Source organism: Simochromis diagramma, unplaced genomic scaffold (assembly GCF_900408965.1).
Source record: "Simochromis diagramma unplaced genomic scaffold, fSimDia1.1 OVJJ01000361.1, whole genome shotgun sequence".
NCBI classification, from domain to species: domain Eukaryota; kingdom Metazoa; phylum Chordata; class Actinopteri; order Cichliformes; family Cichlidae; genus Simochromis; species Simochromis diagramma.
This window is the reverse complement of record NW_024386860.1, coordinates 9,980,583-10,052,671: the sequence shown is the minus strand read 5'-3', so window position 1 is coordinate 10,052,671 and position 72,089 is coordinate 9,980,583. Positions and strand designations below refer to the sequence as shown.

The following is a 72,089-nucleotide window of genomic DNA, read 5'->3' as shown; positions in this document are numbered from 1 at the left end:
CATTGTTGAGGATTCTTGAGCCACCTAGTGGTGATCTGAGGCTGTCTGTGTTTAATGTGGAGAACTGATGGAGGAGGTAATAAACTTATTAAAATATATAATCAAAATGAGTTTGTAGTTCTATTTTTCTTCTTTCAGCTGCTCCCAGATCACCTGCCTCCAACTCACCCTACCCTCTCCGTGTCCTTTCCCCATAAACCTCCTCTGTGATCTTTCTCTTTTCCTCTTACCTCACAGTTCCATATTCAACATCCTTTTTTCATTATATCCACTATCCCTGCTCTACTCATCTCGACTTTGCCTCTCTAACTTTAGAATTCTTGATATTCAATGGAAAAGCCTCCATGTATCTATTTTATAAACCACTTATCCAGTTCATGATGAGGGCTGGAGCTGACTCAGGGCCAGATGCAGAGTATACACTGTGCAAGTTGCCAGTCCTTCACAGGGCTGGAAAGCTCCAGTTAGTGCTGTGTTTTTAAATAGTCTAAAACAAGGTTAGGCAATTAATTTTCCTGTGGACCACATGGAAAACTGGGACTGTTGTGGAAGGCCGGACACCAGTAAGCTGAACTCAGTTCTGATCAGTTTTAATTTATTTATGAAAATTTATCTTGTGAGATAGAAATGATAACTGAACCGAGCACCTGTGGTCTAAAAGCTTAGGGGTATTATCGGTGCAAGGATCTGCAGCTATACGTGTCTATTTTCTTTTACAAACAAACTGAATTGAAATGTAAGGGGTTAGGAATGTAAAATATCGCAAACACGTTCTAATATTTCAAGCTTTTATTGAAGTACAGTACTCAGGTAGATGGATTTGTGCTCGTATTTCTCCTCTGACAAGTTTATTTCAGAAAAATATGTCTGATGTAAACGTCTGGACTGGACTCATAACTCAGACACCCTCTACAGGAAAGGGCAGAGCAGGCTGTACCTGCTGCGGAGACTCAGGTCGTTTGGAGTGGAGAGCCCACTCCTGAAGACCTTCTATGACTCTGTTGTGGCTTCTGCTATCTTTTATGGCGTGGTCTGCTGGGGCGGCAGCATCTCTGCTGGGGACAGGAAGAGACTGAACAGGGTGATCCGAAGGGCCAGCTCTGTTCTAGGATGCCCTCTGGACCCAGTGGAGGTGGTGAGTGACAGGAGAACGGCGGCTAAGCTGTCATCCCTGTTGGACAACATCTCCCACCCCATGCAGCAGACTGTGACAGCACTGAGCAGCTCCTTCAGTGGGAGACTGCGGCACCCACGGTGTGGGACGGAGAGATTTCGCAGGTCTTTCCTCCCCACTGCTGTCAGACTCCATAATAAAGACTTTAACTGATCAAGCACACACATCCATACATATGCAATAATACTAAGTGCAATAATCCTTTCTGTCATCGTTGTATTTTTACTCAGTTGTATATAGTATTTGTATTTGTATTCTATTTTATCTTATTGTATATTTATTTTATTTTATTCTACTGTATATAGTATTTTATTCTATTCTGTACAGTTGTGTACTGTATTTATTCTTATTGTATTCTAATTTTTGCCTCATAACTTTTGCACTGTCCACTTCCTGCTGTGACAAAACAAAATTCCCACGTGTGGGACTAATAAAGGTTATCTTATCTTATCTTATCTCAAAACTGTAGTTTGAGGAGTGATATGCACTTTAAATCCGGAAAGAGTTTATCAGCGACACCCAGATTAATTTGATCTATTTTAATATCCCGACACATACTGGTTACAATACTCTCCAGCTTCCTTTGTAATGCTTCAAAAGATATGTAGGTCATAACATGTCAGTCATACATAATAATCTACTGCCTGTGTGTGCTGCGGTAACTGATAAATCCCTGGGTGTGACCTTTCCCATCTGAAACCTGAGCTCCTCAGGCTGCCCAAACTGGCTGCTGTTCAAATTACCAAATTCCACCCGTCTTTATGTGTAGATGCGTCGTCCATAGACTTGCATTCATAATTCACGCCGATCGTATGGATCTACCCGACCTTACAGCTTCATTACTGTGGAAGTCTGTATGGTAATCAAAACCAGGATCAGGAGGGCAACAGAACAGCATAGGTCAAATTTCTCTGCTGATAATCAAGATCATGATCAATCCTTCCCTGCAGCGATCGTTTATAGCGATCAGTTATGCTACTGATGTTTGAGTTTATCACCACAGTTAAAATTCTGTCAGTTTGAGCCAGGTGAGCAAAACACGGCGTGTTTCTGTAGTCGGCTGTTTGTGTTGTGGCTGGTGAAATCCAATCTGTCATCAGAGCTTTATACTTCTCTCTTTATCTACATGAAACTAGCCCGCTTGGGTTGCCAGGCGACCAGTCACAAAAAACACAAAAAAAAACCTTGCATGGCGCCTGAATTTGATTGGTGTTCGTCTCATCTGTCACGGCAGCCAATAGCAGCGGCAGAGAGGAGGACAGCGAGGAAGTGGCCAGGTGACAGTGAAAGAGGAGTTACTTGTTAATACGGATGGTATAAAGATGAGTTGCCATAAATAAAGCAGACATGAGCACCTGTGTGTAGCATTAATTCAAATGCAGTTCAGATCACAAGCGACTGTTGCACGTTTTTACACAACACCCCTCCAGCTCGCTACTTGAATAAGACGGGACGTGGAAGGAGGGGGAGGATGTTATCAGAACATGAATTTCTCAAAGCTCTGGGCTCATGTACACAGAATAGATCAAGGTGGAGATGTACAACCTTTTACATTTGTATAGCACTGACAACCTGCACACCCTGTGTTCAGGGAAACATTTGCAATTATGTTTGCACATGTAAACTGCAAAGATCATAAAGACATTTTAGATTTCTTTTTCACTTTTGAACATTTATTAAGCAGTCTTTGGTCTAATTTAATTAAATACTTGTGGAATTTATATTATTTTATTTACCTTTTAGACAGTAGTTCCAACTTTCTGAAAAACTAGTTTGTATTGGTGTGTTTGTGTGGCAAGGTTATAGGAGCCATCCTACCAGCACAGGATGACAATGGACCTCTGGCTCTGCAAAAGAAACCCTCTGAAATATGAATGAGGAAATCCACACCTGTTTCCAGGTAACCAAGGCAGTACCGTGACGCTGACAATTAGTGTGTGTGTGTGTATACCTGCGTAGGCGGATGCACAAGCAGCGCAACTTCCTAGCTTTACCTGTTCAGACACTCTGTGGGGATGAAAGCAGCTGTCAGCCCGGCTAGCTTAATGAGACAGACATAATCTGACCAGGAGAAGCAGCATGACAAAGTTTGGGCCTCAGCTCTGAACAAGTTCCTTGCATTTATAATCTGCTGAGAACGTTACGCATGGAAACAGGCCAAAGTCGGCCCAACTGAGCTGAAGGTGGACGTTGAGACTCGGTGGAGGGTGGAGCGCAGAGGCATCTTCACAGGTCTTGCCCTCAAGTGTTGAGCATCTATTTCTGCAAGTATGAATCCAATGTGGAAGGTTTATAAAAGCAAAGTGCTGAAGACTATTAATCCCGAATATGAGGAGGACACTGCCGAGGAGGTACAGAATATACATACACGTTTCTCCACATTTGCTCATGTTACTCATTAATTTGTTTGTCAGAAACACTTTAACCTCTTAAGCCCCCAACGCCCCCTGATACAGGGGCAAAAGGCAGGAGATGAGTTAGGCTTGGGGCTTAAGAGGTTAAAATACATGAAAGCTGACATAATTGTTGGCACGGAAGTCAGAAAGTCAGCTGGTTTTGTTTTGCTGATCATTTCTTATTCATCACAGCGTTAGATGAGCTTGCAGGGCTGATTTGTTTTCCATGCAATGGGAACTTTAAGACAGATGTTCGGCCTGGGAACAGCAATGCTGGCCTTAATGCACGCTGGCAAGTCGACTCTGATGAAACTGTGTTTACTAACATGTGCATACAAATCTACATGCATCAAATCTACCTTTTTATTAGTTGCTGTTAGACAAATGTGGACTTAAAATGAAATCCAGATACATAAGAGCAATCACAGCAATAATTAAACAGCTTTTAACCAAAATACAGGCAACACTGCAAGCAATATGGGATGTTTTCAGCAGTCATCGAATGCCCTTTTTCTTGGTATCTTCTTACATAAAATCATTATTGAATCTTGGTCTGTAGTCATATTTCAGATGCCTGTGGTGACTTAAGTAAACATAAAAACATTTTATCGCAGAGAAAGGACTAATAGACGATTACACTCATGTGAAGCAGAACTTTCTTCGTTTTCTTTTCTACCTTTTTAAAGCTCTCAGAACGTCTTGGAGTTACGCTGTGACCTTTTCCAAGGGTCAGACATCCGTGCTGTAAATGAAACGGTTGAAACAAGCTTCACTTTGAACACATGCAGCAGTAAAATAAGGATAGTACCTTGCATCAGTAACTGTAATTTTACTTTCTTTTTAGTGGTTTTTGTTGGATTGGATTTTTCCCACTGCTCATGTTCACGGCAACACCTGCACTCGATGCAGGACTTGGTTCTCGTGAAACAGTGTTGCGTTGACCCAGATCTCCAGAGAGCTGAGAAATTCGATCCTGCACAGGAGCTGAACAAACGGATTAGTTGGCATTCCAGTGAGTGACGGGCTGACAGGCGGACGAGACAGATAGCCAGGTTCCTCACTGGCATATTCAGATCTGCCAGCTGACTGCTTCACATTGTGGCCTCTTGAGCTGCCCGGGCATTTGCAAGGACGACAGGGAATCCGGAGAGATAGTTTCCATCTAGATAGATATGCAGAGATGTCATCACTGCTATTTGAGTTGCCATTGCTTCACACGTTCTAGTGAAATTAGAGACTGCTAAAGCGTTTGACTGATAGTCTTCCTTATGTCAAAACATCCACTGATGTGGAAATACTACTGTTAAGTAATTAGTATGCTGGTCAAGAGATAAAACAAGCAATTAAAACACAATGTGCAAAATGTTAAAGTTAGTTTTAATAAAGAAATATTAAACATTTTTCTGTGGTGGCAATTTATTTTTAGTCTCCAGTAGTTCATATATTAGTGTCATGTGTGTTTAAGCTAGGTCTGCCTCAGCTTGCAGTACCCACAATACGCACCAGATGGCGACTGGTGTGCACACATTCTGTGTTGTGCATTAAACTCAGACAGTTTGTTGTGACCAGACTGGGAAACCGCTATGTGTGGACAGGTTAATGAAATATTGTTCTGTTTACTGGTGTTGCAGGTCACAGAGGTGGAGAACGACATGAGTCCAGTGCAGGAGGAGGAGGGGCCCAATGCTGTCTCCCAGCTGGCCAGGAAAGTATGTGAACCCTGGCAGTGCTTGTAAATCTTGTAGGGTATTTTCTGTCCGTTTACTAATCACACAGGCTTCACAAATACTTTATAAAATGGTCACAGATGCAGTGAGTATAGTGAGAATATCCATGCAAAGGTTCATGCTAAGCATGTGTCTAAAGATATGACAGAGGAGCGTTAGTCAAGTGATATTTGACAGCACTAAATCCCTACTTTGACCTCTGACCTTGTCAAGATGCAGGGGGCAGGAGCTAAAAGCTGGAATCGGCTATCAGCGATCTTCAACAAAGATGATGAACACCAGCTCCTAGAGGAGACTGAGTGCCCCCCTGTCGCTGACCAGTGAGTTTTTAATCGTCTATCTTCTCACATGCATTCATGAACATTGATGTTGCTGTTGAAATAGAGCTTTACACCTTTATCAGATTTTGTAACTCATAAGGTTGAAGTTTTACTTTCGTTGCACTGACCCAAAGAAATGTTTTGGCAGAAATTGGTGTACAGACTGAACTGAAAGGGAAAAAAGGAGGTTTAATAAAAAACAAATAGAAATGAAGATAATTACTGGAAGACATAAATTCTTATTTTCTTAAAATCTAGGATACTTACTGACCAAAATCTGGCTTTTTTGTCTGTTTCATAAAGTAATGATTGTTGGATTAATCAATATTGAAGCCTTTCTTATAAAGTCTCTGTGTTTACATGTAATTTTAAAACTTAAGTTATTTAAAATCTAAAATCTTCGTCAGTTGTTTCATAATTTAAAGCACCTACTGCTTTGTCTAAATTCTCAGTCCGCTTGCAGCAAAGCCCGAGGAGCCTCCGCGACCCGCCAGGCGCACGGGATTCTGGGATAGCTTTGCGTCCAACTGGGCAGCCAAGAAACAGGCCGAAGCTGCTGCGGCCGCCGCCGCCGCTGCTGAGAACGAGGCAGCAACAGGGGAAGGTGAGGAAGGGGTGATAGAGGCTGGAGGGGCGGAAAGTCAGCAGGATGGGCAGGTCACTGAGGGAGAGCAGAGTGAAGGGGGAGGAAGGAGCAACAATAGCTTCTCCAAGTACGTCTCGCTGGGAGGAGGCAACGAGGATGCGTCTTTCAAATGGAACTTTGTTACCAGCAAGCTGGCAGAGCTGAAGACCAAGACCAATTAGAAACATGGTGGAGGAGAAAGTAAAAGAAAATAAACAACATGAGGAGGGTGGTAGATGTAGGAGGAAGGTAAATTTTGCAAAGGATATCCTGTAACTAAACTGGCGCCTCTTGAAGTCCCTCTGTATTGTCAGCTATTATACGCTCCAGAAAACGTGTGTTCACAGCCACATTACTACCAATGGCCTGATTGCTGGTTGAGACATAAAAAGAAAATCAGTGTTCTTGTTTATTTATTTTTTTGTAATCTTTGGTTCCCCATTACTTAAAGGTCAGTCTATTTATGTAAGAGTAAAGAGGACGTATAGGTCATAGGCGACACTTAACAAAGAGAGCTTCCATTTCTCTGCCTGCACAGAGCCAGAGGTAGTGTTCATATCCCGGACCAGTGATTGAACTCCAACCACTACTACTTATGAAAAAAAGTTGCATGTATTAAAAGTCACTATGCTAATTTATGAAATTCTGAATTATTTCTGAGAGATGAGGTGGGCACCCAGACCTGAGTTGTCTCTTTACCATCTAACCGCAGCACAGAGAATGCAGTAAGGCAGAATTTTGGTGACGACCACACTGGTTTAGGCAGCACACGGCAGTGTTTTGTTTTTGCAGTTGTATGACTACACTTACTTCCCTAAAGTGCTTCTTTCACCACGAACATGTGCCTCCACACCTGTCAGCAAACTTGATCTAATCTGTAGTTTAACAAAAACCGGATTAAGAGATTAAAGGCAGTGATAGCAGGATTAGACAGGGATTATCTCACTTAACCTGTTCAGAGGCCAGCGGATTATAGAAAGGTAATTTGGCAGTGTGATGTAGATACTACATAATCTTCCGAGTTTCTCTTAAACTTCAGGAATGCAAAATGTGGAGCACATTTATTTGACACGTACGTACGCCTGGTGAGATAAAGCCGGTAAAACCGATGACTTGGATTTTGTGATTGTGACTGAGACTGAAATGTGTGAGTTTTTTGACTTTTAAAATGTTGTGATTTAAAAAAAATTGACTTATTATGGTATTATTTCTGTTCTTTTGTGGTTTATGCTTTATTCCATGTTTTATTCTGCTGTTTTCGGTATATAATAATAAAGACTATTGCACTGAAGTTCTTGTAAGATATGAACACGTGACTGAAAAATTTTAACTTTTGAGCAATATTGGAAAAAAATTCTGACGCGTATCATCTTCATTTGCTGATCTCTGTGATGGTTGTTTTTAGAAGCTTTGACTCGAACCTTTTTTTAAAAATCTAGAACACGAAATTCTGCCTCTGGCCAGCAGGGGGTTCTCTTCACCTCTTAAATTTAGTATTGCATATATTCAACTGTCCTTTTTTTCTGCCTTCATGTCCTTCACATTTACATCAAATCAGTCTTTTATAAACATGACAACAGCCTGATCAGATACCCTGTCAAAAATAGCCCATTTTCCTCCTCATATCCCACTTCCTTCATCTCTTTCGTGTCCTGTTTTTCACACCCATTTCCTCTCTCTTACTGTGTCATGTTTCCTCAGATAGAACAGAGCTTCCTTTTTAAATTTAGGAGTCTTTCTTGGCATTTCTATATGAATTTGGCAACACACAATAATGATGTGAAAATGATGCAAGCGAGTGTAGCCCGAACTCAACCCCATGGTTTTGTGCCATTTCCATGTGTTTATACTGTCAGTCAGATTTTATCCTGTCATAATGGGACATGGGAAATCAGTTTCACTAGCTGTGTACAGACTTTCACATCAGCAGTCTCTGTTTGAGTCAGAAGAGATCTTTCCCCACTCGCAGCTCAGTGACAAACTCGTGTTTCTTGCATATTTAAAACAAACTCAGACTGAACATTTATTCCAAAAGGGCTGATTTTTGGGCTGATGGGCGGGGGCTACTGTCTTGATGTTTTGAGGTCCATATTTTAGTTTCATGACATCAAGTCAGCAATGCTCGGTGGAAATGAGGTTTGTAGAGCATGAAAGCATCAGAAGGCGAGCAGGCAGGGCTGGTAGTTTACGCGGGGGGAGACGAGGGAGAGTGCACAGAGGCACAACTGGGTACCTGAGGGGTCTGTGACGTCTGGTAGTTTTGTTTAAAATGCATCTCGGGGAGCTCAGAAATAATGAACTGCTTATCGGTGCTCGAAACCACTTTTGCTGAGATCACAAGCTGAAGCGAAAAAAACAACACACAAGTACTGCATGTACTGCAGTTTTCATGAGTTCTGACTTTATTTATGTGGATATCTTCAAGAGGAAAAGGCTAAAGTGGCGTAGGTTAAAGATTTTCAGTCGCTTTGGCAGTAGGTTAAGTTACCAAATCTCTTCCCAGACAAAAGCTGAAAGGCTATCATTATTTAAGGTTAGCTTTGTGGTCTCTGTTGACTCCTTGGAGACTGGTTTATCAGAGCTTTCTTTCTTTAAATGTAACAACTACACACAGTAAAGCTGTCACAAAACTGATGAACAGTGAGACCAAAGAGCACTACTGATTTTACTCAAAGATGTCTGTTTAAAGGTCTTAGGGATAAGGCTACTTTAATCCATACAAGCTGTTTGGTAATGCAATTTTGTCAGCCTCTGTTAGCTCTGAAAAGTTAAAAAATATAGAAGTCTGTGCATGTTGAGTTAGAAAGAACAGATGTTTATGCACGACGACGTGCTCTTGTAAGACTCGAGGTTCAAGGCTACATTGTTGCTACTTGCTAATACACATGAATCACCCACTGGGGACACAATAAGCAACATCTGGGGTGAAAAGGTAGCCAGCACAGTTCCTCAAATGACCACTTCAGGCTGACTCAAAAAGTGGGTCAGTCCCTGGAGGTTGCAGTGACATAATGCTTAACTTTACAGCACATATTTACAGCCTTCAGCCAAAAATGGTTTTGGACTCTATTGCCACTTTTTCCTTTCAACGCAGTGCTATAGTGGATTTATTTTGAGTATCTCATAAGTTTTAAGTGCATTAAGGCTTAAAATGCTTAAACAATAAAAATGAAAACACATTAAAAACAAGAACAAGTGGGTAAAGTCACGGTGACAGAGTCCTTTTCTGAAAGTCAAAGCATGGGAATGTCTGTGGGGATGTTGGATTTCAGGTAGAGTCGGTACCAGTTTTTTTTTTAATCTGATTTTTCCCTCATGTGATCATGGTTCATGTTTTTTTATATGCACTTAAGACCCTCAGTAGACTCTCACAGGTGTTTTCTCTTAGTCTGCCTGATAAGATCTCATCTCAGGACCAGTGTGGTTTTGGGCAAGACCTTCCTCAGCAAGCAGGCATTCATGTGTCAAAGCAGGAAAAAGCACAGGCAAATTAATAATGGAGTCACTCCACTTAGAGTATATCCTGCCTTTGTGGACGCTGGTTCGCTGCCACGGCTTCTCGTTAACTTGCTGTAATTTCAGTTCTGCGAGAAGTTTAAACAAAATAATCTGACGGATGCCAAAACAACTTGCTTTCATGCAGTGCGCCCATATACACAGAGCAGGAGCACTTTCAGCTCTGGGGACTCGACCGTTAATCCAACTCACTCATGCACACATGCTCATACTGGTCCCATAGCGTAAAACTCTTTTATCACTTGTGGTCCTGTCAGACAGGTGTGTGACCGCCACACTCTCAAAGTCCCGTAAGCCTTTGCCATTTGGTTCACTTTTGGCTCACAGTGCAACACGAATATCTCACCATCCCCCTCATCCACAGAGACAAAACACAGACAAGAACACACTATTTTCTTGTTTCTTCACTCTTCTTCATTGCTTGCCTTGGGCTCTGTGCCACACACTGCAATTACTTAAGAGAAAAGCAACCCCACAAAGATCTGAGAGCCTGCCTTAATTATATAACAAAAGCCCAAACCTGAGAGAAGATGAGTTAATTGTGTTTATATCCAAGATCTCTTTTTGTAGAGGGGGTTACCTTTGTAACCATGATGGTGTATAGCAATAATGGTGGTAATTAAGGACCCAGGTTAATGTTACAAAGGTTTACATACTCTGAGTAGGACTCTAGAAGGTTAGGCAATCTAAAATACAAAAAGATTAAATTTGTATTATATATATAGAGATGCTTTCTCAATCCGCAGAGGCAAATCTGGTTATCCACAAACTATTTTCTTTATGGATTTGCTAACAGACTTAAAACAGCATCACATGAGGTCAGTGGAACAAGTTTTAATACGTAGCACAGTCTGATGACTTTGGAACAAACTACCATGTGATTATGTTGTAAGCTGTTGCGTTTCCATCGTCCGTCCCTTTGTGACCTCGCTTGGCCAACACCAGTCCATAAATCAGCCGGCCAAAGTGACCGGACTGTGCCAGAGCCTAAGAAGTTTGTCTTCAAGATTACAGCTCAAGGTCTCAAATGTTATACTGAGATTATGAAATGAGGTTAATCAGTAAAAGAAACATGGGCCAAAAAAAATCTAAGATCCGACGCAGGGGGGGAAGAGAAGATTTATCAGCAAAATTATGAAAAGGGTTGTAAAAGCAAAATAGACATAGCGCTTATGAAAGCCCTCACAGGCAGACAGAAATGTCTGGTAGCGCTCAGGTATGACGCTGTTGTGTCGAGTGTCTCAACAAACGAGGTGAGTCACACGCGGCACAGCGGGCACATCTGGAAGTCGAACTACGGGACCAAAGATGTTCTCGCAAAAACAATGACTGGTCTCTTTCAGCAGCTTACCACAGCACACCTGCTTGAGGCAAAATTGTGGCTTATGTGAGGGAGGCACATGAACACTTACTGTATATACAGTGTAGTCTAGGGGAGATTTTTCCTTCTCCATTGTTTTATGAAAAAGGAATACACACCATCCATTTTGGTGTGAGTAAATGCAACAATCATTTTCTTGTTTACAAAACCACTTCTAAATTAACTGTGCAATAGTTCTTTTCTCTTTTTTGATTTGCAAAAGTTTAGCGTTTCTAAAGCACTGCTCATTTATTCCTGTCGATTTAACATGAAATTGCAGCCAGCAGCGGTCACAATATAAAACGTCCTCCAAGGCTGCTTATCTGCTCCCTAATGGCCCTTCTTGTTTACAGAAATTACACTAATGCCCCAAAGTAATGGCCATTAGTATATTTAAGTAAGTGGACATTTCAGAATCACTGCACAGAGGTCATTTTCAGGGAGAGAACTTTGACAGATTAGCTGTAACTTTGCACCAGACATCACCCTGATAGGTTTATCAGCTAAAAGGAGGAGATCCACCAAACAAACAGGCAGACAAAGCAGTTTTCAGGGTTAATCTCCACTGTTTGCAGTGTGTCTGCATAGATAAGGTGGCGACTTGACTTTTTTGAAGTTAGACTCAGCTCTCTGCAGGGTTGTTATGACCTCTGTTTCAGTGGCCTTGTTAATCCTCAAGTGATAATGTGTGGATGTCTGCGTGTTTTAAAAAAGCTGACCTGCCTAAACTGTTAGTGTGGAGCGACTCGTGTCATTCAGAAACAATCAATCGCATGAGCCAAGTGAGGAAACACTATAACAGGGAGCCGTCTGCACTGGGAGCCGGTCACAGACCGCAGCCTCCAGGCTGGGCACACAGCAGGAGGGAGGCAAAGGAGCCCCCCAACCAGGCTGAGAGGACCCCCAGAGCCCCAGCAGCCACGGTCGATCACAGCCCCGGTGCAGAGAGCCCCCTCCGAGGAAACACTGGAAATATGACACAATAGGATATATACAGGGTAAAAAGATAAAATAAATAAGAACGGGATACAATATAAATATAAATATAAATAGAGTAAGAAGATTAAAAAATGAATAAGAACAAAATCAATAAATATTAGGTAAAGCCTAAATTAATAATAGAATAACAGGATAGAATAAATAAGCATAAAATAAATAAACGCTAAGTAAAAGCTAAATTAAAAAGGTGGGTCTTGAGCCTGTTCTTAAAAACATGCACGTTCTCTGCGGCCCTGAGCTCCTCCGGCAGGCTGTTCCACAGACGAGGACCATACCACTGAAAAGCTGCCTCTCCGTGAGTATGTGTCCTGACTTTAGGGACAATCAAAAGGCCAGTACCAGAGGACCTCAGGGTCCGCGAGGGTTCGTATGGTAAAAGCAGATCTGAGAGATAAGAAGGCCCAAGACCATTAAGACATTTAAAAACCAATAAAAGAACTTTAAAATCGATCCTGAAACACACGGGGAGCCAATGCAGCGATTCTAAAACCGGTGTAATGTGGGCCCGCCACATTACACAAGATGTTAATCCCAAGAAACTATGCACTTTCATGATTCTTCTGAACGTCTTGGTGCATGCTCGATCATCCTGTTGATTCCAAAAAAACGTCCAGGATGAACAGAATCAACTTTTTGGGATTCTCCTAAAACAGTTAAACCGAACAAAATGCCAAAAAGGTTTAGAAGTATAAATGAGCCATCAAAATACATACAAATTTTTAAGAAATTATAAAGCAGATGTTATAAATGATACAGCCACCTAAGGCCAATAACAATACCCCCCCACCCGCCAGGATAATCAGTTTGTTAGTGTGGAGGAAGGGGCCTAGTGGAGGTATATTATTTAGAGAACCACAGTCCCTCACCTCACACCACAGACGTTCACATGGTGTCTTGTCCCTGTAATCTACTAGCTCAATCTAGGCTTTATAATCTTGTGACTCTTTAGGAATGGATTTGGGACCCCCTTAGAAAAGAAAATCTGCCTCCTGCCCCCTCTATTTCCCAGCAAACTGGGTAATCTCTCTGCAAAGCTACCTCCCCCATGCACCCCCGCGGCCACACCACGACCCAGTAAAACTCACGCAGGCACAGACACAGACACGCAACCACACACATGCATGCATACGTCCTGGCACCCATCATCCATCTGTATCTCTGCTGAAATCTGATCACCCATCTCCAAAGGCAGGCCTGCCTGAAAATAGATCGATTTTTCTGCTCTCATTCATACTTTCTAACAAGAGCTCGGGGCTTACAGGACCGTCAATACATTTTCAGCCAATATGTGTGTTTATTTCTTGGGTCATGTTTGTACTTGTTGGCTCTATTGATTATTTTCAGATAAAAGTGGCCACCTAGCAGGAGGAGTGCTGAGCCCGAAGAACTTGAGCCGTGGGATTTCCACACACGGCACAGAAAATATAACTCGGCAGCTGCGATGTTTCTCTTCTGAAATTATAGTTTGCCGAGTTATTTTTAAGGGAGCGATACGCAGGAGGCCCACGATCCACCGTGTCGTGCTGATTTTGAAAGCTGGTTTGTCAGCTCGATGCCACGGGTCACTGGCTGTAGCGGTCACTCACGTGCAGTAAAAGTGATGGTTTGTGTTATATCTTTATATTGTATTGTATAGTTGCTGGAATGCAAATTGATTCTTTGGCCCTCCACAAAGTCTCTGTCGGGCTCGAGTTACTGTTTCTACAGCTGTTATGGCTGTTGTTCTTTGCTTTTGCTCCCGACCTGCAGCTAAGCCTAAACACACACACATACAAACACACACCAGACACACACACACGCAGCTCACCGTGAGAACCAGCAGACTCCAACAAGACGCTAAGAAGGCATCTGAAAAATGCATTCTGAATTCTTAATTTTAGAGGCTGATGGGCACAAAAAATGTCATCTCACGTAGTGTTTTTAAAAAAAAAAAAAAGATATTGTGTTAAAAAAAATAAACAATGTAAAACTTCTGATATCTTCATAGTAAAATATGCTTTTTAAAATACTTTTAATCAGTCTTGGCACTCAGAAATATTCACCTGGTTTTGAATGAGTATGCATATTTAATCGCAGCATCCTTCAAATACAGTTGTTGTTAAATTATAGAAGACCCCAAAAGCTTTGTGTTTCAAAATTGTTACTGAAAAATCCAAAAAAGTTTCACAGTGTTGGCAGTATAGAAGCTCTGCTTCCCTGTAAGCGTTTCTTTCACTCTGCAGTTCTGCCTCTCACTGGATATGATATCAAAAAAACAAAAAAAACAGAAAGAGGAGAGACTGTTAACCTTCCCAGGTGGATGAAATGATGGATGGTGGAACAACAGAAGTAACTGTAAAAATTCTTACTGATAAAAGAAAAAGAGGATAGAAAAAAAATTAAAGAGTGAAGGAAGCGGAAAATAAAACAAGAGCGAACCTCAGTTGGATGCATTAGGTGGAAACACGAGATTCAAACAAGCACTCTATTGGGTAAATATAAAGGTTTAGACAGTGGATGCTAGCTACCTGTGTGAAGCACAGGAAATCACTGTTCTCTAAGAACAGGTAGTAGAAAACATCCCTCCTGTTAAACTACAACTTTTGCTTTGTTTTTTAAATGATAAAGATTTCTCGTGCGACGCCGTGGGCACATTGCTATTCCTCAACTGATAGGCGAGTGGCTCCTCCAGGTGAAATCAGCTGCAAAGAAGATGCTGCGTCAAAAACCTCCTTGTGATTGCTTTGGTCATTGAACAATTGCATGGAAGATGCTCACTTATCTGTACTATCAGGTAGGACGTTTTAAAAGGTCCAACTTTTACTTTGAAGGCAAACGTTTTTTTATTTATGTTTTATTTTATGTTTGAGTTGCACTTTCACAGTTTCCCTATCGCTGGTGAGTGTTTACGGATGAGTTGCCATCTTCTGTGCATATGGTGGCAATTTGGTAGCTACTAAAGCAATTTCAAGGAGATTTTTGTCAACCAGCTGGGGAACACGTAATTTCCTTAGCAACTGGTGGTTGCCAGGGGGCAGGCCTCTGGGATTTGGGCTTTATTCACTTGACCCTGCTTTGTAATCATGATCATCGCATGTTCAAAAATGCCTGACGTCACATGGTTAGTGGCCACATGCAGACAGAACCTCTCTAAAAACAAGCTATAAAATTGTAACTAATGATGTTTACATTCTGTTCTGCTTAATTTTCGGTCTCCATGAAACTATAAAGTAATCAGCGTCTGACTTGTCAACTAGTGCTCAACAAGTAAGCAAATAATCTTCCGTTTAACAGTTTAAAAATGCCTCTTATTTTCGTCATCATCCTGGCCACAGTGGATTCTGTCACAGGTGCACATGGGTGGATGGATAGGTGGACGTATGGCTTTTAATACATTTATATAGAAAAAATGGTTCTTGTTTCCCCACCACATTAGGAATAACCCTCATGCACCACAGACTGATCATTCATCCATGCTCGAGCAAATCGAGCCTCGGGGAACCTGTGACCCATAACTAGCCAAGGCGGAAATTACACATTGATGCACAGCTGGAGATTTCACTGCCCCTGTTTCTCGTCATGTACGATCAGTGCAGGTATGAAGACACACTCTGTCGTAGTGTAAAAGAGCAGACCTCTATTCACAGATATACAAGCCAGTATGGCTCATCTTACACCCTTCTCTTTCTCCGCTCCTGCAGGAGCATTGCATACTCCCCTCCAGCCTGTCATCAACATCTCATTAAATCCCACTCCGTCTCTCTTTGGCCGCTCCGACTTTTGCCCCCTCCGCTGCAAACAGAAATTCCTGTGCTCTTTTGCATGTTTGCTTCTCCTCGAGTCGTTGTCCTCCTTCGGCCCATCTCTATTTCTGACATGGGAATCTGGGGTGTCAGGCTGTCTGAGTAGAAGACTGGAGAAGGAGACAGTGCCACTTGATAAGAAGTTGATGGAGACTGTCAGGAGGTACAGCTATTGTGGGACAAGGCTGTTGTGGGCAGTTGGGATTTACGAGCACTGGAGCGTGTTGTAAGTTTGTGTGGACAGTTAAATCGAGCAGTTTCAACTATCTTGATAGTTAAGTTATTTATTCTCCAGGATATAGTTATATATATTACTTCGTTAGAGTTATTTGATACTATGTCTTGCACTATCCTACTGTATATTACTGTATACTACTATTCTTATTGTATATATTGTATATCTTATTCATCTGTTCCTCTGTCTCTCCTGCTGCTTTGAGCATGTACATGACAAAAGAATTTCCCTCGGGATAAATAAAGTTCTTCTTCTTCTTCTTATTATTATTATTATCTTGTATCCAGTTATATTTCATGAAACTGAGAAAATGCTTCTACACTTTTGCATCTTATCTAATTGACACAGATTTATCCATGTTTTTTATCATTAAGTTTGAGTCCCATCCTGCTCATTTGCCAAGAAAACATCAAAACTAGCACACATGTACATTGTAGACCCCTGGAGGTTCTCATCTAAATCAGACATTATAAAGCCATCATGTTCCTTAGAAACTGTCCACCTTACAGTAGGCTGAAATTGTAGTATTCACACACATATAACACCTTAAAAACGTTTTATGATTTGGAGTTCATAAAAACAACATCTTATTTATATCCACAAAACCTTTGCCATGCATTAAATATTATGATGTCATCATGTTGCCTATCAAGCCTCCAATAACAGACTACAATCCTACTGTAGCATGAGCGTGCACTAGTGCTTCTAATTTGCAACATCAAGCATGCTTTGTAAGAACACGATGCAACAAAACTATCAACATATGAGATCAATGTTCAGAGACCTCACCAGTAAAATGAATAACTGGCTGATCTCTCCAGTATTATCGCCGTGTGCACCTCTGGACCGGTTTAGATCACACACACACTCACCTCTGCTATGTCTGCTTCTTCTTGAATTTCATTTTGGGGAAGAGGGTGATGCTAACCTGGCGAGTGAAAGTGAAAAAGACAATGCTTGTGCAGCCAGAAAGTTCCCATGTTTTCAGTGTATAATGAATGGTTGGCTCTGCTGAATGTGCTCCTTCAGATGCCTCAGGATGTTACAGTAGAACTCAGTAGACTTTTACAGTCAGATATCGTGTGCATGAGTGTTTGAATGTGGAAGAAAACGTTGTGCTATTCAAGCTCAATAAAAAACATTAAGAAATATATGCATACGTGAGTGCTGGTATTTTGTTTGCGCTTATGTTTTATCAAGTACATTTACTGAGGGAGGTGAAAGGTTTCTCTGTACTTGGTGTTTTACTAACAGAGAAATCTTGTAAAGAATCAAAGGCCTAATCCTGAACTTCAACACCACTCAGCTTTTTTAATATGGTGAGAAACTGCTTCTTTGAGGATCTTTACACCAGTGGGGGTGGCACACTAATCGGCCAGTTAGACACCTGGATCACTCTTTTCCCAGGAGGAACTGATATGGCTGTCAAAGTTCATGACCTAGTCCCAAAGCTGGGTGTCAGATACACGCACCATATCAAAGACAATAGACTTTTCAGTGGAAGCTCACCTGTGCCCTTCACTCTTGCACTCTCACATCTGATGATGTTACAGAGCTTTATGCAATCCTGCACTGAGCCTGAAGCGCTTTAGAGCATAAAGCTTCACAAAAGAAAGCAGCATATCCTCTGTGTTAGTATAAAAACAAAAGCAAAATCACTTCAGGCCAGTAATTTCCTCTGCTTGTTTGAGCTGAAGCTGAACGCCACACCCAGTATGTAATTTAGACAGGATTAGGACTAATTAGTAACTTTGTGGCAGGATCCTCTTATTATTTCTTGTTAATGACTAAAATTTGCTACAGAAAAAGCATAAACTGTTGCAGAGATTTTCTTTAATCTTTTTGTGCTTAGTAATAAAACGTTGGGGAAAATAATGTAATGACACCGTCTTTACATAACTCGGATACTCTGCAGTGTGCGCGTCACAGCGCTGCATTCCTCTCTGTGCACAGTCCTTCACAAGCTTGGCAACAAGTCATGAGAGCTCATGCCGATGGACTGAAGAATGTAATTAGGGGAAACAGTTTGTATTAGATCAGATTAGACTTCACCAGGTCAACTGGCAGTTCTCATGTAATTTCTTGACTGATAATTTGTTTTCCAGTTTGTCGTCTGCCAGTTATGATTGGCACTATTGGATGGCTGTCAGAATTACCACAGTGAGCTTAATATATTTTCTATTATTTCCAACAGCTTGTTTTAGCTTGATTTATCTTCACAAGTAATATTATTATAGAAGCAGGAGCTTGTACTTGCAAATAATGCTTTAAGCAGTAATACTTAAAACTTCTGATGATGTCCACTCAACAAAGTTTTGAAAAAATCTAACCCACTGAGATATAATTGCAGAGTAACGTACAAAATATTACCATGCAAGCATTACAATCCAATGAGACTCCACCAATACTGCTTATGATTGACAGGTGTCCTCCCTCCTCCATGGATCCTGCAATTAAGTTCCACTGAGGATGATCAGGTAGGAATCCTCTGTGGGTTTTGAGGGATATCACTGGCTGAATCCTCAGAGGAGGTCCTGCCCAACATGGCGCCACAGATATGGGCCTTCCCTCGCCCTCGCAACCAGACTGGGGTTAAATTAGGAAAGGCTAACCCCAGAACTGTGGTGAAGACGAGGGCGAGGTCAAGTGCTTTGCTTTGATGATGTTGGAGAGCACATCCAGTAGACGTTCTTCGTCTGCAGCTGACGGGCTGAGAGCGAATTGCTAATGTTGTTTGTTCTGGGTGCACGCATATGGAGATTTGAGTTATATGCAAATTGCAAGAGGGACAATATGCACAAATATAAGCCAAATTCCATTTCAAAATTCATTCTCATCTCTCAAAATGGTTCGCAGCATTTTTTGATGCCCATTCCTGTACATCAGACTGGCTTGGTGAGATATGCACTGAAAGTTTAGTGTACTGTCTCCTGTAGTTGCTTTGAATGAGGACTTTTTCCGTGGTATCAGCTGCATGTCAGGGTTTAGATTCTGCTATAGTGCCCACACGAGACTCTAATAACAAATACATGGTAGTCTGAAAAGTTTAAAAGCTAAAAGCACCAGAGGACAGGAGTTCTGAATGAATAATTAGCAAGTGTTAGCATTGTTTTTGTAACTAGCTTACTAGCTTCAGTAGCAACCTAGCATTACTTTAAAGCCTAACCTTCAGAAAGAAAAACGTTGCTTTCAGTCCAAACAAAATTGACATTTTACTGCCAAGATGCTCCTACATCATATTAATCACAAACTAACTTAAGTGGCTATCTTTGCATATTTTATGTTCATGAAAAATAAAGCTAACGTGGTCAATGTTCTGCTACATTTTTAGCATTTCGCCCAATAAAAACTGTCTGCAGCGATGCTTTATTTGGAGTCACAATCACACGTGCACAACCAAATTGTCTGAAAGATAGCTTTCTAACACTTTAATTTAGATACCCAATACTTGTCATATGATGAAATATGTAACTGACAGTCTTCATGCAAGACCAAAATAAACAGCTGTTGGTTAGAAATATGTATCATCCTTGCGTTTTTGTGGGGGAAAATCAAAGGCTTGTTGCTTCAAAAATAAAAACTTAAAATGTACTTCTCTTTTACTGCAAGTTACATTTTGGATTGTGCAAAAACAAAACAGGTTGACACTTGTGGCAACAGGAACTGAGTTTAGCAAATAGTCAATTTGTGGTACAGAAAGAGACATGAAGACCAGACAGTGATTTACTCAGCAGCTCCCCTGCCTCTGCTGTGACATGAGCCTATTTTTTCTCTCACTACAGCCTCAAGGTTACAGTCTAAGCCTGGACTCAGCCTGTCTGTGCTGTAGCTCTTCTCAAAGTTAATCCGTGCCACAAAAAAGGGTCTCACCTTGGCTTGAGGCAGAAAAGTTCATGTCTAAACAAATAAATAGCCAAAGGAAATTAATTTCTTGAGCTGTTAGTAGGATGTTGTTTGTCTAGCCATACTAATAGATCAATAAAAAGCTCCAAAAGGGACATTTTTTTCATAATATGCACATATCTGTGTTTCACAGGACAAAACATGACTTTGTGCCATAAGCACAAGTATTAGGCCTAATTAGAGAATAGTGCTCAACTCCAGTTCAACTTTAAAAACCACAACTAAGCCTATAGTAAGAGCAAAGGACTCTGTTGGAAAACCTTGGTGATATGACCTTTCCGAGGTATGATGGTGCCTGATCGGTAGGTTCTAGAATTGACCTGTAGCACCTTATCTATGCTACCAAAGTACACTTAATAGAAAGATTGAAAGCATGTATCATAAGCCATGGCTTTTACCTGAAGGTAAACCGAGTGGCTCAAAGAACATTAGTAACAGAGGGGATTGTGTGAGGAGGGAGAGGAGGGAGAGAAAAAGATGAAGGAGAGCATTTGAATCTGCAGATGATTTGTCTTTTTAAACATACATTTTCTCAAACCAATTTCACTGACTGTGGAAAACATCAAAGCTGCCACCTTAAAAAGGGACGGGCCTTTCACTGGCCATATTGTGAACATATGGTCCCAGGAGATGGTTTTACCCTGCTTGGTGAAAAACATCAAGAACTGAAAGTGAAAGAGAGTAATCAAAAACCACAGGGATGCAATAAAGTGACCAATAAAGCGACCGGTTCGTGGCGTTTGGGTTACGAACTCTGTTCCCTCATGGGAGTCGGATATCAGAGCAGGAGAAGTGTAGATGAATGTTTTCATGGATGCAGATGAGGAGCGAGGGCCAGCTGTTGGCCTGACAGCTTGTCTTGTTCCCACATGACTGGGAATAGATCTGACTGTGTGACTGGGGTGTTTTCTCATCATGATGTGGCCACAAATGTTTTCACAGCAAGGAACTCGTTGCAGTGTGCTACTTGGATGCAAAGAGTTTGGTAACTGCAATATGTTTAATTCTGTGCTGGGACTGTTTATGAATCAGCAAATTTATGCTGACTGTTAACTTGCCACAGAGCAGCTGTTCATAGTGCTCTTATAGAAAAATTGTGCCTGCTTACAAAAACATGGGGCAATATTTACTGCTAAATGAATGTATGCATTCAGCAGTTTGCAAAAGTATCAACAAAATTAGAAATTGCACAATATAGTGTAAAGTTAAGAGAGACAAGTTAAAAAAAACACTTTACACCTCAAATCTAATTAAATGTAATGAATTCTTAGAACTGTAATTATGGTTTGTGTACAAAATTAAAACGGCTTTGATTAGCGCACATCTTTGCCGCCCTGTTCACCAGCATCAACATCTGGTCAAAGATGTCATGTGGGTAACCTTGTAGCTCTGATTTACTTTCATAGTTTTATTATAAATCTGTTTACTTCTTGTTTTTGAAACGATTTGTTCTCAAAGGGACATGCAAACGTCTCCAAGGAATTTGAACTACAAAAAAAGCTGTAAACACTTGTTTATGTTGAAAAGATGCAAATGTCCAGTGCATGAAACGGGGTGGTTCTTATCATCTAAGTTTATTTTCATCATAAATGCTATGGACAAACTTGAAAAAATTTGTATAGAAGAGCAGATAGCCCCCATAATGGTCCTCTATTGAGAAACCATCAATAAGCAATACAGCCTAAAAGCCTAAAAATAATGGATGAATGTTCACATTTATGTTTTTGTTTATCATCAGGGAATTTGCTACAAATTAACTGCAATTATGTGACATATTTAACATTTTTACATGACATTATACACAAAAGAATAATAACAAATGATTTCATGGACGTGAGTTATTATTGATATGTTGATATGATATGAGATATAAGATGATATGAGATGTTGATGCACGGATGGAGAACTACAAAGTCTCTTTTATTGAGTTTACATTCTACATAGAAGGACTCTTTCACTGATTAAAGAAAAATGTTTAACCTACATAACACTTGAACTAGGAAACTGTCAGCAGTGGTCAATCCCTGCTCTTGTTCTACAATGAGGGTCAACTGACCTCCCTGCTCTCTGAAAAGAAAACACATAAAACTCTTGTCTCCTGTTTCTGTAAATGTCATTTGGTGTTGAACCAGAGGCCCGCCAGCAGTCCTGCTGTTGTACTGCTGCAGCTTTTCCTGACGTGAGATGGTTATTTGTAGAGGGTCCGTGGCTCCTGGTCAGGTTTCCCACAGTGCCGATGCTCAGGCCATCTCCCTGACCCCCTGGGAAGCAGAGGTCATGCCTGACAAAGGGGAATGAAAGGGGTCTGTCCTCTGATTTATGACCCAGTAATGCTACGGGATACCTTTAGTTCAGGGATGGTTTTTGTTACAGAGATGGGGGCAAAGCAAAGTGGAGTCTGCTACCTCCTCCTGACTGCATTAGCTTAAAATTTCAGCCTTACTGGGGGTAGTTATGCAGTTGCTAAGAGGTAAAACAGGCAGGTACAACAAAGTGTTTATATTTTGAATAATTTCCTGGTGGATTTCGTTACCAGATGTAAGCCAGCTGCTGTTTTCTTGGAACAGATTTACATAACTGAATCGACTGCTGCTGTGTTGGATCATTCCAATCATTCCTTGGACTCTGTTATAAGGATTTTATTTTAGTTTGTCAGTAGATGTGTCAGTCAGGAGCCTGAGCCTGTGTCAGGTCAAACTGTGGGGCCAAGTTCTGGTGAACCTCACCTGCTGTGGATTCTAATCATGTGATTTATTTGACTTTGTAAACCAACCCATGCTTTAGCCTAAACTGTGGTTTTCAGTTCATATCAATCTAATCATTTATTTTATTGTCTTCCCATTTTCTTAGGATTTAATACTGCAATTAGAGGATGAAAAATACAAAACTTTTCCTTTTCTGACAACAAAATTTTAGAAGGCATGTCTAGACATCACACTCTGCGTGCATCAGCTGGAAGCGGCTGCACTCAGTGCCAGCCCATATCTGCTAATTTCATATATAGAAAGGACTCTTTAATTTTCTTTTTCCTAATTACAGATCCTCCTTCCTCTGCAAGCTGCTTTGCAACCCACCACCACCCTAGCTCCTTCTTTTCATGCCGTTTCTGGCTTAATTGATGCCATACCTGTTGTCAGTGATGCCTGCTCTGTTCTACACCCGCTGTCTTAGTCTTTTCATGTATGCAGATGGAAAGAGGGCAGAATTATGTTCTCCCAGAACAATACTGCCATATATAAATCATTACAGATGAAAATAGCAATAGTGTTTTGACTAAAGTGGTCTAGACTGAACTGAACCGAGACTTTTGAATTATGCTGCAAATCATCAGCGGGAAGAAACCAAACTGTCTTCCCTGACTTTACAATATGAATTTGTGGGAATTTGGCATTTTTAGTTTCTCCAAGCTCATGGTGGATCCTCAAGTTTTGTTTGCTTATTACAGACACAGAAAAGAAAAGGCATTTTGCATAAAAACAAAGGTATTATTTTGTAATGAGCCTTGAAGAAAGTGCACATATGGTGATACCACTGTTCATGCAAGCAATGACCAATGACAAATACATAATCATAATCATGGTTTAAAATTCATATATATAGTAATTCGTAACCTATCCCTGGTCTGTTTTTTCTTATTCTTTTTAGTCAAAAGACTTGTTGGCAAATATTTCATCTTATTTTTTTTATCACCCTTTCTACTCTAAAAGGATTATACTCTGACACACATGCCAGAATCAGTGTGGAAGTAGGACAGAGCTGTTTTCCTACACGACACCTCTGGTTTTAGATGACCACCACTACCGCATCAAACAGGTCACCTTTGCTTGTTGATGTTTCTAGCACATCTGTGATGAAGGTGTGCCTTGCTAACAGCTGAAATAGTTGACTTCTCTCCTGGCAGTCCACTGTGTGCCAGGGTTGTGTGCGTGTGCTGTTACTTTCTCAGTCTCTGAGTCATGAACCAAGCTTCTCTCAAGCGTAGACATCCGCAGTCTGCCGAAGCTGCTGGCGCAGAAGAACTAGGCCAGATTTGACACACTTCACAACCCATGCTAACCCTGACACACAATATTACTTCTCAGAGCACAGAAGAAAGATCCCAGCTACAAATGGATCGCAGTCGGAGGCCACACGAGCACAGAAGTGTTTGACCTAAGGTGTTATCAAAGAGCTGAATTAGAAGCTTTAGTGGAAAAGAAGTGTTTTGTTTCACCGAGTAGTGCCAGATTTTTTTTAAAGCCTTGTAAGTGTTTAAAACCCCTGGTAAAGTGGAATCAGATTTCCATCCACTGTCTGAGAAATAAGTCTGTTATGCTTTAGTGGTACTGGAGGCCTTTGAGCAGAGGAACAACAACGGCTTCCTGTGTAAGCTAAAAGTCTACATTTGCAGCTTATTAAACTACCAAAAATAGTTTTGAGGGGGGTTCAAAAGATTTCATTCAGTGAAATATCCAGTTTATCAAGTCATAAATGGGTCAAAAGATTGCTGATCCACATGTGCTGGTTGGCAAAAGTGTGATACGGAAGGTCTTCGGACTGTGTGTGTGTCTGTGTGTGTGTGTCTGTGTGTGTGTGTCTGTATTAAAGTGGGTGAAAAAACACATCAGCAGCAGCATCAAAGCCTGGAGTGCTGGATTCCTGCTGGTTTATCATCCACTTTTCAAACTACTGGGCATTTTTTTCCCTTTTTTGCAAGCACACTAAAATCTTTAACAGGTACACCAGTTCAGTCTTTCTGCTTGCTCAGCACTAGACCAGCCTAAACCTCGTCAACCCTGTAATAATCAGACCCAAATAGTCCTTTTCCAGCTGTTGTCTGTTTATTTCCAGGCAGACTGAGAAAAAAAAGCCAAACCCAAAACATGACCATATGTTTAAACCTTGTCCTATGAACCCAAAACAGGATGTCACAGCAGGCCCTCCGGTCAGCGTAGCTGACAGAGATGCAGGCAAACAGGAGGGCTATTGTTTTGCTCTGCTTTGGGAAAGACAGAAAGAGGGAAAGGAAGTGTGGTATACTAGAAGAAAGAAATTAGATTAGCGTGTGTGAGTGTGTGAGCGCGTGTGCACTTATTGTACAGTGTAAGTGCTGCTGTTGTAACTTGCCAACCTTGCAAAAGCTTTGTTCAGTGTGTGCAAACCGGTGAACATGTCAGATGTTTGTTTGCTTAAATATCCTCACACTGTGTTGTGCTTCTTTAAAGGGAAACTCCCTACAATAGAAATCATATATGTTGGGAAAAGCCTCTTTGTGAATTCGGTCAACTCTTTTCTGTAAACTGCTAAATGAGTCATCTGCAGACTAATCCCGGGGCTGCTCAGTGGACAGTGAATAATTGAGCAGTTTGCAGTAAAACAGCCCACCTGATGAGAGCTTATCTGGATATCTTAAAGGAATAGATTATATTTGGGGAAATATGCTGTGGACACTTGGCTAGAAAGATGATTCTCAGATCTGATTGGTAAATTATGTACCTGGAGACAACCACTAGTTAGCGTGGAGGCTTTAAGGTGCTAAATGATAGACTTTGTTACCTTTAACCCCGAGAGGTCCAAGTCATCATCATCATCATCAGTGATGACCCTCATGGTAACCTTGTAAATATGCATTCTTTTGACTTTTTTTGTTTGTTTTTGTTATTTATTGTTCTGCTAAAGCTATCAAGGCTGTCAATCAGTAGATCAAAAGGCTGGAGGTAGGGTTGGGGTCAACACTGATGATGACTCAGAGCTCACAGAGTTAAAGGTAGCAAAATGTTTTTACTTTGGAGTAATGACAGGACACTGAGTATAAAAAACTGTCTTACGGCATTTCTGTAATTTTTACTGAAGTTCAAATTGAGCATCAGAACGGGGAAGAAAGGTGACTTTGAATGAGGCATGGTTGTTGGAGCCAGACATGCTGGTTTAAGTATTTCTGAAACTGCTGATCCGCTGGGATTTTCCCACACAACCATTTCTATGGTTTACAGAGAATTGTCCAAAAAAAGAGAAACTATCCAGTGAGCAGCAGTTTTCTGGGTGAAAATGCCTCGTTGATGCTAGAGGTCAGAGGAGAATGACCAGACTGCTTGGAGCTGAAGGCAACAGTAACTCAAATAACAACTTCTTATAACCAAGGCGTGCAGAAGAGCATCTTGGAGCACATAACAGATGGGCTACGACAGCAGGAGACCACACAGGGTTCCACTTCTGTCAGCTAAGAACATGAAACTGAGGCTAAAATTCACACCAAACCTGGACAACAGAAGGCTGGAAAAATGTTGCCTGGTCAGATGAGTTCAAATTTCTGGTTCAACATTCAGGTTTTCAGTAAACAACATGAAAGTGTGGATCCATTCTGCCTTTTATCAACAGTTTTCAGGCTGCTGGTGTTTGTGTAACGTGTGAGGGATATTTTCTTGGCATGCTTTCGGACACTTAAAACCAAATGAGCCTTGTTTCTTCAGAAGTTTGAAGACGTTTTTTGTTTTTGAAGCCCTTCAGTCTCAGATGGCGTCTGATGGTTATGGGACTGCAGTCGGCACCAGTAACGGCCTTAATTTGGGTCTAGGATCGTCCAGTGTCTTGACAGACAGCCAATTGGATCCTCCGGCTCAGTGCTGGTGAAATTTTTGGGGGTCTTCCACTTGACCTTTTCCGTAACCCTCAGGATCGGTTACGAAATTCCAAATGACTGCCTTACTGTGTCCCACCTCAGCAGTGATGGTGCGCTGCAAGAGACCCTGCTGTGCAGTTCAACAACCCGACCACATTTAAAAAGGGAACGTTTTTTTTGCCTTGGCCATCAAAACGTTATGACAGTGTGACTATCTGACTGAAAATGACAATGAATACACATTTTTGCACAGATTTAGTCTTTTAAAGGCATGTTGTCCTTGATCAGCTGTAAAACAGCCTGTTTCAGTTTAAGCGTTGCTTTCAATAAACTGCATGCTCAATTTTTGCATGTTTTGTCTCACTCCAATTTCTTCTTGTTGCAAGCTCTACTTGGAACCTTGTTAAGATCCAACCATGCCAAATATGATTTTTTGCCATTTTTCAAATATAAACATCGCAGCATATCTGAGTATTGTTGCTCACCATATCCGTCCCTTTATGACCGTGTCACAAAGCTCAGCTCAAACCAGAACTGGTTTCTTGAGTAAGACAAACAGTTCCCTGTAGTCAAATGGCCTCCACAGTCACCAGACTTCTCTCCATGTTCACTTATGGGATGCATGGGAACAGGAGATTCTCATGATGGATACGAAGCCGACAGATCTGCAGCAACTGTGTGATGTTGTGATGTCATCATGAACCAAATTCTGAGGAATGTTTCAGTCACCTTGGTGAATTTATGCCATGAAGAATTAAGGGATACTAGTGTAATTAATTAAGTGGTCAGAGTGGCCAGAGAGTGGTTGATGCTTCACTATAGGAATGAAAAAAGTTGAGGCCAGCTCAACCTTTATTTTCCACACCCGCACGTGTTTACTGTGAATTTGCAGCCTCATATTTCTGGCTTTCATATAGAAAAATGTAGTTAGTTGCTGTTTTATTGGTAGTCCGAACACACCACTACTACCTGCACCACTGGACTGCAGAATTTGGAAGTTCATTTGCAGTTTGCAAATGACAATCATTTGTAAAATGGCACCATATCAGCACCATTCGAGGCCTGTGTGTAAGTAGTTCTTGCAGATTGGTTTTGCAAAGCAATCCCATGGTGCACGAGCCAAAAAGCTTTTTTTCCCCTCTTGGCACAAGAATCTGCATTGGGTTCACATCATGAAAACATAAATCACTTCCTCTGACTTTGGGAAAGTTTTACATTAAAAAAAATCCTCTGCAGAATCCACTCAGATTATGCTTTGTGGTGTTCTTTCAGTAGGTCCACAGATGTCTCCAAGAAGTGTCAGCGTGCAGTCGTTTTTGCTTTTAAAAGCAAAGCTTTTTTTAAAGCTGTGACTAGATTTAGGGAGATGGATGTCATTGTCAAATCAAAATATTTTTAGATTTTCCTCTTAAGATTTCAGACCACTGTGAGTTGGAGCATGAAAACAAATGCTGACTCAGAGAAGACACAAAAAGTGTCAGGAGGAGGCTGCAGACAGGGTGGAGAGTCTGCGCTCCGACAGCGTAGACATAGCATCAGGCCACACAGAGGCTTCCTTGTCTATAAACACAACCTGTTGCTGCTCTCTCAAGAGTATGCTATGCAGGGAATGCCAAAAGGATTAGCGCCTAGCCATTTGAGATAATGGGGAAAAATGAGACGTGATGTGGCGGAGGAAAGCAACAAAGAGTCAAGGACGAGACAGCATCACATTTCTTACATTCTCTTGTGTTTATGCCGCAATCGGTGGTTACTCTGTCCAAAATTAGCCAAGAAAAAAACCATAACAAGGTGGCAAGAAATGACATACTCGAAGATAGTTTCATTTTTGTGTTTATTTGCTGTGTACATCATACACAAACTTCTTTGGAATAAAAGCCGAACCTCTCGTGTGTGAAATTAAAAAAGGAGAATCAGAAGTTACGTCGCCACTTTGCAAAACATGCAAACAAATTTTTATTTTTTTCTTAACAGGGAGATCTGAAAAAAATCCAGGTGGAAAGATTCTCAGGAGTGTGCCATGCTCATGATAAATACAGAAAATAATTGACATTGCAAGTAACTGCGTTATTTTATCACGTGTACAAAAATAACATGCCCTTGAGTTCAGTAATACTCTCAGTCTAACCTCCACATACCTCAGCAGTTCACATTACAGTGGCGCAGTCCAGGGCAAGCAATGGAAATGACCTTTCATTAAGATAAAGCGGGAATAACTGAAGAATGGATGAGGTGAAGGTGAGGTAGGATCTGCGGTTACCAGGGAGAGCAGGGCGGCTTCAGCCCCTTTTGCATGTTTTGTGATGGGAATCGGGTTGACCGAGTTAACATCTGTAAGCTGCCAGATGGTGGAAATGACATCCTAAAGCATCTGTCAGGAAAGGCCTGTCAGCTTGAGTTCTTTTACTCTTATAATATATTACTTTTTTTATATATATTCAGTCTTGAAATTTCAGTGAAACACAAATATTCGCCTGCTGAATCCAGTTCACAGTCACAGGACAGACAGGGTGTTTATTCCTGTTTTCATTCCTGAAACTCTTAAGCTTACCCAGCAGTGACCACCGAATAGGTGTGGAAATCTGTGAGTGGGTCACATTAAATATCCTGAACACTGATCCTAACTAAGGGTTGAAAAATGAATTTCAAATAATGAAAACTAGCTAAGCATGGCTCCTTTTTTTCAGGACAAAGAAGCTTCTTTGAATCCAGCTCAGTGATTAACATTATATGAGATGAAATATCTGTAAGGAGTCAAAACTATATTTCTATGTGTCATTTCCTCACTCTGTCCAGTTCAGTGCATTAACAACCCCATGGGGGTGCCTCACATGTTTGTTCCAACGCCTGCGTTTAAGGAGTAAAAAAAAAGAAAAGCGACACACAAACTAAACTGGGACAGATTCGAATGAGGTACTCATGGTTCACTTCACACTCACACAGCATTTTTCCTGTTGGAAAAAACATAGCTTAGTGGTTTTCCATTTTAAATTAGTCATTAGGAAGAGCGGTGATGTCAAGGAGGCTAAGCTGTGTTGACTGTGTCAAACAAACACACACTTATGTGCCTTGTGAGGATTCACAGGGGGCTCATTTCAAATCAGTTCTTATCTGGTTATGCAAATAAATGAAAAGAAGCTACAAATGGAGAGGACAGTAATCCAGCGCCCACTCCACACACACACTCATACACATTTATGATAATGGGGGAAAAAAATGCGACGGAAAATAGCTCCATTTGCCGTAAAGGTCACAAAATACTTCCACAGGCTCTATAAATACAACAAATCAGATCGACAGGATATAAGTAGTAGCAGTTATTCTCTAATTTAAAGAAGCTGTGCCTTTGGAGTGAAGGGAACAAAGGTAGATGCGTGTCATGAAATGCTAATCCTGTGAATGTTGACCACTGAAACAAATCCAGCGTCTTTGACTCTCGTTTGAAATGTAAAAATTCAAATCATATTTTGAAGCCAGATTCGATTAACGAAACTGTTTGAGCCTCAAAAGTTAAAAAACCAAACAATGTTGCACTCTGTTGCAGCCCACAGAGGATAACGTACTTTAAATTTATGTGAAATACACAACACCTACACAGCTCTCAATGGCACAGGGATCCTCGTCCAGCTATCAAACCGTTGATTCTTTGGGTCCTTCGCGGGCGGCGTTTTTACACCCGTAAAGCCATTTGATGACACGAGCATTTCTCTCAATTATTGACACGCCAGTGGGAAGCTGCTCAGCCAGCTCCTCCTCAAACAGTCCATCTCCTGAGTGGCGGGAGAACTCACTGGGCTCCGAGCCTCCACAGCCGTCCCCGCCCACGCTGCGGAGCGCCAACGAGAGAGTGTCTATAGAGCTGGCCCCTGAGAGGAAATTCTGGCGACCCAGACGCTCTACCATATCTATGTCCAGCCCGCAGAAGTCAAAGAAATGCTCCTGCTCTGATAACGCTACTGAGCAGCGCAGATGTAAGTCTGACTTGGAGCGCCGCAACTCTCCAAACTGTCTTCTGGGTGCCGGTGGTGACGCTCGTTTCCACGGGTCATTCTCATCGTCATGCTTGTTTGAGTGGTTTCCATTGGTAACTTCATCGCCGGTGCCATTTGTAAAGCCATTCTTAATCTGTTCGAGCGTGCAGCTTAACCCGGAGCTGGCTGCAGATTCTGGGCTGCGCTCGTGGTCAGTTTTGCTGGACCTCCTGCTCCCCGGTCCCCCATCTGGCGCATCTTTATCGTTGGTCCAAGACATGCGAGAGTCGCCATCCCGGGATGACGCTTTCTCTTCACCGATGACCATTTTCTGGATTCTGCTCTCACCTCCACTACTCTTCTCCCTCATGGATCCCTGGAAGAGGCGGCGGACGAAACTGTAGCCCTTTATCTCCATGTTATTGTTCTCTCCCAGCGCTGTACTGCTCGGGCTCTTGCACTCTTTTTTCTGCCGGTAGATGACGAGGGAGTCTGGCCTCAGCATGCGTTTGCCTGTACTCCTTCGGAGAATGGGAGCGCTGTGTGGCGCTACCAAGGTGTTAAGTCCAGGTGTGCGCGGGCTGGGGGGCGCATTGTTCACATTGCTCCTGTTATGTGCCTCAACATCGACAGAAGTCCGTCTGTTCTCCTTTCTCGAGTCATCATTTTCATTTTCGTCTCTTGCAGCGAAGGAGCCGCAGACCGGAGGGAATGGAGTGTTGGACGGACGCCGTGGGGGAAGATGAGGCGTCAGGCTTGCAGGGATGGTGATTGCTCGCCGGGGTGGCGGCGGTGGGGTGGCACAGGGTACAAGTACAGGCTCTTGCTTGGTGTTGATCACCTGCTGGCTTTTAACATACTTGGCTTTGTCTGCCTCGAGTCTCTCCACGGCGCTGACTGAGCGGCCGTGACCGCCGCCATCAATCTGCCTACGCAAGTAGTCTGGACCCTTGTTGAGAAGCCTCAGAGGTGAAGGAGATCCAATTGGCGTTAGGGGCTTCATGTTAATTCACCGAGCTGGAAAAGACATCAAAACCGCAGCCTCCAAACTGACTCACAGCTCCCGACGTCCCACAGTGAGCTGTTGTAAGCTCTGTGAAATTTCAAGCCTAGTGGGAGCGTTTAGAAAAGTTTCTAACTATAGAGGACTCTGGCAGCTCCCATTCCTGTACTCACAGCTCTTAAATGTTTTTTGAACAATAATAGACCAAGTAGCAATTCAGGAAACCACAAAATCCAAGATTGTTGTAACTTTTTCTATAGATAGCCAACTGACTCTTTGTTGGGCAGTGTAAGAACCCAGGCAAATTGATATCTCTATCCAGTATTTATAAAGGCATCTGGATAGGCAGGGAACAGGGAAGTCCTTTTTTGTCAGCCTGAAGCTCTCCCAAATGAGATGCTCCCTGCCCACAGTGCAGCAGAAATAGCAGGCAGGGTGTAGTTTGAAAGGGTTACTTCTTCCTCCCCCACTTTTTCTTCTCTCTTTTTCTCTACCAACAACACCCTTCACTGTTGATCTTTTCAGTGGCGACTGCCGGGAGAAATTAGATATACCAGCCTCAAATATTTGCTTTGCACAGGGCGTTTAAGGGACGCCAGGTCAAGACTTTTGTTTGACGCCCGTCGTGGTTGAGCTGACTTGAGGGTGGCCGGCACCGATGCACTTGATTTGTTGATGGACAGATGGCGGAGAAGCAGTTCGCATTCTTCACCTGTGTGGACCCCTGGAAGAGGCAGAGAGAGAGAGAGTGGTTTTAGTTCTCAGTGCTACTTTCAAAGGCAGTGGTGCCTTAAACCGATCATAGATTGTGATTATTTAAAGCTGGAGGGGGGGAGCGACAATATCCCGTCATTGATGAATGAATGGAAACATGGATACAGCACTGTTTGCTGTCCAGACAGGATGATGACATGTCCGTCTCCACCTGTTTTCTGAACAGGAAGGCAGAGAGACTCATTATGATCTCCTATTAGAACAATTGTTTCAGCTGTGTTTATGACTGCAAACTCAACATCCTTTATTATTGATCACCGAAAACACAGGACAAAAAAATAGTCTCGGTACTAATTCCTCTTTTTGTCACAGCTATTAAACTCAAATAACACGACGTGTAACTGGAGAGGCAAAAAAAAAAAAAGTTTCTGACAGCTTGCTGTAGCTTACTTCTTTAAATTAATGCAAAATAAAGCTGGTGAACACCTTTGAAGGGATCTTTTATAGCCACAGTAATGCTGCTTGTTATTTAAATTAAAAGCCACTACAAAAGTTCAGTAAAGACAGTAAAACTAATGAGGCATGGCACCGTGACAGATGTTGCTTTTTTAGAAAAATTACTATGCTCGGCTTTATATTACATTTTCCTGCTTTATGAGGATTTGGTGGAGCAAGCGGGGAGGAGGGTGCACGTGCCTATAACAGCCTCAGCCTGAGGAGTATTTATAGCTTTACACCATCCCGGCACAGTTATCATATGTCTATGTATGTGTATATATGTGCGTGTTAGTGCATGCGGTCATGGGTATTTGTTTCCTGTAAGCATTTCTTTGTGTGTGTGCCAGCACAAGGCAGCGAGGGGCTGCCCTGTAAATGAAAGAGGGGTGCATGCAGAGTTTGGGTGCCATGAAAGCCTTTCTGTCTGAAAAGCAGCGAGTGTCTGCCAAGTGCAAGCTGGAAAGCCAAAGAAGCCATCTTTAAAACCTGAAGCTGGTATTTATACTCTGGGGCCACAGGTGGAGCGTGTTTTCAATTCAACTTCCCTCAAAATGTATTAAAAGTCCATCTGGGGAGACAAATGCCCCTTGTGGTGTGTTGGACAGCAGGAGGGTGTTATACCGTTGCGCTTACTGTTCTCTCAGGTCCCTCAAGTGTCATCAAATGCTATTTTGGCTTTTCCTTCACAAAAGCTAAAACAATGAATGACCAGGAAAGAGGATCCGTGTCTCCAGTCAGGATGAACCACATGACACCGGCAATAGCAAAAACACCACAACATACACTCCTTTCTTATATTTTTGACTAATACTAATCAGATAACAGAGTGACACGAAACAAAGAAAACAATAACACACATAATTTATCCAACTATTAATAAAACTGGAGCAGTTTCTTAAAAAAGTCATACATGCACACTCGCATGTTATTATTACTTATTTTCTTGAAACTGAAATCTTCTGAAATCATATCACTTTAAACAATTTTTTACTCTATGTGCGTCTATTCTATTTAACCTCTTAATGTAAATTTTAACATTCATAAGTTAAAAAAATATTTTCATATTTTTGTTTTACAAAATAAGCAACTTAGCTTGCATTAAATAAACATCATTATAGCTGATTACATCACTTTCCAATTCCTGTGTTTCAATCAATTTTTTTTATATGTTTCTTTCTTTTTACTCTTGTGCCTCTAACTGCTAATATCAAATTGTTGATATTTAAGAAGGTGAGCTAGAATTTCACCAAACCTTCTACCCTTATTCAGTCTCCATACGCCTGAGGGACCCTGTCAAATGGCGCTATAAATTACCTGACGATGGGGGAAATGGCATACCGGCTAGTTTTTCCAGATGTCGGGTATGTGGGAGCTCGGGAAAGTCAACCATTGTTTTGGTAGGTTTTGAGAAAAATCACAACAGGTGTGGAAGCTAAAAAAACCCAAGAAAAATTGGTGGAAAATGTGGAGGAAATGAGGATGCAGGTTATGGTCTGTGGTTAGAGTTATGGGGTATTTATTAGGCATCTTTCTTCTTCTTTCTTCTGATCCCCATCTGAGTTCAAAATAAAAAATTGAGAGAGTAATGCTACCACAGTATTAAAGAAGATTATCGTCATAGGAGCCTAAACTAAGTTGTTAATGCTAACAGTGACTTTCTAGTGACGGGGGTGGAGTTAAATATAGAAAGAAATATGAAGAAAACAAGGACAATATATGAATACAAGAACTGGTAAATGTCAGCTAATCCTTGAAAACCACAGTAATATGCAGTATCTGTATTTGTTCTACTTCCAATGCTTTTTGTGTTCTCTTGTGATGCCAGTGTGCGTTCAATGAATGTGACAGGAGCCTGAAGAAAACAAGCCACTTTCATAGGTTACGTCTTGCTCAAAGTGCTATCTGGGACATCACATGACTAAGTGAATCACAGTGGTTTGGAACATAATATATGAATGAACAACTGCACCAAGAAGACTGTCATTGGTGTAAGTGTTGGGATTTATGGCCATCTTTAGCTCCATTTCTTCAATCTTGGACTTAGGGTAGCTTTGCAAGATTTCACAGTTCAAGATAATCCTTATTTGTTTCATACTGGGTCTTAGTGCAGTCCCTCTAAACTCATCTCCTTCTCTTCAAGCCAACTTTCTACTCATTGGCTGCCCCTCACAACCAGAAGGTTTAGCAGGCTTCTGTTCACGGCTAATGATGACGACCATACTAACCACTCACAATGACATCACACAGACCCAAGAGTGAAAAAAATGCGTGAGGTCAAAGCCTGAGCTTTTGTCTCACAGGGATCACTTACTGATGTGACTGTGCTTGATATCCACATTAAACCATTATGACTGTAATTATATGAATAGTAGCATCAGAGGTCATTTTTTAAGGCATTTATCTGAACATAATATAATAAAACACTAAAACAGAAATCGGGAAAACCAGAGAGAAGGAACACACATGTGCACAAAACCACAGGGGACACCACTGACTCAACTGGGATTTGCTGGAGAACAATAGCTGCCATTAGTTCTTTTGACTATAATGAGCTAAATTAGTACCCATCACCTTCTCCTGTGATCTTGAAGCTTGTGCAAAGCATGAGATAGCCTTGGGATTTTCTCTCGTGTTTCACGACTTCTTTTGTCTCTCATTGCAGGTTGTCATTAACCTCTAAACCCGTCCCTTCTGTTCTCGTCTCTACAGTGAACATCACCCCACCTTCTCCTTCCTATTGCTACCCAAGCTCATTTGCCTGCACTCTCCTGCGTTACTTCCCACTCTTCAGCTCCTCTGCACATGCTACAGGGCTTCTCTGCCCTTTCATTTCACTCCCTACTCCATCACTCTCTTCTTGTAAACATATATTTTCCTTCTCTCTTTCTATCTCTTTCCATCTCCTGCTCCATTTACTGTTACTTACAGTGTGATCTTAAAAAGCTTTTTCCCATCTTAAGCCGACATATATTTGTTCTATTTATCAAAACTGACTATGTGTATGTATAGCAAAGCGGGCTCTAAACATACAGGCTTTGCAATGAATGTTAAACATCACAACATGAAAAACAAAAAAAGAATAAGAAGAAACTTAAAGACGGGGTGAAAAGCCAACAATCGTAAAAGTGAGCTGAGACACAACAGGAGTTTGATGGTTTAGATTGTACATATAAAAACTGACTGAACTAGTTTTGCTAGAATGAAACCCAGAAAAGGAAGTTCAAACTCTTGGGGAATTTCTGTCAGGCTGCAAACGGATCCAAATGTCAAAAATTACAAACACTGCCCACCAGATTCCGACATGTAGGGACAAATGTTTCAGGCACTGTGAACAAATGATGAATTACAAATAATTACAACAGCCTACAGCTATTTTATCCAACTACAAGGTTGTAACAAACTAGAAGAGTCTGCAGAAACATCAAACGTGTGATGCAAAAGTAATACCTGGGACATGCAGCAGAAAGCAGAGCTCCAAAAACCAGACATCAGTGAATTCTCACATCACCAGCTCTCCATGTCTGTGCAATTTCCATCGATGTGTTCTTTAATAAAACTCCTCTGTCTGTCTATCTGCCTCTCCTCTCTCTGCCTTTCATCTCTCCCGCATTTCCCCTCTGTGAAGCGGATGGACCATCCTGCAGGGGAGGCTTACCCAGGCGCCCCCATGCAGCTAAAGAGGAACCAGATGTTTTGTGTCATGCTACATCAAAATGCTTGGACAGAGACCTGTCATGGGAAGGCACAGTGGAGTTCGTTTTTCCTTTTAATCAGCAGCACTGTTTGTGCCACATGCATTTGACCCAGTGAGAGAACAAAGCGGGTCACATTTAGGCCTCGTTATCAGTTATATTGTCAGGTGGTTCTTCTTCTGAAAGTGCTGCCCCAGAAGCTAAACACACAAAAAGACCCAGGAAGTGTTTGTTTGCTTCAAGCGAGCCTCTAGAAGGATAGCTTCATCGAGGCATGCTTGGAAATCCAGAGAAAACCCAGCTGGTCCTGGATCAGAAGGTTAAAGGAAGTTTCTCTGTGAATTATGTATTTAGTGAAGTAAACACATGATAAGATGTTAATAAATTCAAAAAGACCACCTTTGAAGCTCTCGGGAGGTTATTCTGCACCTGTCAAATTAATCTTTGGACAGATGAGGGGCATCTGCTGCTGACAAAGAGCCAACTGGCCATCTCCAGCATCTTCCCTCTCTTTCACTGTCTTGCATTTCTCCCTTTCTTTATATGAACATCTGGCACAACTATTAGGGATGACAGTGACTAACAATCCTCCCTAATGGACTGAAATGTCTCAGTGTTCAAACGTTAACCAACCCTCATTCAAAGAAGACTTTATGTCATGACGGAGCATCTGCACACATAAGTGTCTCTACAGTGTGGATAAAAGTGTCTGCCACTAATGAGCCACGATTCATGACCGCGGTCATTAACCAACACTGCAAACACAGGACTCAAGAAGTCTGTCGTGGGCCAGGACAAAGCAAAGGAGGCGTTGTCTTCTCCCCTCCAAACAAAAGAGACAAACTGGGCTGTCTTCGCATCATTAACGGGCTCCAACAATGGTCTCCTATAGGTAAGTCAGACTTGGTCTGCCTCATTAGTCAGGAAGGGAAAAGAACAACATGATGACAATAAAATGTAAGAGATTAAGACACATGATAGATAGGCTACTGCCCCCCTCAAAAACAAAGCCAACTGTAAATCTTATCATGCCTGTGAGGCCTTCAGTGCTATTAGCCACGTGATCTACGGTTCGAGGCTACGCAAGGGATTTCTCCGCATTCATGAGGAGCAGCAGCAGGCCACCTGGGATGGCTTAAGAAACCCCCAACCTGAAAAGACCTCTTTGCAAACTGTAAACTGGACAAGATGCGCTCTAAACACACTGCTCTGGCTCTTTTGTCATTCAATGCTAATCATCGTGGGGGCAACTGAACATTGGAGAGCCACGCCAAAAACATGTACTCAGGCTAATGGTGGGTGTGGGTACAAGTACATGAGAACTGGATACAAAAAAAGCCAAGAATGAAAAAACAAAACCCCCCAAAACAAAACAGGGAAGACTGTAAAAAGATTTGACCTTATCTGATAATCAGGTATTAGGAGCATTAGCATAGTTATGAGCTAAAATTCAGCTAATAAAGGAAGATTGCACATATACGTACATACCTAAATTATCTCAACTTGCTATTTTACATCATCACAGCTGGCCAACAGCACAGCTAATAATTAACTAATGACTTCATTACACTTAAAGTCAAGTCTTTATTCGCTGATTTTACATAATCTTGTAGTAGAAAATTAAGCACACAATCAAAGCACAGAGGTCTACCCAAGGCAGCAAACGACTCACAATAAACCAAAGCCTTTTGAACATAAGTGCTAATTATCAGTCGATTAACTCTGCGCTCTGCAGCATAATCAATAAAATGAATTAGCCTATTTGTAAATGTTGACACAGTTCTACTTTATAGCATTGGAAAAAACATTTTAGCAGTGGAAAGCAAAGGTATTATATTGCATATAAGAGTCGGGCAAAGTGTAACAAGCATTATTTGTTTATACTACACTGGCTAATCAGTCAAAATATGATCATAAGTAGCTTAATTAATAGAAGAGACTGTAATTGTAACTTGAGGTAATCAGTAAGAGAGCTATCACCCTGACATTACAGTAATTTAATTAACATTGTGCAATCTCCCCCTCCTATTACAGTCATTATACTGGAAGCCAAGCCTTTATCATGGCTGTAACACCCAAGCAGTGCTTACGCCGATAAGGCCAGCTCCAGGATAAAGTGTGCATATTTTTTTCAGGCAGGGCAAGTTCCTTTTCTTTTGAGCACAGGGCTCAGGAAGGCTTCTGTTACTTGTGATTACCGAATAGCTCTGAACCATAAAGTTTTATGAATCACTATTTGCTTTTCCAGCTATAACATTACAACAAAGCAAAAAGAAACGCACGCAAGCTTTGCCTGTCAAAGTCTCTGAAAATAAAAGGCATCTTAAAATCTGCTCTCCATCGAGATAGAACGAGGACGCTATTTTATCATCCGAATGCCAATTTTAAAACTTAGAAAGTTTATAAGTGTAAAGATCTAAAGTTAGAGGCCTGTGATCCGTCCACCAGGTGCCAAGTGCGTGGAAATCTAATAATCCACGCTGTAGAGAGACACCTGAGCCTGCCAGTAATGCAGGAATGTTAAGCTGCCTTATGATACCTCACTGTGAGAAATGTACAGAAAATATATGATCAAAGAGAAATACCCAGACAATGCAGGCAGGGATCCACATAGACGCTGGATTAAAATGATTCATTTTGCAATACATAGTGGTACAGTAAAGTAATCATTGTGTAAATGGGCACTTCTTCTGTTTTATTTATGGGGAAATTACCAGTTATTTGGAGAGCAGTTGCTAACAGCACAGTTATATAGTCCATTTTGCCTTTGTTATTAACAAGGAATTGATTTTTAACTGCCCCTGTTTTCAGAGCATTGATCTATTTACGCACATGAAAAACGTGTCCTACAAAGGCAGGTCACCCGGCAGTCAGACTGATAAAGCCCTTTGTTCTGACATCTCAAATGTGAATATAGGGCACAGGAAGGAAGCAGCAGCAATGTGGTAAGCAGAGACCATGAAATGTCCGTGAAATCCAGCGACAGGCAAAATAATTGTGGAAATTGTGCAGGTACTGAGTTAAGCCTTGATTATACTCTGTTGCGGACACTGACAGCTGGAGGCCCGACGGCCGATTAGCTATTCCTGTTTAACTTCCACTTGAAGTTGACCGCCTGGGGAGCATGCGAAGTTGGTGCACTGTGATGTAAATTCTCCACAGAGAAGTTGGTAGGCACGTGGACAAAACCCAGACACTCGCGCTAATGCCGAGTTCCAGATTAGGTCGAAGTCGGAATTTCCGAGTTCCCAGTCAGAATTTAAATCTGAAAAGCCCCCTCAACTACTCAAAAGGTCGGACCAGTCCCACCAACTCCGAGTTAATAACCCGAGACGGCTGCAGTGAACATAAACAGTAATAAAACTGTAAAACTTTTAATCTGTTTTGTATTTGTGAGTTGCTAAATAAACCATATGCAGAGCACTGACCAGACTCTATCCATGAAGGTGAAGCAGCTGTGTTTTTAACTACAAATAAGTATTACCCTGTACTGCTAGTGATACATGAACTTCCCAAGAACCAAAACACACCCTTTTTCTTCTCACTTTTCCAGCTTTACTACTAGAATACACTATGTTGGAAATCAGGAGTGACAATACTCCCAAATACTGACATTGACACTTTTTTGCAAAAATATTTCTGTTTGTATTGGAGTCTCTGGGAAAACAGACCTTGGATCCCTTGTTCTGTAGCCTCAATAAACACTTTCCTGATTACTTTATGGGCTTAATCACTAGTTACCATCAGTCAACATCAGTCTAAGCAGAGATTCCCAGACCTCCCTTTCTCCAGCCCTGTCCTCCAGCTTTTGTGGTTTGATCCCAAGGCACTCCCAAGCCAATCTCTCCACAGTGTCCTGGTCTGCCCTGAAGCTTCTTAACATTTGCACATGCCTAAAAGGATCTCACCTAGGAAATGCCAGAACCACCTCTACTTGCTTCTTTCATTATTATTAGGTGGCTCTACTCGGAGCCCATCCAGAATGACCAAGCTCCTTACCCTACCTCTGAAGCCTTGATTATACTCTGTTGCAGACACAGTCAGCTGGGGAAACCATGACCTAGTCGTCATTTCTCTTATACTTCTTTGAAATCCTCTTGAAGTCTATAAATTCTCCATATAAGAATCCACAAACATCACAAAAGACAGGAAGGCCCGTCGGCGGACATCGCACAGCCTTCACATTCACTGTCTGGTGACAAAAGTTACGTCACTCCAACCCAAGCTGACCGAAGTGAATCCTAGTGCATGCAGAATGTATAATAAAGGCCTAAGGGACAGCCTTCGGAGAGAGCAAATTTCCCCCTCTTGTATCCACCATCTCATTTTTTGGGTCACGACCCACAGTTTGTGGCCAAAGATCCACCGGTAAAAGCTTCGCTTTGCCTTCCACTCTCGTCTCTTCTCTCTTCAACTCAATAAACCACGATGATGTTCATGTTATAAACCGTGGCTGTTCTAAGAGTCCGAAGGGACTCTTAAACAACTTGTTGTCAGCCAATAAACGTGCTTTGACTTGGATGCTTGCCACGTCCACTTTCAAAACACCAAAATATTGACAGTGAAGACTCTCGCCTCGAGGGTTGGGTTGCATCAGCATGGTTACATCCATCTTTTATACTGTCTATGATCCAAACATAACCTGTTTTTGTGGGGGACACGTGTACATTCAAGGGGGAAAGAAACCGTGTAGCGTAGTGTGTGCAAGAGCTACGTTTATAGAGTTAGTACGCACATATCCCAGCGCTGGACGGCATTGTTTAGTAAACTATAACCACCACTGCTGCTCCCTCCACATGCCAGTCTGGATTATGTGACCAGCAATACAAACCACTGTGACCTAATGTGTGTGTGCGAGTGTGTGTGCGGCACATCCCTGGACTGGGAATGCACTGTGCAACTCAGGGTAACACAACCCCCCCCCTCGAATAAAAGCCTGCCCGGAGGCTGTTTATACAGTACAGTAGAGAGGCATAAATCTGGACATGTCCCTCAATCTCCCAGAGTCTTAAATTATGAAGCAGTGTTCTCACACTGTGAACCCTCATTAAGCTCTCAGCTGGTGTGAATGCTCTGAGAGACAGCTTTGTCTGGCCAACTGCCAGATGTTTTATTTCACAAAGTCGGCACATTTTTCCCTCAGCCAGGCATACGTCGGCTTCACCAAAGCGACAAAAGAGGCTTTAGCAGCAACTAAAAAGTCAAAAGCGGTGTTGCATCAAACAGTGGTTTACCTGCCTTTTTGCTGACTGAAACAGTGCAGAAATATACTCTCCACAATGACTGACTAAAAGAGTTTACTGACAGCTAGATGAGTAAGAGCGCACAAGAATTGATTAAAGCCGTGTGAGAGCACAGGGGCCACATATGAGGGAACAGCAACTCAATCCAGAACTCCAAGTTAAAGTAAAAGGAAAGACAGCCAGAGTAGCATCTGTGTAACCCCACCCTCTTTTCACACACAGGGTTGCTAAAAGGACACTCACGAAACCCTTGCAGAATTATTCTAAGCACATGTTGCTGATGTTAGCGGTAAAAGGTTAGCACTAACTTGTGAGTACTTGTGACAGGACTGTTTGGGGTCGGTTAAGGCTTAAAGCGTCTCCAGCTGTGCCTTGTCCCCAAACACTGGGTCATCTGTAACTATGGTGTCCCCGAGCCCATCTACTTCCTCCTCCTGCATCCCCACACACTCTCCACCACTTTAAATGTGTCAGCATTGATTTGCAATCAACACGGCGGGGTGCAAAAGTTTGCAACTCCAGATGAAATAAAACGCTCCGCATGCCGCTTCTTATAATGTAAACTTTCTCAAACACTTCTGGTGATTGGATACTTGAAGGCTGCTCATCCAATTCAGCTTTAAGCCAGGAAAATCCCTGGTTTAAAATCCCCCATATTCAGTGTTTAACAGTGATCATTAATTATTTAGGGGTAAGCAGTCAAAAAGCGAATGCAGCAAGACGGCTGTATCAGGAATGTGTGGGTGCAGTTTGATTTAATCTGACCGACACAGCTCGAAACGTAAGCAAAATACCCCCTAAATCTAGAAATACTGCAAAAGCTAAATCCTGACTGCCACAAAAACTTTTAAAAAGAGATCTTTTTATAGCTTTGTGATGTCTACTGAAACCCAGAGAGAAACTAGGCCATTAAAAGAAACGTCACGTGCTAAAAACATGCACGTCCAATCCCAAGAAACCACAAAAAGGACAGATAAGTTTGAAATATTCAGTGTGAGATGCCACAGATCAGAGTCCAACACTCATCTATTTCAAACTCACTAAAATGAGGTAACTCCTCCTTAAAAACTGCAAGAATCACCCACAGCCTCCCACACAAAGACCTTACACTAAGCTCTTCTGTTTGTCCTCTCTGCCATCTATACTTAGTTGTTAACCTTTGCTGAACCTGCCAGCTGTCTTCTCTCATTACCGATCAACCGACCTGCTTCCCCACTAACAGCACCCCGAGTGCCACGGAAAGACAGCCTTCGATTTGTCCCTCTTCCCTCCTCTCCTCCCTCGCTTCTGTCAGAATCAGAAAACATCTGGAAGAGTCCGTGCAGTTGTATCGGCGGCCTCCTCCTCTGTCAGTGGGAATGTCCAGACTCGTGTCGTCTTCCTCACGGTCGAGCGGACACAGCGTGGCACGGCTGAGTGTGATGGGATGTGGCAGAGCTACAGAGGCGCCCAGTCGGACTGTGAACAATTACAGGGATGTGAGAGCAGCGGGGAGAAGGGCCGCTCTCACAGCTGTCACCCACGCACACACAGGGGACCGTCAGGAGATGGAGATCTGTCAGATCATGTTTCATGATTTCGTTGCTCACAATGAATTATAAATTGAGTTCGGAAGCCCGTGGAGATGGAAGTGATGTAATGCTCTCAGGTCTTGGAGAGTGGCAAGACTGATTATAATAATCATTATGTCAAAAAATTAAGTGCAAAGACTCAAAAAAGCCTGAAAAATACATCAATTTGATACTTCTGCGAATATGATTCCACACTAGTTTGCAAAAGAGAAGAAGCTCGCTACATAGATGGTAGGTTTCACTTCTCCTTTCAGCCAACTTCATGCCTGTTTGAAAAGGTTTGTTTTGTCTCTGGATGTAACTTAGAAGCTGAGTTTATCGACAAGCTCTTCCTCTCTTACACGTAGTTCCTTCTGAAAACTGTTCCCAGAGACTTTTGCCACAACGGCCCAAACAAGGCGACAAGGAGCAATAAAAGCTAAATTATAAGCCCGACAGTTTGTGTGAGAGTGTTTGAAGTCTCACACAGTTGTAAACGTCAAATGTCTAAAACCAGCTGCTGTGAAACAACACACACACACACAGTCACTTAACGCAGTGCCAGGGGGAAGATGATGTCATTAGCAGGGCACATTTTCCCCTCTAATTAGAAACTCAAGCTTCATGCCGTAACTCGGGGGTCTTTACATGCAACAAAACAGGGTTTAAAGAAAACAAATGTTTGACATGGCCTCTTAAAAGGCTGCGTTTTCAAGCCCGGCTCTGCAGGAAAGCAAAACCGAGCCTTGAATTTTGATAAGAAACACATGAGTGGCCCATTGTGAACTAAAACCATGAAAAATCCTGCGGCTTCCGCTTGTTCTCTGCATTCAGCTATAATGTGGTCAAAACTCAATCAGATTATGCACTTGTGCAGCCTCGACAAAAAAAAAAACTCTGTTCATTAAAAACAAAACACGGAGAAAGTTGTAAAATAAAAGACTTAAAGATGAGGAATCTAGCTGTCCTGTGATATAGGCTCAACTTTTTCACCCATGCTGCAGAGAGATGCTGGATCTCAGCTCCTGTTTAAATGCTCATATTGTGAACATGCACATTACGTCAAACCAAACTCTCTCAAAAGTCAGAAAGTGAACATGAGTCTGCATGCTCCTCTAAGCATTGCATCAATAACACCATCATCATAAATATCCCTGCTGGTGCTACGAGCCAAGCGGGAAGGCAAAGACCCAAATCACATTTTATTTAGTCATGTTAATGATGTCAGGGCTCCTGTCAACACCTCAGACGGAGACTGCAGTGAGCAGCTCAGCGCCCCTGGGCTCTCTTTCCGCTTTGTAACTGGAGGATGTATTCTTGTCTGCTCTGTTGGGATCAGCATCAAACACAGATGCAGCTGTATTACTGCTGGAAAATTAGCACACTGCCACATGAATCCAGGCACAAAACTGCGACTGTTTACGACCGCCTCTGCACTGTAATTTTGCAAGCAGGTATTCAGTCAGAGAGATGTTTGCGCTGCGCACTGAATCGTGTGTATGCAGTTTGAATGATTGATGTAGTCAGTAAGCGTTTAAGACCTATGAATCACCGTAGCCGTTGGGCACGGTTCAGCATGGTTCAGCACGGAATTCGGGGATTCAAACAAAAGTGTAAGGTAGTGAAAGGTAGGGAGGAGACGGAGCTAAATCTACCTATTGAATAGAAGGCCTGGAAAGTGATTCACCAAAGACTGTGTGGAAAATTTGTCTCATATTTAAATCTTCACTAACATCCTTAAAGTAGTTAGAGAGGAGGGCTAGCACATCTGCTGAGGAAGACTCACAGTGTGCTCAGCAGCAGCATTATGGCCACGAAAAGCTCTGAGCGTGTTTGTGAGAAGGTACGAGCGAGAGCAACATTCGAGCCACTTCGTGAGCTGCATCAAAAAGCACGAATCAAACCTCCAGCCACTTATCGCAGGCCTAACCGGCACATGCTCACCTATGAATCCGAATGTGTTTACAAGACATGTGTGGTCTGTTTAGTCTGACTGTTAAGTTGTTTATGCTCCTGACCCCACGCTGATCAAACCAACTCAGGATGCTTGAGCCCTTATGAAGAGAGGTGGAGCTGCAAGGGTGGAGGTGGGTCAAGGTGGAGGTGACCCTGAGGGCACGTGATTGTCTCCTTGGAAGAGACCGTCTTTTCACTTTAGAGTGGGTGGATTGCATAATGCCCCTCCCCAACTTTTTTTTCCTATTCTTTTGAAAGTTCTCAAGTAGCACCGTCTTAGTCTTTAAAATGAGCTCCTATAGTTTTAGTCGTGGTCTCAAATGATTGGCTGGTTACAAGAGAAAAAAAAAACCCTTAACTTATAAGGGTTACAAAATTTGTCTTTGCTGATTAGATGCTTGGAAACCAGATCCTCATTTGGGCAATTTTCCTGATTTCATCCAGATGAAAATATTCAGTGCAGATCAAAGCTAAGCAAAGACCTGCTGCTCCAGGCCGGTGGTATTTGCAGTTATTATCAGCTGGACTTCAAGGTTGAGTTAAACCAGGGCGTCCACATATAGGGCTTACAGACCACATGATCAATGGATGCACTTGCCACTTAAAAAAAAATGTTTATGGTCTTATCAAACAGCTACCTAGAATCAGATGTCCATCACAGAAAAAGCCAAACAACACATCATAAAGTTTCCAGACATAATTCTTGACTTGAAGAAGTCCTGTAGTAAATATAAAAAGGAAAGCACACACCCTGTTGACTAAGGATTATTAATATTTAACCTATTTTAATCCAAGAATACCTCAGAAGTGCTATCTGGGAGGTGAGTCTCTGGATTCTTAGTTAAGGAATAATAAGGAACCAATAATAGATTCCGACTTATTTAAAGCCTGTTTATTCTTTGCCATCTGTTTAACCCGTAACTGCACGCTTACTAAAATAACTCACTGAGAGTACAAAATAATCACTTAGCGGATTGGTCGATTCCTGTCCGAGTCAGCCTGATCGGTAAACTTCCAACATGTCATAAATCACCGTCAGCACAAAAATGTTATTAAAAACCGAGCGGTGGAAGCCGTAGTTCTGTCCGCACTCACCACATTCGCTCAGTTTATCCACTGTTGCTGTTGTTGTCTTTGAAATCCAGTGAAGGTGTGGAGCTCTGTGACGGACACACGGTCGGCGTGGCGCTGCGCTGTTCGCTCTGCGCGGTCTGCTGGCGCACTGACGGAAAGACGCATGGCAGCGGCAGTAAAAGAGGGAGTCCCGACCTCCCCACAGCGGCGGGGGTGGGCAGGTATGACGAGGCAATGTGAAAGATTTTCAGGGAGACGTGTTATCTGCTGAACCCCCACCCTGTCCTAAGATGATCTCATCAAACTGTTAAATCACTTCACTTTTATTACTAGTTCTTAAGAGTAGTTGTTTTATTCAGGATGATTGGTTGTGCTACTCGCACTGTTACCAGTAATCCAGCATTTGATTGGATTTAGTCTTTAATCATTATTGTTTTCTTGTAGATGGATCTGACTAATTAACACATACATGCAATTACCATGTAATACATGTGACCTGTTGTCTTAAGTTTAAACATTTTCAGAAATATGTACTTTTCAGTGCATTCACATTGCTTTTTTTTTTTTTTACATCTTGTGTTCCACTTATTTATTTGTTGTTTTAGCTGTAGACAGTTTGTGATCAGTTGATACCAAATTAAAAAGCTGATCGATCTGTTGCTCGTTCCCTCTTATCATCCTCCCTCCTCCTGTGTTTTTCTTGCTTGTTCTGCAGCTCAACATGACTCGCTCAGAAAGGTCAAGCGAGAGGGAAAGAGAGCGAGAGATAAAGGAGTGATCTCCACATTTCACGCACACCTGTTTCTCATTCCCGAGCTCATCACTCTTGACGGAGCGGACAGGCCGGTGAGGAAGCACGGTGTAGCAGAGAGCCACTGGAAATATTTTACTGAGAACATAAACAGGCTCTGAAACACAGACGTGCAAAAGGCTCCACCCAGAGTGTATAAATCATACGCAGAGTCTCCTCTCCTCCAGTCATTTGTGCTGTGCCGGCTTTGGCAAACACTTTACACTTTACATTCAACAAAGCAAAACTCATCCAGTCAAGCTTCTATGTAGCTCACAGGGTAAGTGTTAAACTGATGTTTTAAAATAGGAAAATATGCAAATGTGAACCATAAAAATAGCAAAAGGGCTCAACAAAGCCTTAGAAGGTTATATCTTTTAAAACGAGATCAAGAAACATCTGTATTATAAAGGAAAGACACTTCCAGAATACAAGTTCCAGTTTCTGCAGAGCTAAGCTTGCACAGTACATTTGGGGCACCTTGAGATTGGAGCTGTGGCTTTTGTTTGCCACATCTGGGTGCCGTAACACGATCTACCATTCCTGTTCTCTGACCTCTGCCCTCACGGCAAAGACTCAAGGAAGCCACACTTCCTGTTGAGCGTGGTGCGCGAGGTGGCGCGTGACCCTCAGCCTTGTTTGACGCCATCCTCGCACCCAGGAGTAGGCCTACATTCACCCATCTCTCTCCACTGCTGTGTGGCTGTGGATGGCCGATGCAGCAGGTGGCAAATTCCCAGTACGATTCCTGGTGCCAGTGAGTTATTTAAGACCCTGTTAACTCAAGGCGATAATCCTGCAAAAGCTGTGAAACATCACGTACTGAGAGGGTGACTGAGACAACAGGGTTGCGTCCAGGCTCAAAAAGGAGATGTAAGGTTTCAACTGAGAAAAAGTGGGTTTTATTTTTGGTGGAGCTATGTGGAAGTGAGAGAGTCTCTCATCCTCAGTCGTACTCATACTTTTTTATTTATTTATTTTTTATTTGAGCCCCCAAAGTCTTGTTCTCTAAAAGCCATTGTTCATTTAAAACAGCATTATTATGTACTCAAACATTGTTCATTTAGGACAATTTTAACATTTAACATTTTTATTTTAACTACAACAACCAGAACTACCCGCCAACAGTCTCCTGATTCTTATTCAAAGGTTAATGCATCCTGATTGCTGCACCAGATGTGTCACCACCCATTTTCAGCGAAGCTCATCCAGCTAGAAGAGCTACTGCATGAGAGGAAATAGAAATACTCTTCAGATGCAACTACTATATTGAAGGCTGTTGTCATAAAAGGATTTATAGTTTCATGTGTAGTTATTTACATTTTGCACAAGTCACAGCAGACCTGAGCCTGATTAACTCTGACACAGCATGGGGGTGGGCTGAAAAGCAGCTTGCAGAGTGCAACAGCTGTGGGCAGGCTAAAACAACCTCGGCAGTGTGAAGACGTGAGATTTGTTGATATGCTGCGTAGGGCTGCGTAAGCTGAGCCATGAAGTTGGTTGGTATTGAGATCAGCTGATCTGTGGGCGAAGTTTAACTCCTTAGACTCTCGATATGCTCGATAAATTTCAAATGAGGGAATAAACAAAACTGTTGTAACTCAGGTAGACAGAGTCACTGCAGGCTTTTAAAACAAGTGAAATGTGTAACGATGAGTGGAAAGCTTTACACTAACACTAGTTTGAACAATGGTTCTTTACAGAGGAAGCTGCAGTCAGGGACCCTCTAAAAGCACTGAGTGGTCAGTAAACGATTATAGGAAAGCATTGAGATTATACTATAGGTTGTAGGTAAAAAATAAAACGTCTTAAAACTGAAGCCAATGCATAATTGGGTTAAATCTGCATCATTTGTAATAGCCAACAAGGTTTAATGGCTGTGGTAGCAAAAATATGTCTGGCTCTATAGCACTTTATAAGAAAACAGGCCTTCCTCTGTGAGCTCCATAGAAACTTGCCTGATTAGCTTATGGGCTCACTCAGCAGTTATAATCTTTGTGAATACAACAGGATGTTCATTTTGTAAATTATTGTCCACACTAGAGTAAAAAAAGATGGTAAAGTAGGATATTTTTCTCAGTCAATGCCATCCTTTGATCATCAAAACAGAGACACCGATGACCAAAACACTGAGCCTCAACAGGACTTCACTAAACTGCTAGTAACATCACAGTGGTTATATCTATCTGTGCCTAACTTTATTTTAAATTTCTTTTAATTTAGAGGTGATACTTTATGCTATTTTATATCACGCAGAAGAACAACAATTATATTAAAAAGCCTCTCAAATCAATAAAATTGTTGCAAAAGACTGAAAATTTTCTATAGGGCTCTTTATGAAAAAAATTATCTCAATAACACTGAATACTTTTCAGTTTACACTGGAAAACATACACTAAATCTATCTTTTGGGAGCGCTTATATCAGAGGTTGCATTTGGTCAAATCCCCATATATCTGCCTGAAAGAGGTCATAAAAGCACTTTCCCACAAACTTTAATGCTCAACACTCTTGGCGTGTCTGCTTTAGCACACTTTAAAGGATTGATGGACAGAGTCATGCCCAGCTGAAATGCTTTTTTATGTCTTCTTATTTGAATGTACCTCTTTCCTTAAGCCAGCTCTGAACTCGTTTCCTCAGGACCCTCTTTGGAGCTTCTGCTTGCGTGCATTATCTAGCATAAGAAGGCTTAACTCCCATGAAAAATCAAGGAGGTATTAACAGTGAAGTTGTGAGATTTTTGGGGTATGTGTACAGCACCACTTCCTAGTTAAAAGTGGCACATGTGCAGAACACAACTGCCAGGTTTGTCATTATTTACATTTAAGTTGCCTGCTTTTTATGGCCTGCGGGTTAATAAAGGAACATCTGATTGAACCCAACCTTTTAATTTTCATATGGATGCATTAATGGATGCACTTTAACAGTTAAACGGGTCCTCGCAAACATAAAAGCACAAACTCACTCTCACATAAACAATGTGGGACTGAGGATTGATGACACTTCAAAGGGAGGAAGCTGCTCAGCGGCCAGCTTCCTGTCCTGGCCCATCTTGGCCCATTTGGTGGCATCTCTGTGGGTGACGAGGGCGTCGTGAGCCATGTGGTGGCTATTTGGACAGAGGTGATCTGTCTGAGGTGCCTGCTGATGTAGCAGCACTTTGCATTCTGCAGGTTAAGTTAAACAATAAGTGGCACAGGGTTAAAGCTCTGAGACTGAGCAGATGATTTGGCTTAAATTGTCTAAGATGTAAAAATGTGCATGGGCCAGACATGCATGCTGTGATTAACTTACAGACAGCTATCTTCAGACGTATTCCTAAGACGTACATTTATTTTGGGGTCTTGCACAGTAATGAACTTAAATATCACCAGACTCTGCAGCTCTGTTGACCTCTAAAGAACTTTTTAAGAAGTTTCAGCTGAGCGTCTTTTGCCACACACAGATTTTAGTCACTATAAGATCTTGCAATCACTGTTTTCCACCCATGAGTGTATTGTCTTAAGACCTGCTGGTTAACCTAAACATGCTCAGACCGTCGTGTCCTCCTCGTGTTTATTTAACTCCTTGTGCTGACCTTTACCCCTCTCCCCACCACTCCTCTGCCAGTTACGACGCCTTTTGTTTGGAGTTTACATCTGGTTGGAGGAATACCATGCACAAGCATTGTTCTGTTTTAGTGCTCACAATCTTGCTAACAGAAGACGGACAGCGGTGTAAAAAAAAAAAAAAGAGGACAATGTTCACAAAGTCTTAAACATGTCAGAATTGTTGATCGAGTGCCACAGCTGCTTGGTGTACGTGAAGTCTTGTTTTGCTTTAGCTCCAATGTGCCGTTGCTCTGATTGATGTCTGGTTCGTGGCTGAATCCTGGCAAGCCGTGGAGGTCTGTGTTGTGGATCGTAGCCATCTGCTGGCACGGTGTGGACAGCTCAGAGCTCTATCATATTGTTTACTAAAGAGGGCAGTCATAACACTGCACTGGAAATTCTTAAGTGTATGATGAGAATGCCAGGGATGGAGAGGGTGCAGTATTCCCTTATATTAAAGCTTATTATTTGTTGTGTCTCATAGGGAGACATTCTCCTGTATTTCCAGCTGGCTCGGGGACTCATAGCCTTTGGCAGAATGCCCTTCCTGTAGTTGAATGGCTGCACCACAGAAGGAGGTGGCATTATGAAAAGCTGCAGAGAGACTTAGAGGTCAATCAGCCAAAAGGTCTCCACATAAACAGCTCGAACTAACACATTCAAGCTGTCTATGAAAACAAACACTGGAAAGTAAGGGTTTAAGGTTTGCATGCGGGTCAGAGTCTTTAAGCTGCAGCGCTAGAGAGTATGTCATGGCTGGATGGCAGCGCTGCCACCTGCAATAATACTGAACACTGTAAAAGTCGAGGTATTTGTTGGAACAAGACTGAAAATTAGGACAGTGTGCTGGTTTAAAAGCCCCATAATTCCTGATATTAAAGTGGCACTCTAATCCAAAATCACAACTTTGCCTCAGAAACTTTATAATGCGTAAAGCATTTACAGCAAAACCCGTCTATCTTGAATCCCATGAGATAACTGTAGTGTTAGTAATGTGGTGTAGAAGCATCTTATCTGTCAAACATACTGAATTTACTAAAACCAAACAGGAATCCCCCAGGTAGAAAATCAAGCCAAAGGGGAGGTGCTAAGAAATTGTAGTTTCATCGGTAGAAGCTGCTTTTATGTTAAACTGCTTAACGCTACAATGGAAATTTTTACAGTCTACAAATACAGCTGTGGTCCCTTCATAACAGCTAAACATGGGCTAGATTCACACATTTAGTAACAGGCATGGTGAGTAAAATCCTGGTGTTTTATATGTATCTGTTACATGTATTTGTATTTAGTGCTAATAAGCAGGTGTCTTTGTCTGGTTAAACTAGCTAACTTAGCATGCCGCCTTCTTGCAACAATATGGTAACTTTAGTTTCATTAAAACGCCAACATGGCGGCTGACAAAATGCTAAAATACAGGCTTCAGAGCGGGCCTTGATATACCAAAGAGGTATGTCCATCTTTTACATACACTATGAGTACAGTTAGCATTATGCTAATCATGTCTGCATTTTACAAGTTAAAAACAATCTCTTAAATCCACCACTGTAGGGGATTGATATTAGATAGGCATGGAATATTACTGCATTTGTTGCACCTTTAGAAAGCAATGTGTTCACGTATCAGCTTTTTAATGTTTCTAAATAATTTTGCCACATTTTTAATTTTGTGGTCAACCTTTATTTACAGTGTTGCTTCACTCCGTTGAGTTTTGTAGGCCTTTGTTTAAGCATAGTTCTGTTAAGGTGCTTTCAGGTTGAGGTCTGAGCATCTGCAACACCTCGATGCTTTTGTCTTTTTGGTTGGGATCATTGTCCTGTTGCATGATCTAGAATAGTTTGGTAAACAGAGGAGTTCATAGACTTCATGAACGCAGGTGCTCAGGTCCCGTGGCTGCAAAACAAGCCCAAATCATCGCCCCTCCAACACTGTGCTTTGACAATTGGTATGAATATGTTTGTGCTGGTATGGTATGCTGTGTTTGGTTTTCACTAGATGTAGGACTGTGCATTACGACCAAACCTCTCCATCTGGGGCCATCTGTCCAAAGGTGAAGGATTCTTGTGGTTTGCTCTGTTGTAATTTTGCAAACCTAAGCCCTGCTTTTCTTTTGTAAGTCTTTCTAATTGTACTTTTGTATTTAACATGCTAGCCTTTTGGGGTTTTCCACATCACTGCACATTCTGACCATTGGGGTGAATTTGCTGGAACATCTACTTCTGGGAAGATTGTGACCTTTTCCAGTCCAACAAACTGACAGAAATTCTGCTTTGTAGAGGTGGTGACACCTGCCAATGATAAGTTTATCAAGTACAGTTGTTCAGCAGCACCTGGCTGCTACTTACCATCTTAATTCTTATGGAAGTGAGGGTGCACGTTATTTCGAATCCTGTAAAAATGTTTTACTTTATTTCTGGTCTTTCTTTTGCAAATGACTGTATTTGCTGTGTTTTGTTTCTTTTTATACATTTTTGCTCATTTTGTACCAGTAATAAACAATCAGAGCAAACATACTTCAAAGGTTTTCATTACAGATGTAAGATGTCATCAACAGCCACCCAAATAAAACAAAAATCTGCCATACAGTTGACACAGAACAGATGCAGATTTCGCTGAAGCTAATCACCTCAGTCTGCACAAATGCAATCTTCTTCTCAAATGAAAACCTATAAACCTGTGTCTATATGCTAAATATAGCAAAACCTTATTATTATTATTATTATTATGTTACATTGTGGGTTTTTTTTGTCACACTGTCACTTTGCTGCTCTTGTTTGCACATTTGCACGTGCACTTTGTTGTCTGCTGTCTGTATAAAAAAAAAAAGTCTTCCTTAGATAGTTAGATAGTTAGTTTTTGTTAATTTATGTTGTAATTTATGTTAGGTCAGTGTGTCTTGTCTCTGCTAGCCAGCTAACTAGGCCTCTTAGTTAGCTAGTTTAGTGTTTTCTGTTAATTTATGTTGTAAATTTATGTTGCATGTAGCATCTTGGTCCTGGAGGAACGTTGTTTCGCTTCACTGTGTACTAACTGTATATAGTTGAAGTGACAATAAAGCCAACTTGACTTGACTTGACTTGACTTGACTAAATCTACACCACCAATTAGGAACATTAGGGATTTTGCAACATCTCAAACAGGCCACTTCCATCTTGACTGTACTTCGTCAGCAGATTAACCAGGTTAAAATAAAATGGTTTCCATATGTATTTCTGTTTCTGGTGATATATGGCTCCTCTGTGCTTGCTAATGAGCTACACTGAGCGCAGGGGTCATCTGGGAAAAGATGGTTTGCAGATTGAGTCCAAATCCCACAGTCAGTGAATAAACTAAACAAAGCCTCACCTACAGAGAGTAATGCTCCAACAACTTTTCTTGTTGTAATTCACCCTTGGATGAAGTCATCTGAAACAGGATGTTGTCTATCTCTCAGTGGTCCAATAGTTCTCTCTGATTTATGCTCATTCAGCAGGAAGACAGAGGTCTCATCATGTGTCCCTTAGCAAAAGGTGTTGATGAGCATAAGTGGCCCTGTCAAAAGCCCCTATTGTCCCCTTAGGGATGGACATCTGCCCTACCTTTGTGCTTGCTCCTCAACAGGAGACACACTCCTTTTACCATGTAAGGGTTTGAGCCTGTGGTGACATGCGTGGGCTCACTCTTACCTTGTGGAGCGGCTCGGCTCTTTGAACATCAAGGTGGTCGGATGTAGACAAAAAGCTGCTTGTCAACACCTATCTTGTCCCAAAACACGAGACTAAGTGGGCGTACATTGTAGGGACGTGAGCTGTGACGACGCAGCACAAATTTCCGGCCTCTAGTTTGTTACTGATCCGGCTCCCACAAGTAGATCTTTGATGGATTTGATTTAAACTTTAATACATAAGCTGGAGCAGAGCTCTGCATACTCAAATGGTTTTTGATATGAAAGCGAGAAGTAAGCAGAATGATATAATTTGAAACGTGTGGTATAGTTAAACGAGGTTCAAATTTTAATGAGAGAGGGCTTGCAACTGTTTGGATCGGCCATGTGTTCACCAAACGCTGCTCCAGTTAACGAGGGTTGGAGCGCAGCAGCTTGCCGCCAGACCAGAGGCTTTGCACCCAGGTGCCAGAGCGCTTGTTGTCGTTTTGATGAGGACAGCAAAAGGCAACCAGCATCTGTGCCAAGCTTTGGTTGTAATTCAACCGGTGCCCAAATGACCATGAAACCACAAGCCATGGATCAAAGCCAGGGGCATGGATATGGATCTCTTTAATGTTGCAGTCTTCTGTTGGTTGATCGTGATTTTAAATGACAGCCATTTATCAAACACACCATCTGAATTTACAGCTTTATATGATGTCAGTTCCACTGAGAGAATATATCTGTTTGTCACTAATGAGTCTGTGGCCCCAGGGAAACAAATTTACTGTTGCCTTAAAGATGTGTCCCCACCCTAGCAAACGTTTCATGTTAATTTGTTCAACTCAAACATGTGGGTAGAGAGAGGGCACCTTTTCATGTGTCCCAGTGGGGCTTTCGGTAGAAACTGTGTGCAACCTTGCAAGATCTCACCATGCTCACAGATCTTTGATTCTGCTGTTGGGCAAATTTCATTCTGATGCTGGCCGTCTGTGAGGGCCCATATTTCACGGCTGTCATTCACAAGAGGTGGTCTTAGTTTGAAAGAGAATGGATAATCCCTGTAACATCAGCCTTAATCAAAATCACATTGTCTACAGAAATTGGCCCGTGGTAAGACTTGGAAGTTTATCCTGAATTTAACTTTGATTAGACCGGGTCTTTGGAGTTGGATGGAGTTGCCCACCATACTCTGCTCTTTGATCTACTAGAGCTCTTGCAGGAAGCTTTAGTACCCCTAATCAGCAGTGCATGGACCAGTCCAAGCTTCCCTGAGGGGTGCAGAGAGAACACTGACCCATAATGTGAGCATTAAGGGGTGAGACTGAAAGGAGAAAACAAGGCCAGATTGGCAGACGCACAGTCTGGCTCCAACCATGGATAACCTCAGGGTACTCCTATGCCTAATGTCACATGGTCATTAAATCAAGGAGCCTCCATTAAAGTGGACACAACTGCTTCTGATGCCAGATCTAACACACTGACACTCTTTATGTGAGCGTTACATGGACCATTGCCCAGCACACAATTGTTAACAATAAGGGAAGTTTGTCAGTGCTTGAGGGCAGTGATAAATTAACAAAACACTGCTCCTTGACCAGAGGCGTAGTATACCATATTGTAAAGATTATCTTGTATAGATTACAGTCCATTTTTTCTCAGGATGTATATAAAATGATAGCGCAGAAGCTAACTATTAAAAATAATCACAGTTTAAAAAATTAATATATTTAATTTTGGAAGAAAATAAAGTCATAGTAGCCTTTAAACTGTTAGTTGTAAATGGCAGTTTAAACCTGCTTCTCTGCTTTGCACAACGGCAAACAGAGTACTTTGCAAAACTCTTGTAGCCAGACTTTCTTGTGAGTTTCTTGGTAAAACCCTTGTTGATTCTGTTCATCTGGACGTGGCGTTTTCAGTGGGTTAAGGTTTCGTCACTCATCCAAGTGACTTCTTAAGTCTCAGCTGAATGCAGGCTTCCCCAGCCTTATACATTTGCATAGTGACTGAAACTAGCCCACTGACTGTGAGGTCAGTTTCTTTATCATTATCATGCAAATTGTCATGATAACTGATCTATGGCCACGAGTACCATTCACAGAGAGCTGGGGAATGTCTGCAATCATCGCACTGTAAAATGGTGAAAGATGTACCCTTAGGCTGCTTTTCGATTTTGAGATGGTGTTGAGTTTATGAAGTTTATAAACTTCTCTGTTCTCCAGGCTTTCTGAAGGTCTTTCTTTCTTTGGACATTGGCTGCTTTTTCACTAACTTTTTGTCCATTGTTTATATGTGACTATTTCTTTTTGTTTAACTACTTAACACTGGCCAATGAATCATTCATGTGTAAAAATGGCACCTAATTTAAGTGATGAACCAGACACATAAAATAGGCAAAGAACAAATTTAAATTGTATTTTTAGGCACTTTGTTGCCATCAGATTGTCACAAAAACATTTCTATAGTTCTACCAAAATGCCTAATATAACAATTTCACAGGCATACAATTGTATTTTTGCACCAACAGGGTGATTCTCAAAGAGCTATTAGTCAAGAGCATGCGATATTTTAGCAAAAAGGGAAATTGAGGAAATTGGTACGAGAAGAGGGAAAAAAAGAAGTGACAGGCCTGAAAAAAATATCTATAGCAGATGAACAGTATCTGAAAGTCATGTCCTTAAGCAATAGAAAATCGTCCAGGACCTGAGAGATGCATCTGACCCTTTAGTTGATGTACATTTTACTGAAACTTCATCAGAAATGGTCTCAGAGGAAGGGCGTATGTCAAAGAGCCATTCTTAAGGAAAGGGAATGGGGGAAAATGTTCAGTATGCCAGATTTGATATTAGTAATACTGTCATCCAGTTTAGAAATAATTTAACTTCCTAGGACCTGGCGTCCACATATGTGGAAATCACATTTTGGGTTGTCTAGACCAAAAAACAAAATTTTGCTCTAAAGGGCCTGATATCCACTTACGAGGACATTAAACTGCCACTGCTCTATCGAAATTTAAAACGAATGTCCTCATATGTGGATCTCATTTTTCTCAGAAACAAAAATCATGTATAAAAAAAAAAAAAAATCAGGTAATTCTTTGTTTTTACATTCATAAGGTGCCAATCAGCCCAAATAGTAAAGAGAAATCAAACATGCATGACATGAAAGAGTTCGGGTCTTAGAAGGTTAAATCAGCTGAGCTAAATCACAACAAATAGTGCTGATGAAGGGTACACCATAAAAACTGGCTGGCAAACACTATTTTTGTTATTAATTTTGTTCATCTTTGAGCAGGGAGAGGTAAGAATTTGGTTCCCACTGGGACTGTGTGTGCTAAAATCCAGGGCTGTCCAGTTTTATGGGGAAACTCAGCAGCGTGTGCTGGCCTATAGCTAAGTCTTGGTTGGAGACCCTTGTGCTTCAGAATAATGTTGAATGAGGCTTGACTTCTGTTTCTGGTCACAGGTTGTTTTCAAAGGTCACATGTCTGCTTTGGTCTGTGTCTTCTGCAGTTTTGGCTTGTTGGACTTTGTTCCATTATAATCCACAGAAGATGCCGGTGCCTTTTAAAACCTTTATACACATTTGTCTTTCGTAACTGTGTGAGTTTCCAGTTCACAAACAACACACTTGATTTGACCTATGTTTGCGTTGCCCCCTTTCCCACTCACGTTGATTTGGTTTAAAGCGCTCAAAAGTGAATAAGGAGCTGGACTCACTCTTCAAAACAGACACACAAGTCTAAAAAAAGTATACAAGTAGCACCATGTTTCAGATAGAACAACAAGATTACTGTCCTGATATCTCTAATAAGAGATTAGATGTGGCAAAAAAAACACCATTGCAACTCCAAATGTGTTGGTCCTCATGTTATTCTTAACCCTTCTACTCTTTTATCAGCTGGAGGTTTCTGAGCTGTCTCCAGAGACAAAGCATTACCCACAGAGGCTATAAACAGGAAACAGCAGCGCTCTCTGGGTTTGTCTCATTGGAGTAAGACAACCTCATTTGGGAGAATGAGTGACACAACCCAGAACACACAAACCAAAGGTCCTAAGTATCTATTACGTATCAGGCTTTATTTACCTACTTGACACCTTAATCCTCCACTTGTTGACATGGCGAGTGGAAATTTACTCATGAGAGCATCGATCTAGCCTGAAAAAGTAATGGGATTCAGAAAGGAAATGCACATGGATGGGAGAAATACTTCATTGTTGCACTGAAGTCATGTGAAAGAGAGGAATTCTAGAGGAAATTTTGTGAATCACGATTACTGGAAAATAAGGAATTTATGCTTTTACTTCACTTCCTTGTGAATTTCAGGCAGCATGAGTTTTATTATCTTTTGACTCTCAGGACAATAACCCGAGTAAAAACAATGTCTATTAATCAGCAGGAAATGTTTCCTTGAAAGGTTACAAGTGTTTTTGGAAACCTGTGGAAAGTTGCTTCACGGATCACAATAATGTGCTTCGTTTGAATTATTTGTCCATGCCTCTCTTACAAACCCTAACTCTTCAGCCTCTATGACTTGAACAAACGCACGCCCACATTACAGATGAGGCTCATCCGAGTGGGAGTCTAACCTGACTGACTTGCAGCTGTGTCAGCAGGAAAACAAAAAAAGAAGGAGAAAGAAAGGAGGCAGGGGACTGAGAAGAGATAAGAAGAGGGTGTTTGTGTTGTCCCGCCCCTTCCTTCAGTCCCTGGTGTTCTGCTTGACACATGTTGAGTGTGTCTGGTCTTCATAATGCTTAGGTGTTTGATTGAATCAAGCCCTCCTCTGTCTTTGTATCTGCACTTTGTTCTGTAATGACTGAGTCGGCATATGCAGGTTACCGCTAATGGAGCCGATGGGAATGATCAAGTGCTCATAACTGACAGACGCCTGTCGACCTGATTTGAGACGGACTTTAGGACTGTCAGTCATCGGTAGATTTGAGACTCTGATATGTGAAGGGGGAAAGTTTGCTTGAGTGCATTCTTCCACAAACAAAAAGTAGGACAGCATGTTAAACACGCTGTAAATTTCTTAATAACTACTGATATTAAATCAACTTTAGAGATATGTAAGCCCTGCAGTAGACTGGCGTCTGTCTAAGGTTTACCACACCTATTGCCTAATGACAGCTTGGATGAGCTGTTATTAGGTAAGAGTGTGAAGTATGAAGATGTAATCAAAGTTGTTTACATCTTTATAGTTAATGCGATGTGTGATATTTCTTCATCAAACTTTGCACATTAGTAATCATTTTTCTCTCACCAAATAAAGCAGCAAATACCAAAAATGCAGTTCCTCTTGTGGCCCCTTGGTGGCTGGCAGATAATCTGAACCTCTGAGGCGCTGATGATTCTTGAAGTAGCTTTAGGAAGATTATTAAAAGCCCAAGGATTCTTTGCTTTGGTGAGTGAAATTCTAGTATTTTATTAATCTGTGACTTGGCAGAAAATATCAGGTATCTGTGTTGCAACCATACAGATTAACCCATTTTAGGTCAAATGTTTAGGTCAAACTACCATAACTTTTAAACAAATAAATAAATAAATAAATAAATTCTAACGGTTTCTAAAAGCAGCAACTTTTTACTTTCACTGAAAAGCATAGAGTCGCAGCTTTCAGGAAACGTTGGAATTCTTTTAATTAAGTAAATGGTTGACAAGTTGCGAAGGTTTAAAAAAACAAAAGTTGTGATCCTGGGTCATTTGACCCTGCAGTTTAAGTTTTCCTGTGTTTTTGTAATTTGGTATTATGTTTCCTGTTTAAGTCCTCTTTGACAGTCTTAAATTGATTCTATAGTACTTAGATTATTCTGTTTAGCTTTTTGATTATCAGATTCCCCCTTGTGTCTTTGCCCTCTGTGTCCGTGTGGCTGTGATTGTCTTTGTTGTGAGTTTGTGTGTCTTGCTTCCATCATGTTTCATTCTGTTCCTCCTTGCCTGTAATGTTTTCCATGTTTCCCCCGTCGTGTCTGTCTGCGCCTCTGTGCATGTGTTCCCATTACTTCCTGTTTCACTTTGGTAGTCTCCTGTCTGTGTGCGCCATGTTTTGCTTTGCTTCTCTTACTTTGAAGGCACCATGTCTCATGCGTTACGTTTAGCTTTGCGTCCTCTGTCTCGTTGTGTGTAATTTGCCCCAGCTGCATTCCCCATGAGTTTCCTGTCGCGTTTCCCTGTGTATTTAAGCCTTTTGTTTTCTTCTGTCCAGCGTCGTGATCTCCCTCCTGGCTGTGTGTCTCTCCCTGTATTCAGATTCTTAGGTTTTCCAGTTTAGTTTAACATCACCTTTTCCCAACAAATAAAGCTGTGTGTTTGAGTTCACATCTCGCCTTTGAGTCTGCATTTAGGTCCTATTCTGCCTCCGCTACACAGCTGACCAGTGACAAAAACGTTGTAAAACACCTTTCTAATGCCAGTGACAGATTAAACAAACGAAAAAGACCCCTACTAATTAGTGGTTCGATAATATTGAATCAATTGCACTTTGCTGTTTGACAGAAGCTATGAAATTATACTGTGAAACTGCTTAAACTGCAAAGCAAAACAGAAGACTGCAGCCAACCAAAGCCAATCAAAATTACTGACATGCCAGAAATGCATCCATCAGTGATCCATCAGGCAATTAAGTTAAACACTGTAAAACTCTGCATCAAAGAACAAAGAACGTTGCAGCGATTAGGCTTTAATTTGAACTAAAACATTAAAAGGGTACATTTGTTTTTCTGCTAAAATCAATCAAACTCTCGTTGGGATTTTTCATACGACAATCGAGAAAATCAAGATATGTAAATGACAAAACATAAACACAGCATTTGCTGAAGTGGAAACATTATTAAAGTGCTCACTCTGGCAAACGAGGAGAAACTGAGCCTGCTCCTACACAGACTCCCACTTTGTGCACTAATTTTATATCTGGTGGTGTTAGACTGTGCTAGGTGGAGGCTTTTGTTACATTCAGCCGAGCAGTAATGTGAGGACAACACATGAACCCAAATAAACCCCAGAAGCTTCCGTGGAAGATTTATCATTTAATAACATACACTTATATAAAAGACATGAAATTTCATGCTGGTAAATTATTCAGGTAACCTATTAAATAAGCTTTGTAACAGGGTGGAAAAAATCAACAAATTACTGATTAATAATATATCAAAGCAGCTGTTATTTATCTACTTTTACTTTATCTACTTTTACTGTGTCAAGTTTGATTCGTTGAGTGGCCAATAAAAGCACTCTGAGCAGCTTCAAATATTTACTGATTGTAAATTCTGTAAAACGCTGCTTTGACACATACACAGCAGGTCTACTTATAACTTTAATGGCCACGTATGTAATGTGGTGCTATGTTAGTTAAAGGGTTTGAGTTGGAGAGATTCAGCTTTGGCGAGAGCTCAGTAAAGCATGTTATGCACACTGGAGTGATCTTAGTTTGGACATTATCGTATTAGAGAAGCATCTTTGGATAGAAATGCATGACATTCGTGTGTGTCGGTTATCTTTTTTTCTAACACAAACGCAGAACTGTAAATGTGCATATTATGTGCACATTTGTGTTACCGTACAATATAATGACGATCACATGCATACCCACCAAGGAACACACACATGCACACACGCCACATCAGACAATCCCCTTGTTCTCTTCGATATTAGGGGCTGCGGTTCCCAAACAAGCATCATGACATGTTTCTTTGTTTCTCTGCCCCATCCCCCTTTTTTCTTATAGTCGCTGGTGTGGGGAAACTCAACCAACTCCACTTTTTGCTCCTATTCCAAAAGAACAACAATTGTTAGTTGTTTTCTGCCATCTTTCTTTCTCGTCTCTGTGGACCAAACACAAGACAATGGCTCATTCAGAAAAGGCCCTGTGAGTGTGGTCAAGTCAAAAGAAGGGTTTCAGTGTTAGTGCAGCAGTGATTGGACACATCTGGATGGCCTGGATTTTGCTAAACATTATGTTTTTTATACTCCAGAGTCCAACAGTTTGTTTTAAGGCTTAGCATTTTACACAAGCTATACCTTTAAGGTTCTGGTTTATTAATCATCTACTTTCCCTGTCCAGACTGAGTCACCTGTAGGCATTCCAGTCACAAGTCTATTTCTTCGCCCTTTAATCTAACATTTCCCCCCTTTATTTTTTGTTTTTGCACCAGACTAAGTTCCTGTTGTTTCCACATAGAAGTGTGTAGCAAATTACATCTTCACTTGGAATCCATCAGTGGGCAGGGCTGATTACAGAGAACTGTTTGTCTACTGTATTGTTCCCATGGTTGCCGAAGTGTCTGACTCTTCAGTGGGCATTGTTAGTGGCTGTGACTCAGATGGAAACCCAGCACAATGTTGTTTTAGAAGCTTTATCATGTGTGACTGTAGCACTTTATCTTTACGATCCCTGATGTGGTTGATGGTTAAATCTGCTGTAGTATGGGGCTCCGCGTGTTTTGTGGTCTTGTTTTTTTGTCTTGTTAGATGATGCTGAGCTGAGCTGCCAGATCCCCCCGAAGCATCTCTGTATTACCATTTAAAAGGAGAAAGCAAGAAACATTATATGCTATAGGCCACAAAAAACAGGCTAAGTTTAAATTCGGAAGTTTTTGCATCTGGGTATAATTTGCTAATTTTGTAGCTCCCTCAGGAATTAATACTGTCTTCATTTTTTTGATATTTATATCCTTATTTCTGCTCTGCAATCCTTCAGAATTCAGCCTAGTTTATGCCTGTATGCCCTCCCCTCTCTGCTCTTTACACATGGGGCTCTGTGGTTTTGGGTTTGGTCCAGAATACAACTCTGTGGTCAGCCACTACTTAGGAAGACTGAATGAAACAGGAGTTCAGTTTCCCTCTCCTCACAGTAGCACCTACCTAACATGTCATCACATTTATACAGACAGACAAGCATGAGCAAACTGTGGCTGAGTTAGCCCAGAATGAGACACTGGCCTGGAATAGAATGCCCCGGATCCTTGGGGGTTAGAGAAAACAGCTCCCCTGCTCTAATGCAATATTCAAATCGAGCCTGTGTCTGATGTTGCAGTGTGCCCAGCTGCTGCAAAGCTGTCCTTCCTTATCATTGTCCACGCTGAGTCACGCTCCCCACGCAGCCACTGCCTCCACAGCCTCTTGACATTCTTGGTTCTGCTCGAGGGCAGCAGGGGTGAACACGCATGTGAAAAGACGGGCAAATAGAAATGCATGCGCCCATGTGCTTGGAGAGCTGTAGATAAGTAAGAACATGGTCTATACAGCAACACATGCACATATTTGGACTCGTGCGGTCGTCTGGACAGAGTTAGATGTGTGGTTTTGGAAGATATTCAGTCTACGTGGTCATAACAAGAGTAAAAGTGATGAGCATATAGATCCATGTTTACATTTAAATCAACCTGTGCTTGCTGTTTTTCTCAATCACTTCGATGCACTTTGCACATCGAGAACATCTTTTCTGACCACCATTAATGCGCTTCTCAAAACAGTTAAGGCATTTCTTATAACAGATTCACATGTCCAAAAGATACTAAAATAATCAAAACACTTTTAACGTGTTCTAAGGAGCTTGGAAAGAGACGTCCCTCAAAGCATCAACGCAAATATGTAATCAGTCAGTTAGATGGCAGCATCTCAGCGCATTTAGACATGCACACATGATAATGATAATCTGCTGAATTGAAAGGTGACTTTGAACCTGGCATGGCTGTTGAGGTCAGAGTATCTACTGGAATTTTCCAGCACAACCATCCCTTTCTAGAAAAAGGTTCAAGAAAAGAGAAGAAAAATATACACAATAATAAATATATTATCAAGTTAGGTTTGCTGTTAACCAAATGTAGGTTACTCATGTTGGATTTGTAGTGATAGTTTTTAAAAGCATTAGTTAATTCATGTGCTGAGACAATGATTTCAATGTCTCCCTTCAGATCTACCCTCATTGTTATTTCATCAGCATAACAAATTAACCAGAGATGGCTGCAGATGATTTCATTATCACTCTTTTAAGCTCCTCTCCTGGATGGTCAAAAGCCCTAAAAATCACTCTTTATGAATACAATCATTTAAAGTAGCTTTGTTTCCCATGACAATAATCCCTCCATACCATACATGTTCAAACTGGAAAGTGAACAAGAAAAGTTAGTGTACAGGGGCCTCTACATATGGCAATGGAGTTCATATAACACTCTGTACACTCTTAGAAAATTGATAAATTACAATTCTTTGGCTAATTATATTTTTAAACAGTAAATAATGTTAATGATTGTCGGCCATGGAAAGTTTTTTTTCTTAGGCCTGTAATGCAGTGAAACCAAAGCTGTGTGTTTCTGAGAATGCTGTGTCATGACCTTGACTGATCTTTCTGGTCATGATATGCTTTCTACAATAAAACCACCACAATCACATTGATATCAGTTCCTGTGTCTGTTACAGTTAAGTGAAATTACATTCACTGTATTTGAATTTTTATTACAGTTACTTCAGCATGGAAGCAACTATTTAGAGCTCTCCTGCTTTTATGCGTCTTATTTGAAATAAATGGACAACATGCATTAATGCTCTGTGGTGATTCCCACATAATAACTGCTCAGGAAGCAGAATTCTGATCTATAGTGAAGTGGACAAAGATAGCCAGGAAGGATGTGGCTTGGCCTATGCTGTGCTGGCTCTTCCTGGCTCTGTCTATGTACTATATATGTTCACATGCAGGGTTACACTATTCCACATTCTCCCTAGCTCATAAAACAAGTCGTCACGTTGTATCAGTGAGTTTATAATTCAGTTTGAGCATGCCCCAATAAGTCCCACAGCTCCCTTAAATAGAAACTTTCAGAGAACTACAATACCTTCCTGCATATTTTATGAACAGCTATATTTTTGTCATTCCTGCACTGAAAATAGGGTAAAGATAAAGTTTGTGGTTCTGTCTGTACAATGAGCTGCTCCTTTTATAGACTTGACGGTCATTGTGTTTGTCTTCATGTGGTTTCAGCACAGGACACAGTGGCAGTGACCTCTGGAGCTGAGTCTTTACAGTGGCACTGTTTAAAACTGAGAACCTTTGCACTGATTAAAGAGGCTGATCGAGCATGGTGGCATATTTAGCAAAGAAACAGTAAATGACAGTTTACATAAGAGGAATGATATTTAGAAAGAAATATATGGTATCATGCTGCAGTGGCCCAAAAACCCAAGTCTGTATATGAGCGAGATACATTCAGTCATAAAAAGTATCATCACTATGTAAATTACAGCCTTTTCTAGCCACTCAGAAAGCATGTCATGTAGGGCAGGACTAAAACCAAATGCCTCTGGGAAAGGAGCGAGTGAAGCCAAGGCATTACACTGCTTTTCTGTGGTATGATACGACATAGCATAAAAAGTGTCCAAAGATATAAAATTTGCTTTTATTCCTGTCGAAGTTTTTGCATTATCAGCAAAAAGTGTTTACTTTACATGTTTACTTCAACTCACTAATTTAGTTCCAATTACAAGCTAACATTTGCAGCAGTACATATGCTAGTGTGTTAGGAAGCTTTAGTATATGCTCAGTCCTACCCAGTATCAGGTATCTAGGTGTTCAGTTGTCTTCTACACTCAGTCTGCATCAAACAACAACCTCAAGGACTGAAAAATGAAACTGAGAGTGACGAGTACTGCAGTTCCTCTATTGGCGATTTGAGACTGGCCTCATTTACTCCCTGGGATGGAAAATCTTTTGTTTTATAACTCATCCATCCCGATACTGGAATAAGGGGTGTGGCTAATTTAACTCATAGCTGTAACAATTTGGTGTCTACAACATCAAATTGGTGTTTCCAGGATTTTACAGAGCGGACCAAAAATGTAGCAGAAGTGGTTGGTCAGAAATATCTGATAAATCTAGAAAACTGATATACAAAACATGATTATCCAGCTCATGTGTAGCGCTGCATGCTATTGCAGATATATAATGTGAAAAGTGGAGCTTCATAAGAATATAAACACAACATTTTAATGGGCAGTTATTCTGCAAAGTGCTAAAAGTATTTAGAGTTTTTATTTTTACTTTAAGTAAAAATAATAATCTTACTTTAGTAGCTTAATAGTTTTAATAAGTTGTATATTCAAATATACTTAAAGTTCCTAAGGGAAATACTGTGGGTACATGAGTACATTTCCTGGGGGGTGACGGTCCGCCCTTCTAGTCATGCCCCTGGTCTGCCCCTGATCTGCAAGGTCTCGGCTAATTACAGTTACTGAAACTGACCTTTCCACCATGTTTGTTGGGCTTTTAGCAGCATTTTTAATGGAATTATCTGAATATCAAAACCTGACCGCATTTGCGCCACAATAAGTTTGTTCTTCAGTTTAGTGGATGATACTCTAGTATTGTATTACTCTGTTAATTAGCTCTAATTAAAGCAGATGTCTCAACCTTGCTGACCAAGGTTTCTGGTATTAGGCAATAAATTATGACTTCTGATACCATATAACAAACATGGAAACAGCCAACGAGTGGCTTCAAAATGCACATCCAAAACTATATAATGGCTGATGTCACAGTCAATGTTTTATACAGTCTAGGTCTACATCCCTTTGCATTCCATCAAGGTGGCACTGAAGCATGCTACTGCTGGCTGATCAGTCTTAAACTGGACCTATTAAGATTTCCTGTAACAGTGAGCAAATGTCAGTTTATATCAGACTGTTCTTATGCTCTGTTTCTGACTTTTTTTTCCCTACCCTTAGAGTTTTATGATGAGTTATCCTTTATATTGTTATCTCAAGCACAGAAAGAAGCCCCAGCCACTTGCTGTTCAAACCTTCTGTTTCAAATGGACAGCAAATAAACAGAAAGTTGGCTTGAAGCTAAAATTGCTTTTTTTTCACACAGTGGATGGACTGAGGGCCCAGTACAAGCAAAATAAGCAATGTATCCAACTGTGACTCATGCAAATCTACTCCAGGAGTGTCCAAGATTAAAAATAGGAAGCTGCAAATCAGCATATAAGTAACCCTCGAGGGGGTGAACATTTCAGGAATAGATGAATATAATTTTTTAACTATCCTGCCTTCATGTTTTAGTAACTCAGGGCTAAAGTTATAGAAATCATCTGTATTAGAAAAAAAAACTTTTACAGTGTGAAAAATTCATAATATTCTGAAACATCACGTTGAAGTTTTTAAATCTGCAACAGCACTTTTTTCCCCATTGGGAAATTTACATTCAGATGGGCTGAAGGCAACCCTAGGGCACATCTGCAGCCAATCAGAGCAGCTACCTGCATTTATTTAACACCAAATACATCGTCATGCTCACCTGTGTGAGCAACATAACCTTTCTAACAATGAAACTACTACAGGCAGCTGCAAAAACAACCATAGAGTAATAGTATGAAATTCACTCTATTATGTCTCTAGACCTCCTACTCACGTTCACTACTCTTAAACTCTCAGAATAGTCAGCACAGTGTGGTCATAATTGCACAGAATAAAAAGCTCCTAGTCCAAATGACTGGTTATTCTATTTAATAATACATGGAAGAAGAATTTCTTGTGGTGGTAAATTATACATGAAAACTCTGGCGGTGAATTACAGACCCACCATGCAAAGGTACATGCTGAAACAACGTTTTGTGACTGGCGGTAACCAGCTGAGAGGATGATTAGTGTTCATGCTTGGAGATTGTGAGTGCAAAGGTTGAGTTAAATCACTGTTAAACACAAACAAATTTGTGAGTGGAGTGAATATTTTTAAAGAGGAAAACTGACAATATTTATTTGATTAGACAAGGAAAATGAATGCATTTTTCTCTTACACCCTGTGTGTTCATGGTTTTCTCTTTTTCAGCCTTCAGAGCGCTGACGTACTGACAGCTCATATCGGAGCTGGCCTTGGCTCGTGCAGCCGGAGTAAGTGATTTACTACGTGTGTCACTCATCCTTGGCCTTTAAGATGAAGTCATAAGTCTAGCAGATGTTCACAGGCGAAACTGCACTTTGAAATCAGTGTGAGCCCTCTACAGGTCAAGTAAGAAACTCACTTTTATACTCGTGAACAAAACTTCCCTTATAAAATAAACCACAGGCACAAGATGATCCATCTGTATTCCTTAAATTCAACAGGATGCATTATCACTCAAGCACCCAGCCTTTATTAAATATGGCAAGTGCATTGTATAAGCAGTGGAATACTTAATTTTGCCGCCTGCTATGAGGTTCAAAGTGGTCCTCTCCCCCATCCCCCCTTTTCTATTCCGGGTGTTACCAGATGTGACCTGAGCAGAATCGCTGACTGAGCGCACCTTTCATGGAAATGAGGTAAGACTTATGATTTGCCCCAGAGCCAAAAGGTCTGCCTGGAACACAAAGAGAGGAGCGCTTTGGAAATGTTGAGCTGATAGTGCAGAGCAGAGTCTGCCTCTGGTGCACAGAAACCCTTTTATTAAAACAGTGTGTGGGGGGAAAATACAATGTGATTTTTCTCTTTTTGGGTAAGGCAGCACGCTTCACACCTGAAAGTGACATATAACTTACAGAAACATCATTATTCCAAATTCCCCAATTATTTTTCAAGCTCACGCTCATGTATCCTAACAGTTTTACCTGAAAGCTGTATCTGTATTCCTTGAATGATGTCGCCACCTTCAGTCGGACACTTGTACATGCACTGCTTTGCAGAAAATGCTGACATTGGGTTTCTGTGTCATTTGAAGGGGAGTAGAATGAGTCAAAACAGGTTTTTATTTTTAGATAAAACTGTATGATGAAATATATTCTCCATACTGGTAGTAATCACTGAAAGAAGAGAAATGAGTGAGCAGCAGAAGAGGCTAAATAGTTAAGTAATATTGGAAGGAAGAGGCCGAAGTTGGCCTCTAGTGCAGGGTTGTCAAACTCCAGTCATCGAGACCTACTGTCCTGCAGCTTTTAGATCAGGGGTCCCCAATTCCAGTCCACGAGGGCCGGTGTCCCTGCAGGTTTTAGGTGTGTTCTTGATCCATCACAGCTGATTTAAATGGATAAATTACCTTCTCAACATGTCTTGAAGTTCTCCAGAGGCCTGGTAATGAACTAATCATGTGATTCAGGTGTGTTGACCCAGGGTGAGATCTAAAACCTGCAGGGATACCGGCCCTCGCGGACTGGGATTGGGGACCCCTGTTTTAGATGCAACCTTGTTCCGACACACCTGAACCAAATACATGGCTTGTTACCAGGCCTTTGCCAAACTTGATGGGACGCTGAAGAGGTAATTCAACCATTTGATTCAGCTGTGTTGGAGTACGGACGCATCTAAAAGCTGCAGGACAGTAGCCGTCAAGGACTGGAGTTGGACACCCCTGCTCTAGTAAATCAACAAAAGATAGTGCCCGAAATTAGAGCTTGACTGGAATTTCAAAGAGAAACAGAACAATTAGAATTGCACATGAACAGCAAAATCATTTATGGTATACATGAAGGATTCTTGAAGAAGTGTAATCTGCATGAATAAAATTAAGCAGTATGCCAACTGGTGCTGTTTTAACACCAGTTTTTGTTGTTACGATTTTTAAAAAAAATTAAGTTTATGACATACCACTCAGAGAAACATACAGCACCAAGTCCTCAGTTAATGCGTGTTGTGACTCATCCTAGAAGAGATAATTTTGTTTCCTTTACCACAGCAGCACCTACAGGAGCAAAAGCACTCAGGGATGGGGCACTCATGCTGTGTCGAGCTACCAAATCGCTGATGTTTTGAAACACTCCTCCGGACTGTGGTTCCAAACGCACAAGTCACACGTGATCGAGGAGTTTCGACAGGTGGTTTACCTGCCGAAACTCCTCGATCACGTAATGTAGTATGTTTTTTGAACAATGACGGCAGTTCACTTCTAACCGCGAAACATCGTCGTGGTAACTTAAGCTGTGAACCTGCTGTTCCAGGGCAGGGCCCGTAGTTCAACATGCCCAGGGTATCTTTCCGTTATGCGGATTCACTTACCCCAACACCTGCAACCGAATTGCTGATTGTAGAAATTTAGAAATAAATCTAAAAAATAGAAACTCAAATAATAAAGCTGACCCTAATTATTTCTTATTGATCGTCAGGGAGACACGAGGACACTTTGACGCCGCTGTCTGCGCACGGAGCTCTCCGAGGGATCTTCCTGGAATTGTGACGCTGTTTTCGGAGAACTGATTGATCATAAAACGCTGAATTCCTTCCTACTTGTTGATCAGGCTAAACAACCTGCTCCGGAGCAGCTTATTTTCAGCATAAAGAGCAATTTGGCGATGTGCACAGATAAGAATTGAGATACCTGGACAAGGGAAAAGACGAAATATTTCGGTAACGCCAGGGTTAACCCTTGGTTTTGTGCACCACAATGGTGGTTCACCTCTTATCGAGGTAACAAACTAAAGCAGTTTCCACGCCTGCTTTATTGGGTTACTGTTGCTCACCTTTGATGTTAAAAGTGAATGTGAATGCAGTTTTGGGGCTCTAATGTGCAGCCGCCACCTCACATTTAACGTTATTGTGCCATAGCTTAATAAAGCAGACGTGCAAATCGCTTTAGCTTCTCAACAGTTCAAAGTCAAATTAATTTAACTGATTGACGAGATGTGGTATGTAAGGCAGAAAAAGTTAAACGTCCATGGGGCACAGTTATGTGCTCTGTGCCTTCAGTGCAGTGGCAGCCATCCAAAGTAAATCTTGTAATATGTTATCATTCATGTCAATTAAAATATCATATGTGAATTGTTCACTGACAGGTTTTAAAGTGTGCTGCATCAAAGCATCTAAACTTATTTTGTGATTTTTTTTTTCCTGTTATTTTTATTTTGTTTTTTGGCTAAAGGGTTCTTGTTTTCCTCCTCTTGGGCACCATGTCTCTCCTCTCTCTCCCTCCACCCTGTTATTGAGAGGTTGGAGAGAATCCACATTTGGTAACAGTATAACACACTGCTTAGTGATGTGAATCCATCATTATGGATGTGGGCAAACAGAGGGTGCCTTGGCTTTACTATGGATTTGACTTTGACTACATCTCCACTCTTACCTCTCCCCCTCTCTCTTTCTCTTTCCTGTCTTTATCCTGCTCTCTCTCCCTCTCTCCCTCTTTGTGCTGTCATGGAAAAAGATTTTACAACCAAATTGACTCTTATCAATTTATACTACTGACATTGAAATTAGAGGTAACCACCTTGCTTTCACCTGGATTTAGCTTTCCCCCTCTTCATTTAAATAAAAACAACATGACTAACAATGAGGGGGAAAGAATTACTATAGCTCAGGGTTTCCTTCTGTGCTTGGAAATGAACAATAAAGCCCAGAATAAGAAACTTTAACAAACTAAACAAATTAGCTAGTAATCTCTAGCAATCGAGCCTACGTTAGCTAACTTCCTTAACACTATCTAGTAAACAAAAAGCAGACACTTTTTGAGTCACAGCAGTTACCCTGTTTTAATGTAATCCAAACAGTTTGCAGTCTTTCTTGTTAATCTTTAACGTAAAGTTCCTTTTAAATCTGCACCACCGATTTGTGTCAGTTGTCTCTTCATCTCCTTTTTCCAACAGCAATGCAAATCTGATTTATTAACAGCAAACGTGGCTATCGAAGCATGCAAAGTCTGCTGTATCCTTTTTTTTAGGGGTGCTGTGGTGAAATTTAGAGGTGCTAGAGGACCCCCAATAAGGGTCTAAACTTGCCAATGCAGAAAATTCAGGGTTAACGCTGAAGTTACCTGGATTAGCCAAAAGCCTGCTTCATGGTACAGGCCTCAGGGCCTAGAT

The 72,089-nt window shown here is 41.4% G+C and overlaps 2 protein-coding genes and 1 long non-coding RNA gene across 4 annotated transcripts; 2 read left to right on the top strand and 1 right to left on the bottom strand.

The window, feature by feature from the left end:
- Positions 1 to 1,679: 1,679 nt before the first annotated feature.
- On the top strand, positions 1,680 to 8,007 carry LOC120732661 (uncharacterized protein C1orf232). Its single transcript, XM_040030412.1, has 4 exons — positions 1,680 to 3,525; positions 5,202 to 5,279; positions 5,511 to 5,617; positions 6,070 to 8,007. The coding sequence occupies exons 1-4, from the start codon at positions 3,445 to 3,447 to the stop codon at positions 6,422 to 6,424; spliced, it is 621 nt and encodes a 206-aa protein (XP_039886346.1). The 5' UTR covers positions 1,680 to 3,444; the 3' UTR covers positions 6,425 to 8,007.
- Positions 8,008 to 28,452: 20,445 nt separating this feature from the next.
- On the bottom strand, positions 28,453 to 46,502 carry fam110d (family with sequence similarity 110 member D). The gene is made up of 2 exons (XM_040030411.1): positions 46,358 to 46,502; positions 28,453 to 32,333 (listed from the first exon to the last, which is right to left on the bottom strand). The coding sequence occupies exon 2, from the start codon at positions 31,607 to 31,609 to the stop codon at positions 30,266 to 30,268; it is 1,344 nt and encodes a 447-aa protein (XP_039886345.1). The 5' UTR covers positions 31,610 to 32,333; positions 46,358 to 46,502; the 3' UTR covers positions 28,453 to 30,265.
- A 21,660-nt stretch (positions 46,503 to 68,162) lies between these two features.
- Positions 68,163 to 71,676, top strand: LOC120732659. 2 transcript variants are annotated; one of them, XR_005695623.1, is made up of 3 exons: positions 68,163 to 68,337; positions 68,578 to 68,627; positions 70,401 to 71,676. It is a non-coding gene; the product is annotated as an uncharacterized LOC120732659 (long non-coding RNA). The 2 variants fall into 2 exon arrangements; XR_005695622.1 differs by having other exon boundaries at positions 68,163 to 68,627.
- Positions 71,677 to 72,089: the final 413 nt, after the last annotated feature.

Coding starts and splice junctions, on each gene's coding strand:
- LOC120732661 (XM_040030412.1), top strand. CDS start 3,445: ATGAATCCAATGTGGAAGGTTTATAAAAGCAAAGTGCTGAAGACTATT. Junction 3,526..5,201: donor AGGAGGACACTGCCGAGGAG/GTACAGAATATA, acceptor CTGGTGTTGCAG/GTCACAGAGGTGGAGAACGA. Junction 5,280..5,510: donor TCTCCCAGCTGGCCAGGAAA/GTATGTGAACCC, acceptor GACCTTGTCAAG/ATGCAGGGGGCAGGAGCTAA.
- fam110d (XM_040030411.1), bottom strand. CDS start 31,609: ATGAAGCCCCTAACGCCAATTGGATCTCCTTCACCTCTGAGGCTTCTC.